Source organism: Trifolium pratense, linkage group LG5 (assembly GCF_020283565.1).
Source record: "Trifolium pratense cultivar HEN17-A07 linkage group LG5, ARS_RC_1.1, whole genome shotgun sequence".
Lineage (NCBI taxonomy): Eukaryota > Viridiplantae > Streptophyta > Magnoliopsida > Fabales > Fabaceae > Trifolium > Trifolium pratense.
This window is the reverse complement of record NC_060063.1, coordinates 35,376,872-35,446,804: the sequence shown is the minus strand read 5'-3', so window position 1 is coordinate 35,446,804 and position 69,933 is coordinate 35,376,872. Positions and strand designations below refer to the sequence as shown.

Genomic DNA, 69,933 nt, shown 5'->3' with positions numbered 1-69,933 from the left:
AGCAAAAGATGTTTGGGACGCTGTAAAATTGTTTTACTCTGATATTAAAAGTTTCTCTCAAATTTATGATCTAAAATAATCAAAGTTATGCAATTTAAAGCAGAATGACATTGATGTCACTACCTACTATAACGAATTGATGGCCCTTTGGCAAGAGTTGGATCAGTGCTATGATTATAACTGGAGGTGTACTGAAGACAGTGTTCAGTTTATTAAGACGCATGAGAACAACCGTGTCTTTATTTTTCTTGTTGGTCTCAACAAGGAACTTGATGAAGTAAGAGGTAGAATTCTTGGAAATAATCCGTTGCCAACCATCCGAGAAACTTTTTCAGAAATTAGAAGGGAGGAGGCTAGACAAAGAGTGATGATGGGAAAGCCAAACTCAGCAACTGATGGTTCTGCCCTTGTCATAAACAACTTCAATAAAGACAGCAAGAAATATGGTAAGAAAAATGGTAAACTCTGGTGTAATAACTGTAAATTCTGATGCTATCACACACATGAGACTTGTTGGGAACTTCATGGAAAGCCTCCTAATTGGAAAAAGAAGGGTGAGGGTCGTGCACTTCAAGCAACTTCTGATCAAGAGCCACAGTCTTCCGTAAATGCATTTCCATTCACTAAGGAACAACTAGACCAAATGTACAAACTCCTCGAGTCCCAAACACCTTCGTGCTCCATAGCCCAGAAAGGTAACTTTCCAAAATCAGCCCATCTTAGTGTCATTCCTAATCGTACATGGATCGTTGATTCTGGAGCCACCGATCATATGACCGGTGAATCCAGTTTATTTTATTCATATAAACCATGTGCAGGAAATTTCAAAATTAAAATAGCAGATGGTTCTCTTTCAGCCGTGGCAGGAAAAGGTTCTATTGTTTTGTCTCCCTTACTAACCATCCAAGATGTGTTACATGTCCCAAATTTGTTTTGCAACTTATTGTCTGTCAGTAAGCTAACTGCAAATAAAACTGTCAAGCTCATTTCTTTGATACTCATTGTGTTTTTCAGGATTTGATCTCGGGGAGGATGATTGGCACTACTGAGGAAAGTGGTGGACTCTACTACTTGGAAGATGAACCAAAAACCAGACATCAATTTGGACCAATAAGTTTCTCTCCTGTTAAATCTTTTTTTGTTTCAAATAATAAGGATGACATTATGTTGTGGCATTTAAGATTAGGCCACCCTAGTTTTCAGTATTTAAGTTCATTGTTTCCTAAACTTTTTGTTGAACAAGACATTCCGTCACTTCAATGTGAGGTTTGTGAGTTTGCTAAACATCATCGAAGTACTTTTCCAATTCAATCTTATAAACCTTCAAAACCCTTTTCAATGATTCATAGTGATGTTTGGGGGCCTAATCGAACAAGTACTTTATCCAACACAAAATGGTTTATCACTTTCACAGATGATCATACTAGACTTTGTTGGGTATACTTGTTGAAAGAAAAATCTGAGGTAGGTCAAATAATTAAAAACTTTTGTAAATTGGTGAAGACACAATTTAACACCCAAATACAAGTGTTTAGAACTGACAATGGCACGAAATTTTTTAATAAAATTGTTGGAAATTTTTTTCTTGAAAATGGAATTGTGCATCAAAGTTCATGTGTTAACTCACCTCAACAAAATGGGATTGCGGAGAGGAAAAACCGGCACCTTCTTGAAGTTGCACGAGCACTACTCTTCTCTACCAATGTCCCTAAATATTTATGGGGTGAAGCTGTATTGACAGCTGCACATTTAATAAACCATATGTCATCCCGTGTTTTGAAATTTCAAACTCCTTTGCAAAGTTTCTTGAAATATTTTCCAATTGCTTCAGTTCTATCTGATTTACCACTTAAAATATTTGGATGCACGACTTTTGTTCACGAACACAAGCATCTTGGTAAACTTGAACCCCGTGAAATCAAATGTGTTTTTATTGGTTATTCATCTTCTCAAAAATGTTCTAAATGTTTTGATCCTAATACAAAGAAAATATTTGTAACAATGGACGTTATTTTTTTTGAAAACAAACCTTTTTTTGGTAATGATCATCTTCAAGGGGGGAAAACAAATGAAGATTCTCCTGAATTGTTTGAAAACTTAATTATATCAGAAGTAGTGTATATATCACATAATTCTGTTCCATGTACATCTGCACCTAAAGAAAATGACTTGGAAAAATTAGATGAACCTACTCTTTCCATGAGTAAGGATCAATCAGAATCCGAGGCAACAAATCAAAACAAAGATCAAACAAATGTTTTTTCTGAAATTAATCAAAATGCACCAAATAAAGATCCTTATAATGAAACAGAAAAAAGATTTGAGGAAGGAAATCCAATTTGGAAAGGCAAATTTTATGTACGTCAGAAGAAACAATGATCAAATAGTAGAAGACCTTGTTCCTCAACTCAGCCAAGAATCTGAACCGAGTGAAAGTCAACCGACTCAGACAGGTAAATCTCTCCTTGATCCTTATTCTTTATATACCGATCTTGATGTCCCCATTGAACTTAGGAAACAATATACTGATCTTAATGTTCCCATAGCCCATAGGAAGCCAGGTAGACCATGTACTAGGCACCCCTTGTCTAACTTTGTATCATATTCAAACTTGTCTCCCTCTTTTGCTGCATTTACTTCTAATCTATCTAGTGTCAAAATTCCTAAGAATGTACAGGAGGCTCTAGAAATTCCAAAGTGGAAGGAAGCTGTTTTTGAGGAGATGAAAGCTCTTGAAAATAATAAAACTTGGAGTGCCACAACTCTGCCGGCAGGTAAAAGAACTGTGGGATGTAAGTGGGTGTTGACAATAAAATACAATTCTGATGGATCAATCGGAAGGTACAAAGCTCGATTGGTTGCAAAAGGATTCACTCAGACCTGTGGCATAGATTACTCAGAGACCTTTGCTCCTGTTGCAAAACTTAACACAATCAGAATACTCTTATCCCTTGTTGTTAACTTAGACTGGCCTCTCCATCAGCTAGATGTCAAAAATGCTTTTCTAAATGGTGATTTAGAAGAAGAAGTATATATGGATTGTCCTCCAGGTTTTGAAGAAACCTTTGGGTCACAGGTGTGTAAACTAAAGAAGTCCTTGTACGGATTGAAACAATCTCCGAGAGCTTGGTTTGAAAAGTTTACTCAGTCTGTGAAGAAACGGGAATATACTCAAGGACAAGCATATCATACTTTATTCATAAAGTCAGGTCAAAATGGAATGATAACTGTTTTGATAGTCTATGTTGATGATATTATTCTTACAGGTAATGATGAGATAGAAATGGAGAGATTTATGTACCCAAAAAAAAAAAAAGAAATGGAGAGATTAAAAAGAAACTTAGCACCAGATTTTGAAATCAGAGACTTCGGTCCCCTCAAGTATTTCCTTGGCATGGAAGTAGCAAGGTCAAAGAAAGGAATTGTTGTTTCTCAGAGAAAATATGTTCTTAATCTCCTACAAGAGACAGGTATGAGTGGTTGTAAGTAGAGCTGTCAAAATGGGCTGGCCCGAATGGGCCGGCCCACCAAGCCCGATTTTTTCCCGGGCTCGGCCCTTGAAAATCCTAGCCCGAATTATTTCCGGGCTTTTTAGCCCGGCCCGACAAAGCCCGATTAAAATATGGGCTAGCCCGAATGGGCCGCGGGCGGCCCGCAACTCCGCAAGCCCGAAAAAATTAAAATTAAAAATAAAATAAAATATAAATATAAATATAAATATAAATAATTTGTTTCGGATAATTTGAAATTAGTTTGTAATATAAATTATAAAATACCGTCCGCTACTTAAGTAGCAGGAGTAAAAATAGGGCACCCAAGAAACTCGTAGGTAGGGGATGAATAAAAAAAGGGCGCGCGAGAAACTCGTATGTAGCGGATGAGTAAAAATAGGGCGCGCGAGAAAGTCGTAGGTAGCGGATGAGTAAAAATATGACGCGCGAGAAACTCGTAAGTAGCGGATGCGTAAAAATAGGGCGCGAGAAACTCGTAGCTAGTGGATGAGTAAAAATAGGGCGCGCGAGAAACTCGTACATAGTGGATGAATAAAAATAGGGCGTGTGAGAAACTCGTAGTAGCGGATGAGTAAAAATAGGGCGCGCGAGAAAGTCCTAGGTAGCGGATGAGTAAAAATATGATGCGCGAGAAACTCGTAAGTAGCGGATGCGTAAAAATAGGGCGCGAGAAACTCGTAGGTAGTGGATGAGTAAAAATAGGGCGCGCGAGAAACTCGTAGATAGGGGATGAGTAAAAATACGGCGTGCGCGAATTATATAATATTTATAGCGGATGAGTAAAAAATAGGACGCGCGAGAATTATTAATGTTATTTATATAGTTGAGTTTGAGCAATAAAAGTAAAAAAAAAAAAAAAAAAAAAAAAGATAAACCGGGCCGCCCGAAAGCCCGACTACCCGTACCGGGCCGGGCTCGGGCACTAATTTTGGTAGCCCGTTTTTCAACCGGGCTTTTTAGCCCGGCCCGACGAAGCCCGAAGCCCGACCGGGCCGGCCCGAAATTGGCCGGGCCGCCCGTTTTGACAGCTCTGGTTGTAAGCCTGCTGACACACCGATGGACCAAAGTGTCAAATTTTGGGAGAAAGGGGATACACCAGTTGACACTGGAAGATATCAGAGGTTGGTTGGAAAATTAATATATTTGGCTCATACTCGTCCTGACATTGCTTTCTCTGTTAGTGTTGTGAGTCAATTCATGCATGCACCATATGAAGAACACCTTGAAGCAGTGCACAAAATCTTGAGATAAGCAACTCCTGGAAAAGGGTTATTCTTCAAGAAGACTAATGATAAAAATGTGGAAATATTCACCGATGCAGATTGGGCAGGGTCCATTATTGATAAAAAATCAACTTCAGGTTATTGCACATATGTGTGGGGGAATCTAGTGACTTGGAGAAGCAAAAAACAAGGAGTAGTTGCAAGAAGTAGTGCTGAAGCTGAGTTTAGAGCAATGACCCAAGGAATTTGTGAAGGTATGTGGATTCTCAGAGTTCTAAAAGAACTGAAGATAGAGGTAGAACTCGCATTGAAATTGTACTGTGACAACAAGGCAGCTATAAGCATAGCTCATAATCCGGTTCAACATGATCTTACAAAACATATCGAGATCGACCGTCATTTCATCAAAGAAAAGATAGACTCTATTACTCTCTGCTTGCCATTTATCCCTTCCAATCAACAGACCGCTGATATATTGACCAAAAGCTTGGGAAGAACAACATTTGAATACTTGATCAGCAAGTTGGGCATGATTGACATCTATGCACCAACTTGAGGGGGGGTGTTGAAATATTTCCTATTTAGTACTATTTATTTTCTTATTTAAGAGTTATTATACTTATTTAAGAGTCATTATATTACTCCTAAAATAAAGGAGCTGAATTTGTATTTTCTCTCCTATAAAAGGAGCCCTTTCCTTCATAATAAATCATTACAGTCAGTTATCACCCATATGTTTTTCTACATAATCTAATGTATTTAGTTCATATTATTGACTAGATATATTAGATTTGCAATTAATTTAAAAATCAAAGTGTCTCTTATATTAAGGACGGAGAGTATATACCTAATACATTTTTTTTTTGCATTGATACCTCTTATATCTTCCAGTTGGTGCTTGGATGAACTCAAAAAGATACTAGAATGTAAGGAGAGATACGGAAGGGAAGTCATACCTGTGTTCTATGATGTGGATCCATCAGGTGTTAGGCATCAGAAAAAGAGTTATGCAGATGATTTTGCTAAGCATCAAGAACGAAATAGCGGTAAAGTGGACGTGTGGAAGGCTGCTCTAAACCAAGTAGCTGGACTCTCTGACTGGCATTCACAAGTAACCAGGTCACATTAATTTATTTACACCCGGTTCCATCATTTATAATAAATTTTTGGAGTTAACTCATCATTCATAAGGGTTCAATTTATTTATTTTATTTTTTATAGGCAAAATTGAATTATAAAGGAGTAAAAGGGGTACTCAATCCCTTCCAATTCGATACAAAGAATTATATACTTTGTAAACACACAATAGGATTAGACGATTAGTACACCAATCCGAAAAGGAAAAGGTGGACTTGCGCCTGGCTCTTCCACTAAACCAAATCCATGAGATCGTCGTGATGTTATCAACCAAAATAGACACATCAACCACTGCCCCTTGAAATATGATATTGTTCCTCAATCTCCATATACACCATGTAGTAGTTAATCAAATCAAATGTCGAATACGCCTACACTTTTTTGACTTGACGATATCTCCGCACATAAAAAAGTGTGTAACATCCCAATATTTTATAAGTATTTTATTTCTTTATGAGTAATTTTATCGATCAAATACTTTATGTGTTATTTATTTATGAAAGATTTCATGAAATTATAATACTATTTTATTTAATTGAATCCCTAATTTTATTTTATCAGTTTGGTGTGATCATGAATTCTTCCTAAGATATGTTATTCCGTGAATGGCTAGTGAAAAGTAATATTATCAATTATTAACCATTATGCTCTCACAACAATTTTTGGTAGGTTACCAATTGACATTACACGTCTTGACTCACTTAATCCCCCCTTAATTGTATTGATAAGCTTTGAATACTAATTATTACCCCATTACCGTTCAACATTCTATTTCTCCTTGTGAAACCAAATTCATTAGCTTTATTTTTCTATTCATTATATGTTTCAAGACAATTAACGCTAGTATAATTTCTATTTACTCACTTTGTAAATATTGGTTAACGTGAGACATTATACAATATTTTTCTCTTTCCACTTGCTTCAAAATATAATCGACCAACTTAATACCTCACATGAATTATCAGTCGTTCTTTTCCTCAAAGAAAATTGGTCTACCTATGTCCCCAAAATGTGATTTTTCTGTATTCGTAAGTGCGGCTGCTAGTCCGTTAATCGTCAGATCATTTAGAGTTTAAAGCTGTGTTTAGAAATAAAACGTCAAAGGTAAGGGCAGTTTCCTCCATACAAGTTACTATGCATGAATTTGGTTGTATTGAAATATTGTATGATGATAGTCATGTGTATGTTTTTTTTACAAATATTTGTGATGGTGTGAGTAGACATGACATGAACATTCATTTTTTATGTGGTGCTCCAGCCTTGTGCGTAAGGGGGTACGTGATTATCTTACTTTTGTGGTGCTCCAGCCTTGTGCGTAATGGGGTACGTGATTATCTTATTTTTGTGGTGCTCCAGCCTTGTGCGTAAGGGGGTACGTGACTTTCCCCATTGGTATGGGTGACTATATCCGGATCATTTAGAATAAGAGCATGCATTGTGTTATTATTTTCAATGGTGTTTATGTGTGCTTTGATCTATGCTCTATTTTATACGGCTAAGTTGTGTTTGGTTTTCTTGATATGGGCGATGGGAAAAGAATACTGACCCTTACCACTACAGGTACAAAGCTTGAAGATTAATATTGTTGGTGTGTAGAATCGTTGCGTGCGCGGGGAAACAAAAGAGGGTTTTTACTTAAGTGTAATTTAAATATTTTTGAAGTTCATGACTTGTAATATTTTTGGATTCATTAATTTCTATATTTTCGGTTCAACAATTGATATATAGAAATTTTTAAGAAAATAGTAATGATTTGTTTTGTGATAAATTATAAATAATAATAAAAGAAAAATTTATTTTCTAGAAATAATATAATTAGACGTAATGTCTTGGATCAAAATCTGGGGCGTTACAAAGTGGTTCAGCCCTTCCTCACCTATGTTTAATCTACATCCCATCCATTTGAATGTTGCATTCCACACCATTTGAGATAAATTGCAAGTAAAGAAAAGATGAGAGCAATTCTCTACATTCCTAAAGCAGAAAACACATGAAGATTCATTAGGATTTGTAACAATGCCTTTAGAAACTAAAGCAGCCCGCATTGGTAATTTCTCCAATTCTCCAATAATAATCTCCACCCAAAAACACTCACTTTTGATGGCACATCATTCTGCCACAGTTTTTAAAAGCCACCAGCAGCGATGAATTAATATCCTCAGCTGCGCCACGTTGTGCCAGAAAGTTGTAACAAGAATTGACCGAAAACAAACCTGTACGTAGAGCCAATGATCCATCGCCATCTGTCGGTGCTATTTGGATTCAGATTAACATCCAGCAGAAACTCGTTTAGCTTGGTAAGATCATGTTCTTCCGACTGTGTTGGTGCATGTTGGTGTAAGCCCTAGAGGCCAATTATTTATGATTGCATGATACTTGTATTGATACTTGTATTGAATAATTCATTTATTAAATAAAGGCTCTTCTTTATTATGTTTATGTGTTAAAATAATAAAGTCCCTAGAATAGTTAGTTCGATAAGTGGAACGTTAAGTATGACTTAATCGTGAGAATCCATTAAACATAAGAACACTATTCTTAAAGCATCCGTAGTCAAGCTTTAAAGTGAAATGAGATAACATTAAAGCATAGAGGCTATTATGTTGGTAGACTGATGATCGCATCTCACGGATCATAGATAAAGAGTTATCAAGTCTTCACATAGATATAAATATTAAGGGTAACATTTGTATCGGATTGACCCACCGTGAGAATACTACATAGTGTGTTATGAAATGTCATAAGATATTCTCATAGTGATAAGTGGTGTATTCCACCCTTCGACCTGAAATCACTATGTACCCTAGATGTAGGAGTGTATTACCTTGTTGCCATTCAAACGTTATCCGTAACAGGATGACTATAAAGTTGGTTGATGGGTATTCCACGAATCATGCTGAGGGACATGAGTGACCTAAATGGAATTTGCCCCTCCTACATAACAGGAGATATGTCTATGGGCCCAATATTGAACTTAGCAAGGGTGACATACCATGCCTTGTGTTCAATATAGACATAAGGGTAAAAGGGTAATTATACACAAGATATTTATCACGGAAAGGTTTGTCAGATCATGTGACATTCTTGTGACTTGGGTAGCAGTGATGTGTTGCTAGATACCGCTCACTGTTTATAATATTGAGATCAATATTATTGACAACGTCATAGGAACCTACAGGGTCACACACATAAGGACAGTTAATGACGGGAGAAATAAGTATAACTTATTAGTGGGGTGCGATTAGTAACAGTAGGTTATTGGGCTTGCGAAGTCCAAAAACCTCTTTGGCCTGAAGACAACATAAGAAGCTCTATAAATAGAGCCTTATGCAATTCAGTCTTGTGGTTACACACATAATCCGAATTTTGGAGAAACCCTAAAATTCTCTAAAACCCTAACCGCACTAAATCTCCCTCTACCGTTGTCTTGCAGCTAGCACTAAGGGGTGAACGGAAACTGTTCGTGTGGACCGGCTAGAGGTGCTGCGATCGTGCGGTGCTTGTGATCAACTCAGAATCGAGGAATTTGTTCTTCAAAGGTAATAACCGAAACCCTGATCATGTCCATTTGCAAGGATCCATCGAAGGAAAATTTTAATTTCCGCTGCGTTTTACATCTCTGCTTTGCTACGATTTTCCTTCAATGCAACACGCCATTCCCACCGCCAAATCAGTCCCTCCCTGTTGCTAATCATCCTATCTGCAATCATGGAATGCTGCCGCAATTCTTTTGCAAAAAGATTAGGAAATAATTCTCCAAACGAGATATTACCACACCATTTAGCGTTCCAGAAGCCAATGTCAGTACCGTTACCCACCACACAACTAGTATTCAAACGGAACCAACCGGGCATGATGGTCTCCCCCACACTTATCACATCCCTCCACCATAAAGAGGCCTTAGAGCCATAAGTTGTTGTTTCCCTGCATAAGAAAATAGAAGGAAAAAAACCATATCTATGATGCAACAAATTAGACCAAACTGCATCTTTTTCATTGATACCCCTCCATTTCCACTCACTAAGCATAGCCACATTGAAAAGTTCTAAATTTTTTACTCCTAGTCCACCTTGATCTTTAGGCCGACAAACTTGCTCCCACTTTACCCAACATAGCTTCTTATCTTCTAGTCCACCACCCCATAAGAAATTCCTTTGTATCCTCACCAATCGTTTTATGACACATTTCGGAGCTTTGACAAACGAGAAGTACAATGGTAGACTTGCCAACACCAAATTAATTAGCGTAATTCTACCACCATAAGACAGTTGTCGACCACTCCAACTACTTAATCTCTTCGACATAGCGTCAACCACCGGTCTCCAAGTCTCTCTTTGCCTAGGATTAGCACCCACTGGAATCCCTAGGAATTTGGAAGGAATACTTTCAGAGCAACACGATAAGAAAGATGATCCAGCTGCCAGAAACCTTTCGTCAACATTTATGCCATATACTTTTAACAAAGTTTATCTTCAGCCCCGACACCAATTCAAACCCCCTCAAAACAGATTTAATAGTCCATAAATTGTTCCAAGAGTCTTCCCCCACCAATATCGTATCATCCGCGAATTGAAGGATTTGAAATTATAGCGAGTCATTTACCTTGTAACCTTGAAACATACCAATCTCTACTGCCCTTTTAATCATACCTGTTAATTTATTTTTATTTTTTAAAATTCTTTAGTATTATTATTATTATTATTATTATTATTATTATTATTATTATTATTATTATTATTATTATTATCATCCCTTTCCTTTCAATTAGTTTTTATAGAGAAAACACTAATGCTTCACATTATTTTCCAAACCAGAGAGCAAGCTTGTTGTAGAAACTGAATGATATTTTGAAAAAATTGAATTGTTGTGTGTTAAGCAATTCTCAAGGAATGATTGGAATTGACAAGCATATTGAACAAATCCAAACATTGTTACACCTCGAGTCATCGAGTATGATAGGAATATGGGGCATGGGAGGTATAGGCAAATCAACAATTGTCAGTGCAATCTATAGTAAACTCATAACTGATTTCAGTTCTGGAAGCATCATTCTAAATGTACACCAAGAAATAGAAAAAATTGGACTTCATAGTGTACGAATAAAATACTTATCACAACTTTTAGAGGAAGAAATTACATCCTCAGAATACAATTTTACATTTGATCCAAGGTTAAAACGGATAAAGGTTTAATTGGAACACATAGTAACTTTAGTCAGGGGAGTAAAATCATTGTGACTAGTAGAGACAAGCAAATGCTTAAGAATGCGAATGTTGATGAAACATATCAAGTTACAAAGATGGATTCTCAAGATTCTCTACAACTCTTCTGTTCATTTGCCTTTAAACAAAACAATCTAGAAGAACCTTATGTTAGCTTATCAAAAAAGGTATTAGATTATGCTAAAGGGATTCCATTAGCTCTCAAAGTTTTGGGCAAATTGCTTCAAGGCAGACAAAAGGAAGAATGGGAAAGTCAATTGCAAAAGCTCGAAATGCATCCCAATCTTGAAATTTTCAATTTGTTGAAGTTGTGATGAACTTGACCACAATCAACAACATATATTTCTTGACATAGCTTGCTTCCATACAGGAGGATTTGTGAAATTTGTAGAATAAACATTGGAATGTTGTGGTTTCTTTACTCACATTGAAATGAAAGTTCTTGAAGATAGGTGCCTTATATTTATTTCGAAAGGTAGAGTTTGGATGCATGATCTAATACAAGAAACGGGCATGAAATTGTTCGACTTGAAAATACAAATCCTGAAAACGTAGTCGATTATGGAAGTCTGACGAAATTTATGGTGTTTTCAAAAAGGACAAGGTATGTTCTTTAGTCCTCAAATCTCACTTGATACCTCTTCAATCTCATGAATTTAGTTTCCCACATGTGGCAAAAATGCTTTAACAATTATTACAATTCATGGAATCACTTTTTTCCTATTTATTTATCTTTTTTTTATCTAGTCCTATTTATTTATCTTTGGTAATTCATTATGTTTGATTTTAGGGAAATGGAACAGATACAATCCAGCGTATATTTCTAAACACGATGATAATTAAGAAAGTTCAACTGCATGCCAAAACTTTTAAGGAAATGTATAATCTTAGAATAATTGAATTCATGGATCTGGATTTTCTTAGTGTCGACAGAAATGTGACCTTTCGTGCATATCTTGATAGTCTTCCGAATTCTTTAAGAATTCTTCATTGGATGGCCTTCCCTCAAAGATCTTTGCCACAAGACTTTTGTCCAGAAAATCTTGTCACTCTTGAAATGTGTTACAGCCATCTTGAACAACTTTGGGAAGAGGATCAGGTATTTCATTTCAAGATTTGCCAACCTTTATAATGTAATCAAGTTCATTAATAAGTTCATTATTTTTTTGTTGATTAATTTATTCACTTTTGTTTTTAGGTTTTATCAAATTTGAAAAGGCTTAACCTTAGCCGTTCTCGGAAGCTAAAACGACTACCAGACCTCTCTTTGTGTCCAAATATTGAAGAAATAATTCTTAGTGATTGTGAAAGTTTGGTAGAAGTTTACTCCTTTAACTTCCTCGACAAGCTTAACTGGTTATGTTTAGATGGTTGTAAGAAACTTGAGAGGCTAGATATTCATAGCAATATTCTATCGAGATCATCTGGATTAGTTGCTCTTCATGGTTGTCACAACCTTAAAACGCTTTTAATCAACAATAGAACTAATGTGGTTCAATTATATGGTGGGCCTCCTTTTAATCTAGTCATATCAGTATGTGTTTTTTATGATCAAATATTATTATTCCAGTACTTTGATTTTGAGGGGGGTGACGTGATTTGGAATTTGGACTCAAGCTCCGCAAGTATCAATGAGTTTTGTTGGTTAGATATTTCCAAATGTGAGTCCCTAAAGTGGTTGTTTAAAGTGGAAGGAGTTACCTGAAATCAAGGACACTGCAGAAAATCTAGAAGTGGTCATCTTAGACGAAACTGCAATAAAAGAACAACCTTCATCCTTACACTGTTTGGTTGGGCTTGAAGAATTGAGCTTGCAAAGATGCACAAAACTTAAGACTATTCCATCTTCCATTGGAAATCTCAGAAAACTCCTCAAGTTAAACCTTGCCTATTGTGTATCACTTGAGACTTTTCCAAGCACCATTTTCAAATTGAATTTGACAGAACTCGATTTTCAGGGTTGCTCAATGCTTAAAACCTTTCCAGAGATCTTGGAACCTGTAGAAAGCTTTACTCACATTAACTTAACAAAAACGGCAATAAAAGAACTACCTTCATCCTTGCATCTTTTGGTCGGGCTTGAAGAATTGAGTTTGCAAAGTTGCACAAAACTTAAGACTATTCCATCTCCCAGTGGAAATCTCAGTAAACTTCTCAAGTTAAACCTTGCTGATTGTGTATCACTTGAAACTTTCCCAAGCAGCATTTTCAAATTAAAGTTGACAAAGCTCGATTTTGAGGGTTGCTCAATGCTTAAAACCTTTCCGGAGATCTTGGAATGGAGCCTGCAGAAAGTTTTGCTCACATTAACTTAACAGATACATCAATAAAAGATTTGCCTTCATCAATTGAGTATTTAGTTGGGCTTCAAACATTGAACCTAAAACTTTGCAGTAACCTAGTCTCACTTCCAAACAACATTGGTTGCTTGTCATCCTTGACAGAACTTTCACTCGAAGGAAGTAGTATTGTGAACCTTCCCAAGAGTATCGCTCATCTCTCAAGTTTGAAATCACTTAATTTAAGTGATTGCAAACGGCTTGAATGTGTTCCAAAGCTTCCACCAAATCTAAACCAAGTTTTGGCATTTGATTGCCCTTCCATTCAGATAATGGTGCTAAATTCGTGGTCTGATTTCGAAGAAGGTACCTTCAAATTTCATCTCACCAATAGTCAAAAACTAGATGCCACTTCCTTGAGTATTATTGAAGAGGAAGCATGTACTAAGATCAATGATCATTTATATTTGGCTGAATAGTCTGGTTGAGATGATTTGGATGGATTCTTTTGGTCTCAATAAGTTCAATTAGTTGAGGCTTAACAGTAATTTCATATGAATTAAGTTTTTTAAGCCACAATCAGTCGAACTAGTTTAAGTTTAATCGTTACATATTTTTGAAAATTCGAACTCCTAATTGATTGTTAGTCTAATTTGGCGAGATTGAATGGTGTGATTGAGAAAATTTAGAATCATTAAGTCCAATTAGTTCAAATTTTACGTTCACTTTATAGGATGACAAATATGATAGAGTTCTTAATTAATCTTAGGAAAAAAATGAAAAAACAAAGAAGAAACATATTCGGCGTCTGTTTGGATTGTTATTTTTTTGAGCTTATGCAAAACAAATTATGCAAGCAAATAAGATTTTATGTTAATTCATAAGTTCTTACTAGCCAAAATTTTATTTTTATAAACTATTTTTTCATAAACTACCTTTACAAATTTATAATAATATATAAAATTTATTTATTTGTATAAGCTATTTTGCATAAGCTCAAAAATAAGCTAATCCAAACAGACACTTGGTAGAAAATTATATAGAGAAAATATTGAAAATACTGTAACTTTTTTCAGAATATTTGTAAATAATTCTAACTTTAAAGTATAAATAAATAAATTATGTTGTTTCTTACTAAAATAAATAAATTATGCTGTTTTTTTTTTAAGAAAAGTAATATTATTTTTATTACCGGCTCCAACTGCTACCGGTGCGAGATACGTTTCCTCTCTGGCTAGAAATAGAATCCACCGATATTGATAATATTATCAAGTTAGGGAGATGGATTATCAACATTCTCTACAACTTTTCTATTTATTTGCCTTTCAAAAAAAAAAAAAAAAACCAATCTTTATGTAAAATATTAAAATTCCATGCACCTCATTCATCAACCACCTCATTCATCATTCAATCTATAGTATTGTTGAACAGACTAATCTTCATGTCTTGTAAAGATGATAATTCAATATTGATGAACAGTAGATTTATTTTTTATTTTAAAATATAAAGAATAAAATTGAAGTTTCTAATAAAAAATATAAATCTAACTTTTGAAAAACAAATCTTTTAAAATTATCAATTAGAATTTGGGAGGCTATATTCAACCACAAATATTAGAATTTGAGAGGCCTATACTAAACCACAAAAGTTAGCTTGAGAGTTGAGGTTTGCACCACACTTATAAAGGCTATCTATGCTATATCTCTAGCCAATGCGGGACTTCTAACACACCCCCTCACGTCCAGAACTGAACAAGCTGGAACGTGGGATCAACAACAACGGATGGCCCAAATATGGGAGGTCTCCACAACAAACAACAAATGGATCTAGGATAGGCTCTGATATCATATTAGAATTTGAGAGGCCTATACTCAACCACAAAAGCTAGCTTGAGAGTTGAGGTTTGCACCACACTTATAAAGGCTATCTATGCCATATCTCTAGCCAATGCGGGAGTTCTAACAACAAAAGCTAGCTTGAGAGTTGAGGTTTGCATACACTTATAAAGGCTATCTATGCTATATCGCTAGCCAATGTGGGACTTCTAACACACTTCCTCATATCCAAGACTGAACAAGCTGGAACGTGGAATCAACGACAACGGGTGGCCCAAATATGAGAGGTCTCCACAACAAACAACAAATGAATCTATGATAGGCCCTGATACCATATTAGAATTTGTGAGGCTTATACTCAACCACAAAAGCTAGCTTGAGAGTTAAGGTTTGCATACACTTATAAATGTTATCTATGCCATATTTCTAGCAAGTGTGAGACTTCTAACATTATCTATACCTATATATAAATTTATACCTATATATAAAAAAGATACAAAAAAGATATCAATAATATCCTTGGATTTTTTTTTTAGCAGCAAAAATCTTTTATTAAGTATTTACCATAACATTTCGTCAAAAAAAAAAAAAGTTTACCATAACATAAAACATGTCTTTTTTTTTAGCAGCAAATTTTTTTTATTAACAAACTCACAAAAACATCTTTTTTATTTTTTTTGACATAAATTTATATAATAATAAACACATACAAGCGCGGAATGTGTCGTGTTTAGCCGCTAGTATATATAAATAAGATATATAAAAAAAAAAATTGAATTTTTCATAATACCAATAATATATTTAACTTTCAGAAGAAAAAATCTTTTATTAACGAAAAATGCTAACAATTTATTTTTTTTTTATGTAAATTTACATGGTAGAAAATATGTATGCAATGCAACAAGGGATTTTTGAAGTTTTGAACTCTTATTCTCTTCAACACAATCTCGTTCTGCAACAAAACCTAAAAAAAGAAACACTCTCAAACTCACTAACACTCTTCCAATCAATCAATGTCCAAATTGTTTCTATGCGTGCCAAATCTTGTTTTAGGGTTCATAACAACAAACCCTAATTTCGACCCTCTTTCTCAAAAACACTCTTCGTTCCCAATTTCACTCAGATTCAAATGCTGCACCGCAACACCAACAACAACAATAACAATAACAGCATCAGAATCAAAATCAAAATCAAAATCAGACAGGTACCCATTCCCTGTATCATATCTCATCAACAATTTCGATTTCTCACCTGAATCAGCTCTCAAATATTTCAACAACGGCCATCTTGGTTTCAATACCGTTGAAAAACCTAATTCAGTTATCAACTTCTTTCTTAACAATGGATTTTCACATTCCGACATACGCATCATCATCAGAAAATCACCATCGTTACTTTCATCAAGACCCCATAAAAGGTTATTGCCAAAGTTTGAATTTTTTCTATCCAAAGGTGTTTCTTCATCTGATTTTGTTCCATTGTTAACTGCAAACCCTCAAATTTTACGAAGTAGCTTGGAGAACCGAATAATCCCTCTTTTTGAATTATTAAGTAAGTTCTTGAAAACCAACAAGGATATCATCGCTTGCTTAATTATATGTTCGCAGTTATCGGCTCATCCCTGTGAACGTATTGTGGCTAATATCAATTTGTTGACTGATTTTGGAGTTTGTAATTCTGCCATTGCAAGATTGTTTAAAACAAGGCCATCTATATTTGGTTCAACTGATTTGATTAAGTCTTTGGAAGAAGTTAAGGGTTTAGGGTTTGATCCTTCAGTGATTAATTTTGGGATAGCTTTGATGGCCAAGAAAGGTATGAGTGAAAAACTTTGGGATGAGAAAGTTGATACCTTCAAGAAATGGGGTTGGTCTGATGAAGTTGTTTCTCGTGCATTTAGGTCACATCCTGCTGTTATGTTGGTTTCAATTGATAAGATTAATTTGGTGATGAGTTTTTGGGTTAATCAATTGGGTTGGAATTCCTTGGCAATTACTAAAAAGCCACTTGTTTTAAGTTATAGTTTGCAGAAAAGGATCATTCCAAGGGCCTTGGTTCTGCAATATCTTCTGATGAAAGGTTTAAGAAACAAGGATGCAAGCTTAGTTATACCCTTTACTTATACTGAGGATTTGTTTCTGAACAAGTTTGTTTTCTCCTTTAAAGAGGAATCTGATTATCTATTAAAGCTATATGAGGAAAAAATCAAACTTGCAAATACAAAGGAGAAAAAGGGTATGCCATCCACCACATGAGTAACGGTTTAATCTTGTTCTTTTGTAATTTAATGTTAGCTTTGTTCCTTCTTTCATTTGAAGTATTTATTCTGTCTAGGAGGGTTAGTATCATCAATTTTAGATATAATTTTGATGCACAGGTCTTTGCACCTAGTACAATTTCTTATTATCTAGAATCTAGTTAATGTAAAAGTTCAAATGGTCTTGCATTTGGTCAGGGAATGTTAGCTTTGTTCCTTCTTTCATTTGAAGTATTTATTCTGTCTAGGAGGGTTAGTATCATCAATTTTAGATATAATTTTGATGCACAGGTCTTTGCACCTAGTACAATTTCTTATTATCTAGAATCTAGTTAATGTAAAAGTTCAAATGGTCTTGCATTTGGTCAGGGAATGCTTTTCTCATGCTGTTCTCTACTTATTGTCATTGTAGGGGAACTTCGATCTTATATGATTTAGGGGAGTGTTACTTCAATCTTATATGATTTAAGGGAGTGTTACTTCAATCTTATATGCTTATTGGGCTCCTATGATAGGCAGGAATCAATCTGTTGAGAAAGATAAGGCCACTAATATTCTAGTTTATGGTTGACTCTCAAATGGTGTACTTATAAAAAAATTGAAGGGAAAATGGAGGATAAATATTGACTACACCGGACACAACAAGGTTCGTTCTAAGGACGTCTATCATTTTTTTTCAATATCAATAAATTAGTAGCTAATTCATCTGATTTTCAACCATTATCATGTATATCAGGTGGTATTTTAGATATTGCCTAAAAAGAAATTACCACGCTTATCAGGTGGTATTAAATGTCTCCAAACAACCGAAGCTAGTGTACAATCCTGCAGGAAATGTAAATGAAGGAATTGTTACTTGCAACCTAATCATCTTGACTGAAGGAAATGTAACTGTGAAATTTAGAGAACGGTGGAGAACATTTTTTCAGGTCAATAATATTGCAGTGGGAATTATGAAAAATAATGTTCTTATTATCAACCATATGTGATTTCTTTCGTAAGAAATTTATGCAGTTTTTAGGTTTGTTCTAGTTGTATAATTTTTTTATATATACATTTACAAACTTATTGTCAATGATTTCTCGACCTTTGCAATTGAGAGAACGTTGATAGTACATTCCATAATAGGTCACATGTTTATCCATTTAAGAAAAGAATTCCTTTTGGTGTTCATTTGCACCAATTCCATTTGGTTCTCTTCAATTCAAATATATCTTTCTGAATCATTGACTTTATATTTGAATTGAAATAAATTGAATTGAAGTTTGATCATATATTTCATAATGCTTTAGAGTCTTATTTGAAGTTTTAATCATCATAGTGATTATGTAGGATGTTTTCTCCCCCCCCCCCTCCCCTCCTCCCGTGAATCTTTTATACCCCCAATATTTCAATGTTGCCCTTGTAGAAAAATTCGGTTCGCAGAAACCGAATTTTTACTAGTGCAAATTTAGAGTAAATTTCGGTTTTTAGAAGAAAAAAAAATTGTTTTCAAGGCAAAAAAAACTTCGGTTTCTACGAACCGAAGTTTTTTCAAGGGCAAAATTGGAAATTCAGGAGGATAAAAGATTCACGGGGGGTGGGGGAGAGAAAACATCATTATGTAGACGTTTGTAGAAGCGTTGATCAAGATGTACTCAAAATCAAGAGTCCAAAGTCCACAGTCCAGAATCGTTTGTCCATAGTCCAAAGTCATGTAGTCTAGAGTCACATTTGTTCAGAGTCACTTTATTTTTTTTTTTCTCGTTACTTTCTGTACACTTAATAAAACGATTAATGTACAAAATTGTCTTTTATGCTTTGTTATTATATAGTTGCAAAACAAAACTTGTTCCAACATAAAGCAACTAAAAGTACCAACATTTTATTGAAAAACAAGAATTAGTTATTAAAAAGTTATACATTTAATATAAAATGTACAAATTTCAATATTTTTTTTTTACGGTAAATTTTAATACAAACTATTTTAAACTTTAACATGTACAAATTTATACATGATAAAAAAAATCCTTTAGTTAAATAGACTATTAATAAAAAACATACTTTATTTAAAAAAATAGACCTAATATGACTCTATATAGATCGAGCCCTAAGAAGCAAAACTTCTATGGTCTTCACACACTCACATAATTTTTTGATGATTTATGAAATAATTAAAAGAATAAAATGAAAATTAACGTTTTATGAGTGTAACTAAGAAAATTATATTTGGTTACATGATCATATAAGAATAATTCTGTCCTAAGTTTTTGTAGACCAACCCTTTAGTCACATCATCTAACATTAATTAATCATTTTATGTTTTTTATTTGAAACAATCATTTTATGTTTTAATTTTTTGAAAGAGAAAGAGTAAACAAATTATGAGTTTGCTATTTTTTATTTATAAATTTTATTTTATTTATATACATCGTCCGTGTAAATTTTACACGTATATTTAATAATATATTGACACTTCTACAAAGTTTAAACTCTTATCTAAACTGAATTAAACGCACATCAATCACACTTGAATTGAATCATCTTCTTCCCAACCCTATCTGGTTTCCATCATGTTGAAAGCTTTTCTATGCTACAATGCTTTTGGCATATCAACAACAACACTCTACAACTATTCACCCTCCCAATTTTCTGTAAAATGCCTCACCACTACCACCACTCCACCATCAAATTCATTCTCACCAGAATCTGCAATCAAAGCTTCCAATAAAGTCATTTTCAAGACCTCTAAAAAATCAGAATCAGTTATCAACTTCTTCAGGACCCACGGTTTTACAGATTCAGATATACAACACATCATCCAAAAAGAACCATGGCTTCTTAACTGCAACCCCAGCAAAAGGTTATTGCCAAAGTTTCAATTTTTACTCTCCAAAGGTGCTTCTACCTCTGATATTGTTCGTATAACTGTTGCTGGTCACAGGTTCATGATGTTAAGCTTGAAGAATCTTGAAAATAAGTTTGAATTTTTTCTATCCAAAGGTGTTTCTTCCTCTGATATTGTTTCATTGTTAATTGCAAACCCTATGATTTTACAAATTAGCTTGGAGAAACGAATAATCCGTCTTTTTGAATTGTTAAGTAGGTTCTTGAAAACCAACAAGGATGTCATTGTTTGCTTAATTCGACATTCAAAAGCTTTTAATTTTATTCCCTATCATCTTATGGTAGCTAACATCAATTTGATGACTGATTTTGGAGTTTGTGATTCTAACATTGCTAGATTCCTTCAAATAAGGCCGTATATATTTGGTTCAACTGATTTGATTAAGTCATTGGAGGAAGTTAAGGGCTTAGGGTTTGATCCTTCAAGGACTACTTTTGGGGCTGCTTTGATAGCCAAGAAATTTTTGAGTGAAGAACTTTGGGATGAGAAAGTTGATACCTTTAAAAAATGGGGTTGGTCAGATGAAGATATTGTTAAAGCATTTAGGGTTAAGCCTGATCTTTTGTTGAATTCCGTCGATAAGATTAATTTGGTGATGAGTTTTTGGGTTAATGAAATGGGTTGGAATTCCCTGGCACTTACTAAAAAGCCACATATGTTTGGTTATAGTTTGGAGAAAAGGATCATTCCAAGGGCCTCAGTTCTGCAATTTCTTCTGATGAAAGGTTTGCGAGAAAAGAATGCAAGCTTAGTTAACCCATTTAAGTATTCTGAGGATTTGTTTTTGGAAAAGTTTGTTTTTTCCTTTAAGGAGGAGTCTGATTATCTATTAAAGCTATATCAGGAAAAAATCAAACTTGCAAAGACAAAGGAGAAAAATGGCATGCCATCCACGAATCTTGTTCTTTTGTGATTTAATGAAACTTGCAAATATATGCAGGTTGACACATTTCAGCTGTAGTCTTGTAACTTGTAAGTGCATCTTTTAGCTACTTTTCCTTTTGTTCTCTACATATTTTCACTTTGGGAGAAAAACTAATCTATATCCATGTCAGTATCGCCCTTGGAGATTCAACCCATCTGCTGTTGGAGCACCATGCTGCATGTAATAAGGCCAGTGCAGACTCGCAAAACACCTTGCAACCTTCGCCATTGGAACTTGCGAAAAACTGATCTATATCCATGTCAGTATCGCCCTTCACTTAACATATTCTAGACTGTATCCACTGTAAGATAGCATGATTGAAACTTGAACACTAATTTGGATGCAAACATAGGATTACTCAGATCACAACAGAAGCGACATTCAAACCTTCTACTCGATGCCTTGCAGACACAGTTTTTGAGATGCGACCAAACTGCAGTTGAATATACGTCGCTGGTCAGTCTGTAACACTCGCAGATGGGGCTGCAACACTTCTATAGCAGTCCTACTTTACTTGACAGTTTTCAAGCAAGTCAATGGGGTATTTAACTACTTTTTCTTTTGTTCTCTACATATTGTCACTTTGGGGGAACTTCTATCTTATATGATTTAAGGGAGTGTTACTAGATTAAACAGATTTGTGGCCTTTTTATTTAATTTTTTTACCTACTATGGTTCTATACTTCTATGTTTTGTTTTATTTTCTATTTTGGAAATATATATTATCTGTTGCTTATTTATTTAGTTCATTAATGAAAATAATCACAAAGCATCTACACACAAAGTTTCAAGAGAAGGTCACTAAGATTCTAGTTTATGGTTTACTTTTAGCACTATCTCCAAAAGAAGTTTACTATACCATTTGAGTCTCAAATGTTGTACTTGTCAAAATGCAGTACTTGTCAAAAAAAAAAATGAATGGAAAATGGAGGATAGGTATTTACTACACCGGACACAACAAGGTTCGTTCTAAGGACGTCTATCTCGTTTTTTTCAGTATCAATAAATTAGTAGATAATTCATTTGATTTTCAACTATATCATTTTGGATGCATACTTGAAGTCAGGTTATAATCACAGACATCAATGCATCATGACGAATGAAAAGCAAGGGTGTTTGTGTCAAAAATGTGAAAATACTACTACAAAATAATATCATTCGATTTGTCTTAAAAAAATGTTGGTGCCACATAGAAACGCATGATGAGCAAGGTATTCATACTGGTAGTAAATGAGTTTAGCTATTCATGACTTATTTGGGCTTGGCTCGTCAAATGTTTGGTCAAGTTTGTTGACTTGGACATGCAAGTAACTCGGTAAAACTCGGTCGGTTTTTCATCTAGAAAGATTAACCTTTTAACGGTTTATTAGAAATTAATGCAGTGATTTCAATCTGTTACGTTGGAATTCTTTTTTCTTTTTGTCAAAGAGACTGCGTCTTTTTTTTTTTTTTGTTGGATATTGTATGGAGAAAAGGATCATTGCAACTTGCAAATGCCTCGATCACCAGCTGTTGGTTGTGAGTTTCTTTGCTAGAAAAGATTTGATAAATAAACAGTGCAAGCCTAATTATACTATGTTGTGTCCTATTCTTTATTGAGAAGATCTGTGTGATGTTTTAACCTGGAAATGTTTTAACCATTGAAGTTTTTACATTAGGGAACAATAGAAGAAGTTTCAAAATAACAAGAAGTCTGTTTACTTACTCCTTTTATTTGATTTTTTGGTGATTTCTGCAATTCAATATTACTTTTTGACCTGTAAGAAACTTATTGTACTTCCAAACTCACCAATCAAACTTACTTAGACATTCATTTGTATCTCTCCACTTTGAAGAGTGAATTTTATTCAAGAAAGTGTAAGCAATACACTTTTTTTTACCACTTTGGAAAGAGATTGTTGAAGAGTTTATGGGTGTTATGATGCCAATTGAATATGCTTCAACAAAAGGGTGGCACAACTTGTGGCTGGCTTGAATGTGATTCTCATCTATGCCTTTAGATGGTTGCTTTTTGCCCTTTTGAATTGCTCACACTAGAAAACACACTACTAAAAGATAATCTCTTGGTAAGATTTACGTTATCGAAAAATATTTCCCATAAGATGGAGCGCATGGGGGATTCTGATCAATTTAGGAGGGCGAAAAACGACAATCAACCTTTACTATTGATAATGTGGTTCTTTGGAGACTTCGGATAACTTCTAAGAAAGAATTTTATTTTTTTCTCATATATTTTATTTTTTGTCAAGTAACCTATTAAATTGAAATTTCACCCTTAAAGGTGATAAGTGGAGTGTTCGGGGTTCGAACCTCGACTCCTGCATAATATATGTGATGTCCCTGCCAACTGAGGTAAGTTCACGGGGACCACATTATAGCGATATTGATATTCAATAATTTAGAAATTAGTTTTTAAAGATTTTATATAAAAATAGAATTTACTGTCTTTGTTTTTTGTAAAAAAAAAATATATATCATTTTTTAATAAAATAGTCTTTAGTTTGTTTGGATATAACATGTAAAAGTGATTTTTTAATTACAAAATAACCTTCACCTTTTAACATTTTTTTATTTCTTCACTTTTTAACACTTGTTTTGTCTCTCCTCTAAAAAAATTACTATAATTGAGTACTGTCCTGAAGAAACCAATGTGGAAATTAGCAGAGTTGCTGCAAAAAACGTACTATAATTGTTTGCTGCAGAAACAAACAGAACAGTTTTTCTAGTCAAATTGAACTTGAATTTACCCCTTAATGTGTATATATAGTATACCATAATGTTTCTTCCATAATTTATAGGTCTTTTACATTTTGTGTCTATCAAATCTTGTGATCTTTGACTGTTGTGTTGTTTAGTTTTGTTAAGTGTTTTTGGGGTTACTGAAAAAATGAAATGAATCCCATAAAGCAGCATTTGCATATTATACTATGAGGAGTTTTATTACCATAGATGGTGGATCAACAATATATGTAAAATGGTGAAAGTTCTTAGCAGTGTTCATAACATTCACAACGGAATAATTTGGATCGATTTGTGTCTAAAATTATATATATACAGTAAAAAAAATTGCAACTCTTGACGACTCTACGCATGTATCCACACCGAGATTGATCTTTGCTTTCAACTCTTGATCAATGGAACCATAAATCTAATGCACTCTAGAACTATAATTTCTTACTCACAAAACTCATTTTGTGTATGATGTAACAATAGAGAAATAAACTTCATCCTCAGCCATACTTATAGATTCAGAGGAAACAACTTATCATTTTGAAAATTTTCTAAGTGAATTCATCCATGCATCTAGTAACAAAAGCACATAACTCTATTAACTATGTAACATAGCCACTCAAAAAACTAATGTTGCTGATGGTTTTCTCAAGGCCCAGAATTTGTATTGTTAGAGTATTTATTTAAATGATGTGGATTAGCATTAGTCAGTTAATCAGAACATGTGATTTCATCATTCTTTCTTAGACCATGTGCAATGGAAAGAAAAAATGGTGTTGAAGGAGTGTTTCAACTGTTGAAACCATTGGAGGGAGTGTTGAAAAAATGATGTGGAGGAGTTGGGTGATGAAAAGTTTCAACTGTGTTGAATCTGACGCAGGGGCCACGCGGCGGGTTTTGTTTGGTTGCAGCAGGGCGCGTGTGATACACGCGCGGGTGAGGAGAGTGGGCGAGAGTGAAACGCAGAGAGAGAAAGAAATAAGGACACGTGTCTTCGTCTGATTGGCTCTCCGGATTCTTATCACATTAATACTTTGAACTCAATTATCTCATTGCAAATTAATTTTTTATTTTTTTACCAAAATTCGTGATTTTTTTTTCTACAAATAGAGACTTGGTTCATTTCATTTGGACACAGAAAAAAAAAATCAAATTTTTCACTATCTTAATCTATTATTATCTTTCTAATTAGTCTTTCTTTTGAAGTTTTAATCTTTTTTTAGTGAAATGGATCCCAACAATTCTTCTATACGTTATTTGTGTGTTGTTTCGTATTTTAAGTTAATTTGCATCGTATTAATTACGTAACTTGTGTGTTGTATTGCATTTTAAGTTAATTTATATCGTACTAATTACGTTATTTGTGTGATGTATTGCATTTTAAATTAAGAAAATAAAAAAATATTTAAATAAATTTTGTTAAGTGTATTATTTTAATTTAATTTTAATCGATAATTATAATTTTATTTAATCATAAAAACAAAAATTAAAATTTAAATAAGAATATGAAATAGAAAGTGGTGGGGTAGAGAAAGTGGTGGGGTAGGGTGTTGAATAGAAAAACCACTGGAGAGGGTAAAAGTTGAATGTGTGTTGAATGATTAGGTGGAAGAAAGAGAAAATGATGTGGAGTGAAAAAGTGGGTGTTGAAGGTGTTTTGGTGTTGAAACCATTGTATATAGTCTTACTTCAATGACCCCTTATCTGGGGTTTTTCCCCTTTTCTTTGGTTTTGTGCCTCCTAAAATGAGAGTGAATAGCCAAACCTAGGGTGTAGTGCAGAGTTAGACCTTTCTTGTGTGGGCAATAACGTGTGGAGGAAGGAAGTATCTCACTCGCAACGCCTTCCAAATACAGGAAAGAGGGGAAGAAGACATTTAATTTCAATAGAGTGTTTAAGAGGGTTAGTTTTGCCATCCAAAAAAGGATAGCGGCGCATATTGTTGCCCGTTTGTCTTTCATTCAAATGTAATTATCTTAAGTATATATAAAATATAAGGTATAGAGTGTTTGGTTCTTGTGTATCCCAAGATTGGTTTTTATTAGCCTTTTCAGTAAAATTGTTGATACTAAGTATGGTTTCATCATTGCTTCTACTTATGTTTTGCCTACAGAGGAAGTTTTCTCGGATACACAGCCTTTAATCCGTCCTATTCTGATGGTTACAATGTCTGCATATTTACCAATGGCCAGACAGGATCAGGAAAGACATACACTATGGTATAAGAAATTCAGACAACCTTGTTGACTCCTTATTCTTGACTTGTGAAAATTATGACTTTATTTATGCTTCTATGTAATGATGCAGTCTGGACCAGATGATCTTACTGAAAAACCATAGGCGTTAACTACCGTGCACTGAAAGATATTTTAATTCTCTCAGAGCAGAGGAAATATGTTAGTAGTTATGAAATCTTGGTTCAGATGATTGAGACTTACAATGAGTAAGTCAGAGACCTATTAGCAACAGATTGGTTCTAATCTATACTAGGTTACTACTAGCAAGTATGTCTATGTTTGAATCCTGTTGTCATAACTACAAACAACACACAAGTCAACAATCACTTGGAGACAACAAGTTAATAGAACTGTTACAATAGAAAATATTATAATATTATTTGTTGAGAAAATATCTCGATTTGGTTTGTTTATTCTTAGCCCTATAATAAAGGGATTTAGTTTAGATTTAAATTTATTCACTTGGTTATAAATACCAAGGTAGTATCATACTATTTGAGAATGTAAATAATGTAAATATTGTAATTAGGGTTATTGACATTATTATCAATAATATTTTATTGTTCCTTATTATTTTCTCCTATTCTTTCACCTAAATTCCCCAAATTTCAACATGGTATCAGAGCCATGGTATCCACCTTGAAACATAATTCTGCTGCAATTTTCCCCGAGATTTAACTCTCGATTATTCTTCATTTTACTTACCTTTTTGTTCATATATGCTTTACTTAACCTTTTTTTCATATAAACCCTAGCCGTCATTGAAATTTCTTTTTATTTTGTTACCCGTTTGTGATTCTTTAATCTTCGGGTCCCGTTACCTTTAATCCTGTTACCCGTTTGTGATTCTTTAATCCACGGGTCCCTGTTACCTTTAATCCCGTTACCTGTTTGTGATTATTTAATCCGTGGCCCCCTTTACCTTTAATCTCGTTACCCGTTTGTGATTCTTTAATCCGCGGGTCCCGTTACCTTTAACCACAGTTACCCGTTTGTGATTCTTTAATCCGCGGGCCCCCGTTTGTGATATTTCAATCCGCGGGTATTTTTACTTAATTTGATATGGATTCATCTCTTCAGCCGCTCCTCTACTGCTTCTTTGGTTGCTGCTCTTCGTTGGCTTGCTATCAATGGATTTAATTTTTTTTCAGGGTTAATTTTGTAACAAGTTTAAAGCTTAGTAAGCTTTAGCTTAAGGGGGAGTGTTAGAATAGAAAATATTATAATATTATTTGTTGAGAAAATATCTCGATTTGATTTGTTTATTCTTAGCCCTATAATAAAGGGATTTAGTTTAGATTTAAATTTATTCACTTGGTTATAAATACCAAGGTAGTATCATACTATTTGAGAATGTAAATAATGTAAATATTGTAATTAGGGTTATTGACATTATTATCAATAATATTTTATTGTTCCTTATTATTTTCTCCTATTCTTTCACCTAAATTCCCCAAATTTCAACATGGTATCAGAGCCATGGTATCCACCTTGAAACATAATTCCGCTGCAATTTTCCCCGAGATTTAACTCTCGATTATTCTTCATTTTACTTACCTTTTTGTTCATATATGCTTTACTTAACCTTTTTTTCATATAAACCCTAGCCGTCATTGAAATTTCTTTTTATTTTGTTACCCGTTTGTGATTCTTTAATCTTCGGGTCCCGTTACCTTTAATCCTGTTACCCGTTTGTGATTCTTTAATCCACGGGTCCCTGTTACCTTTAATCCCGTTACCTGTTTGTGATTATTTAATCCGCGGCCCCCTTTACCTTTAATCCCGTTACCCGTTTGTGATTCTTTAATCCGCGGGTCCCGTTACCTTTAACCACAGTTACCCGTTTGTGATTCTTTAATCCGCGGGCCCCCGTTTGTGATATTTCAATCCGCGGGTATTTTTACTTAATTCAGCCGCTCCTCTACTGCTTCTTTGGTTGCTGCTCTTCGTTGGCTTGCTATCAATGGATTTAATTTTTTTTTCAGGGTTAATTTTGTAACAAGTTTAAAGCTTAGTAAGCTTTAGCTTAAGGGGGAGTGTTAGAATAGAAAATATTATAATATTATTTGTTGAGAAAATATCTCGATTTGGTTTGTTTATTCTTAGCCCTATAATAAAGGGATTTAGTTTAGATTTAAATTTATTCACTTGGTTATAAATACCAAGGTAGTATCATACTATTTGAGAATGTAAATAATGTAAATATTGTAATTAGGGTTATTAACATTATTATCAATAATATTTTATTGTTCCTTATTATTTTCTCCTATTCTTTCACCTAAATTCCCCAAATTTCAACAAGAACTATACTTTATGGATTGACATGAAAATTCACATTGAATTCAATTAATATCCAAACACACTATGCAGGTTAAACTTAAACCCGATTGAAACAAAATTTCATGAACATGACAAAAGAGATAAAAAGTCATAAAAGACTTCTAGAAACTTTATTTCTTCAGAGACTTTTCATCATCGTCGTCATCTTGTGCATAACAAATCTTCTTTGATGCAGGTAACTGGGTCATTTCTTCAGAAACATTGTTTACCGAAGCAGCAGCAGCAGCAGAGTCAGGAATGTAGCTGCCAAAAGTAGGAATCATATTTTGTGAAAAACGCAGCATGATTTAGTTAATTTCTGAAACCAAGGGGAACAAATAAAACACATGTATACCTGGTGGTTAATTTTCTTTTCGTCTCCTCCTGCTGTTGTTCATGGGCCTGCACCTTCAATTTAAAATGGATGCAACACAATCCATAAAATTCGCGAGAAAAATGATATATAAAAATAAAACTGCGATGCAAAACCAAACACATTATAGAAGAATTATGCTTTACTTTATCATCATCATGTGGTGGCGCTTGCAAGGGAACTGGTGAAGCAATTTTGTTGTCCTTCTCAGCCAACTGCGTATACAGATTAGAAAATATCTATCATCAACAAGTTGAAAATACAAGCTTGATTTCATTGTAAGGAAAGGACAACACAGTCCTAAAGGGCATTACCTAAGGATCCATTTGCTAATTTAGTAAGAACTATCCTAATTTCAAACTGTTGGTATCCTAATTTTTTTTTTTTTTTAATAAGCTAAATTAGCCCACCCAAATTGGCACCAGAGAGAATCGAACCTGAGACCTTAAGGAGGAGCACACTCCCAGATCCCGAGCCAATACCACCAGACCAACCCAAGTGGGTTTGTTGGCATCCTAATTTGAATCCAGTTGTCACAAGTACAAACAAAAATAAGTCAACAATCACTTTTATTATGCACAAATCTGATGAGTTCATGATACAATCATCTCTTATATACAAGCTATGACTTAACACAAACTCTAACAACTAACTAACTATATCCTAACCAACTTAGTTAGTTACAAGCAATTGTTGACAGTTAGATTCTAACAGACTTGCAATGCAAGCAACTGAATTTCCCTCTATGTTTTTATCATTAACATATACTATACCTGAAGACGGTTTTTTAGTTGATTCAAGGTTTCTTGAGTAATGGAATTCTTTTTCAAATTTTGCACGATTTTTGTTAGAATTTGTTGATCAAGACGATGAACATCACAAATCTTCTTTGACGCAGGTAACTGAATAATTTCTTCCAAAACATTCTTTACTGCATCAAGTGCAGCAGCGTCGTCCTTCGCCTGGATCTTCGATTTCAAACAGACGATTATTACAAAATCTCAATCAGTCAGAAAAAAAAAAAACAAATTCAAATATAACAGCATGCATGCATACTTGTCCAGGATCTTTTATTTGGTCCAAATCATCTTCATCATCATCATCACTATATGTAAAATAAAAGGGTGGTCTTTCAATCATCTCCTCCTCATTGATATCACATTCCAGGTCTTTCCTCATCTGTTCAAAAAATCTTTTCATCCTTAGTCAGCTTGTAAAGTGAACGATCTTCATATATCATATCCAAAGGGGTTAATTTTTCCATCGTCCAAATCTCTCTTCTCTTCTCTTCTAAATTTCAATTCCACTAGGGTTTTCTTATTAAGGCTTTGTTTGGTAAAAATAAGCTATAAGCTAGCTGATAGCCGATAAACTAGCTTATAGCCGATAAGCTAGCTTATAGCCGATAAGCTAGCTTATAGCTGAAAAGCTAGCTTATAGCTAATAGCTGATGGCTGGTAGCTTATAGCTGAAAAGCTAGGAGAATAAAATTAAAGTGTTTGGCAAATTTAGCTGTTGTAAGTACAAAATGACATAAAAATACATGGTTAGTTGGTAGTTTTTGATAGCCGATAAGCTGGCTTATAGCTGATAAGCTAGCTTATAGCTGAAAAGCTAGCTTATAGCTAATAGCTGATGGCTGGTAGCTTATAGCTGAAAAGCTAGGAGAATAAAATTAAAGTGTTTGGCAAATTTAGCTGTTGTAAGTACAAAATGACATAAAAATACATGGTTAGTTGGTAGATTTTTTTTGTAAGTGTTAGTGGATAGTTATTATAATTTTTTAAAAAGTAAATAAATAAAATTAATGAGGGTAAATATGAAATAAAATGAAAAAGCTATAAGCTATAAGCTATAAGCTAGTTAGAGAAGCTCGTTACCAAATGCTTCACATTTTTTCAAACAAACTTATAAGTTAGTTCAATAAGCTATAAGCTAGCTTATTGGACTTACCAAACAGTGCCTAAATAAACTACAACAAACGATCTTATATTGCTAGACTCCAATACTTTTTTATTTTTTATTTTTTTGGTAAAGAAAGAGGACTAAAGCCCGGTAGACTCCGATATTATCAACCGAGTTAGAGAAATACATATTACTATTATTATTAACTAGGGATAAACCCGTGCGTTGCACGGGTTTGATTAAAATATAAAATTAAAATATTTTTATAAATAAAAAATAATAATTGCGATAACTATAATCACATATAGTTAAATAATAGATATTATTTTAAAATATGATTATATTTAATATTAGTATATGAGTAAAAAAAAAAGTTGTTTAGAAATATTAGATTTTTTATTAATTTATATCGTAGTTTGTTTACATTTTAATGTAATAGATCTCTTATAATATTTCATAAGTTTGAAAGGATGTATCATTTTTTATTTTATTAGTGTAATAATATAAGATTTTAGTTTTCTTTATATGAGTTGCAATTTTATAGTCAAATGTCACTTTGTTTTTTATTTTTGATGTATCCCTTATTTTATTATTTTCAATAAGAGTTGGAGGCATACCTAATTATACTTGTAGACATTATTGCTCATGAGAAATGTTAAAAAAAGTTTTGATTATAGAATATGATTCATATATGGTGGCTTTGACTATTTGTTCCACGTGTTCTCATTTTTTGAAAATTATGTATCAAATAGCATATTTTGCTTACTGCGTTCTATGCAATTTAAGGTTCCAAATAGCTTATCTACTTACTCATCTCTCGTTTTCTTGGAGTTTATTCTCACTTATTCACTTGGTGAAATTTTATTCCAACTTTATTAGTCCCAATTTTTTAGTCTATTGTTTGGTTCACTTTTTTTTTTTGCTTGGTCCTTTTGTTTTTGGTTTGTTTTTCTTTTTCTTGGTGAGGTTTGTGTCTCTTCAAAATTATTGTTAGTTTTTGTCCCTCTTATTTAATATTTTCTTGAACATTTATTTTCTTATTATATTATATAAACTTGAATATTTATTGTTGTCAATATATAAGTTTGGACGAAGATTTTATATATTTGAATTTTGGTTAAGGTAAAGAAAGTCTTATAGATGAATTTAAGATTTAACATGTGTCATCTTCTTATTTGCTTAAAAAAATGTCATCTTATTCTTATAAATATTCCACTATTTTATTTTCAGCCGTAACGTAAACATTCTTTTAGAATATGTACTTAATTTATCCAAAAAGTTATATTATTATCTAAATTAAATTAATAATTTTTGAATTATTGGTGAATTTTAGTTGTGTGTAAATATGTTTAAATATATGTGTGATTATATTTTCTAAATATATGTAAATATATTTTAACATCTACGGTTTTAATAATTTCTAAAATTTATTTTGACAAATGAGCATCAACAATTTTTATTTAATAATTTTTGTCTTTTTTTAATTTAATTTAGAAAGTTTTTAGTACAATTCTAAGTGGGAGGAAAAAGTATTTAGCACAATTTCTAAACTAACATGTTTTTAGCACAATTCTTTTCATCGATTCATTTTATGGTTGTAAGAATAAGATGGCATGCGTAGATTAAAATAGGACCGTCCATTAAAATTCATATATACTCATATTGAACCATCCAGATTTAGGCAAGTGTTAGACGATAAGTGCATGAAGATTATATATTTGGACAACCTCTAAGTCAATTTGAATCAATATAACTTCTTGCATGTATTACAATTATAAGAACCGCAAGACTTGAGTGTCAACTACAAAAAAAAAAAAAAAAACTTATTTTAATTTCTACTTTGTTTTTGTTTCTATATTTCTCTTGATCGAGATCAAGTAGATCACATACACATTGTAGACAATATAGTATTTAAAAATGAGACACATATTTATATTTCTAAATTATTTGGATTGTCCTCTTTTAATTGAATTCATCCAACATCAATATACCCTCGATCTATATAAATTTTAAGGCACTTCAAAATCAATAAATAGAAGTCTCTTTTATCCTCTTCAACTTATTCACATGAAAATAATTAATTATATTTCCATTAATCAACAATTTTTTATACAAATCTTTTACCTTATATAAAATAATAAATGAAAAAGAAAATAAGAAACAAATAAGCTAAAACATTAGACTAATAAAATAATAAATGAAAAAGAAAAGTTGTCTAATTACAAACATTATATCAATAAAAAAAAATGATGGTTTACAAACTGCCATTAGAGTTAAATACACATCCTTACATGAGGTGTCATTTCATAGGCTTTATAAGGAGCAAAAATGCAACGTAAGCAAAAATATAAGTATGTTTTATCCTGTTCTCCTCCTTCACATGAAAAAATAGTCATATTCATATTAATCGATTCAACTCAAAGTTTAATTAATCATCGAACAAAACACCGGTTGATATTTAAAAAAATATCCAACCTAAAAAAGAAATAAAAAAATGATTAGAGATGTTCTAAACTCAGAGTAATAGGAAAATTTCAATTTACAAACATATTAATAGGCAACTATCACATATATGTATATCAATTTCTTAATCAATCACATGTAGAAATACCTGATATTCTAAGAGGTTAGATACCATCACATACCAAGGACAAAAACCAATATACTTATGATGTAACTATATATATGCACACAATAGCTTTTAAATCAATTCAAGACACTATAATGTGTAACTTTAAGATATGGAAGGTGAAGATGCATAACTTTTTCTCATGGAGATGTTAGACAAAGAAACCATAGAGTTTTTGCCATGAGATAGATAAATTAAAATTTTGTTAAAACATAGAAGGTAGACTTCCTGGTATGGTGGTGGTGATAATTAGCTTTTGGGTTAACTTTATATAGAGCTTGTGTTTGATAATTAGCTAAATTTACATATTCAATATTAGTGTCTCCAAGAATTCTTTGTTTTCAATTGCATTAATAGGAAATTGTAACATACAATATATATTTTAATAAGATATTGCAATGCAATTAAAACAATAACATGATGCATCATTCCACCTTTCATTACTTGCAATTCATTTTTGTCTCAATTCAACAACAATAAATTGTGTTAGTTTTTTTTAATATATTATTATTGTTTATTATTTATTATTAGAGTAACTCTATTATATGAAATATGAAAATGTTTTAATAAAGATTGTAGACTTTTCTTATAGAGTGTCACATCATCACAATAACTTATATGTCTAAGTAGAATCATAAAATTAGAAGTATGATCCCTTTTAATTCATTAGGCTAAGTAGAAGTATGATCCCTTTGGTTTCAAGCAATCCCTTCTAAACAATATAAGTAATGAAGAATGATCCCTTTTTAATTCATTTAGTATTGAAAGAATATATTTCAAGCAAGAGAGACACACGTTTTTTTTTTTTATTAAATTCAGTTCTTTAAGGGATTGATCAAAGAGGTTTGGAATATCAAAGTGAGTCACTTGCTTGAAATATAATGTTCCTTTTTTTATTAGTATTGAAAGAATTCCAATAGTCATGAATATTTTGTGGTTATATAAATCTTATATATTAGTTGGTCCATTTTAATTTAATAATTTTTCATTTTAGTTAGTTGGTCCCTTGTAAGAAGTTATATAGTGATAATTTGATATATTGATAATTAAAATAAAAATGATTTAATTAAAGGAGATGATGAAAAGGTTATATAGTGATAATTTGATATATTGATAATTAAAATTAAAATGATTTAATTAAAGATAATTAAAATTAAAATGATTTAATTAAAGGAAATGATGAAAATGTTTTTTAATAGAGATTGTAAACTTTTCTTATAGAGTGCCACATCATCAAAATACTTGCTTGTGAGCAACTCAACATTCCTTTTACTAGTAAAAGATTTTTTTTTTAACAGCAAATATATTATTATTAATAAATACATACATATTATAATTAATTTATTATATTATATATTTATAATCAAATTAATTTTTTTAGAATTTCTTTGCCTTCGAATCAACTCTATTATTTGTTAAAAAAAATCAACTCTATTATTATTTATTATATGCCAATTTTTTTTTCAAACAAATATTTTTTTGGTAGAAGCAAATATCTTTTTCAAATTATTTTTTTGGTCAAAGATCTTTTTTAACTTTTTTTAATTTTAAGTTTATAACTGTGATTCTTTTTGACAATTATAAAATTGAGGGATATATATATATATATTCGGAATCTTTTTTTTCTTTAACAAAAATTCGAAATCTTTTCCCATAAAAAAAATCAAAATCTTTTATTCTCTTCTTTCTGATTTCTGATTATTCGTATCTGAAAGATTCAGCTATAAATATAGAAGAAGGTTTTTGTTTAACTAGGGTTACCAATTTTCTCTTTTCTTTTTCCTGACAACAACAAAGTGTTACCTTAACGGTTGATTGATTGTTCTTCACGTTTCAAGGTTATTGCTTTCTCTCTCTAATTCGTTATTCAACAATTCTCTTTGCTACCAACAACACACAATGGAGCTTGGATCAGTGGTTGAAGCAGTTTCTGCTGATGTTGGTACTGGTGGCGCCGCTCCTCTCTACAACATTGAAAGCTTTGAAAGCCTATGCATGCATTGTGGTCAAAACGTATTCTCTCTGTTTTTTCTCTGTGTATTTTTATTGATTCCAAAAAATATTATCATCCTTTTTCATGATTAAAGCACTAAATTTGTCTAAGACTATGAATATTTCAAAATCTTATCTGACTCTGTCAAATTTTATTCATATCGTTCCGATGTTAGAGACGAAATTGATAGTAAGTGGGTGAATAATATAGGACTAATTGAAGGTAACTGGTTAAATTTAGAGACTGAATTGATCCTAAGGGGTTAAATATAGCGATGAAATTGACAATTTATATGTACATCTTTGATAGAAGGACTGATATGAGTAACATTTGAGAGAGTCAAGGATGTTTTTGAAATATTTGTCTTTTTTTTTTTTGGGTTAACTATGAATCACGGACACTCCTCAGATTAGGCTTGTCCCGGTGCCAGACACGCGCCAGTGTGTCTGACACTAACACAACACTTATGATTACTTTGAATTATGTCATTATCAGGGGTGTCCGGTGTCCGTGTTTGTGTCAATGCTTCATAGGTGTTAAGTGTTAACCCTCCGGTTTCTAGGGAAAGGGCCCTAGGAATCTGGAGATTGGCCGCGAGTTAAGTAAAACTCATTTGAGAGTGTCCTACAAATTTAGGAATGGATGTATTTAATGGTTTACCCCTTTTTGTTCATTATGATTAATTGTCATCTCACTGAAAAATTCTCCTGTCTCTTTCAGGGCACTACAAATTCCTTCATCACTCTCATTCCTCACTTCAAAAAGGTATATCTCTTATGATAATTCCTAAATATTTGAAAATTTCATTGTTTATTTTAATCTTCATCTCATTCTTCTGATGTTAAATACCTTAATTCAATGAATTAGCATTATCAAATCAGATATTGTTAATGTCACTTTTCCTATTTCTATATATCCATTAATTGGTTGTGCCTTTTATGCAGATTTGGTTGTCTGCTTTCGATTGTCCTCACTGTGGTGACAAGTAAGTTGTGTCTAATATATTAAGAGCGCGTTTGTTAGTTGTTACCGTTTCTTTTTTAAAAAAAATTCTAACAAATGAGCCATAAATTGTGTGTTTTCATTGTAATTGCTGCCATTTGATGTTCCTTAGAGACCTAATATTTCCTTCGTTGTCTTTGTTTATCACTTAATTAGGAACAATGAAGTAATGTTTGTTGGCGATATTCCACCGCATTGTTGCTGCTACACCCTGAAGATCTCATCCGGCAATTCAGAGGTTGTATAGATTCTAGTTGTCTTATTACGCTTTCAAGTGATCCACTTCCGCTTATTGTTTTTAGGATTTATATTGTCACGCTGACATTAGATTCTATGTTTCGTATTTTGTTTCACAACAGTTCTTTAGCTGTGTATTGTTACCAATTTGTTTGTAAGAGTGTTTTATTGATGATTGATACTTTTTAATGAACGCAGATGCTCAATAGGCAAGTGGTAAAATCAGAACATGCTACCATTAAGGTACACAAATTGGTCTTGTTTAGTTGTCTATACTTTTGGTTGAACTTATATGCAATTACCCTTTTCTACAAGTTATTGAAAAATCCTCTGGTTGGTAAAATAAGAAATAGGAGAGACACTTTTGAAAAGGCCTTGCTAAGTTGATATAATGGGATTTACTGAAATATTGGTTTTCCATAGTATGTTATGATTAATGGTACGGTGTGGTTCCTTTCTATTTTTCATGCTGCCAATGCCAAGTGCACCGCATTTTCAGTTATTAGTTGTCATTAACAAGATACTGATTGCTATAGGTTTATTTAACTTATCCTTTATGGGATTGGCCTATCTTTTTTGTACTTGTGTTCTATGCTTTGTACTAGTCATTAGTTATAAATTTAAGTATAGATTAAGTATAGAAGTAAAGAGATTAACAATGGTTGAGTTAGTCATTTATATGGCCAAATTTCTCTAACTAGATTTATTTTAGTTGTTTATATCCTCGGAACTTTAATTGTGGGCATGATTTTGCAGATACCAGAATTGGATTTTGAGATTCAATCAGAGGCTCGATGTGGTAGTCTATCAACGGTACCTCTCTCTAATATCTATTTCAATTCAATTGTTATTTTTCCCACCTACCATGGACAATGTCCGGATTTTTCTTGTTTGTCATTTCATTTGCCAATGAATACCTCTACACTTCCCTTCTTTTGTTATTCATATTCAACAATTGCGTAGTTGATTTTGGCTTAAGCTTTCTTGTACAAAATCATTGTGTGAATAATTAGCCTTCAATAGACCTGGTTAGGACTGAATATGTTAATGTTCGTTTTTATTTGGTCAAAACAATAGCTCAAGGAAAAGAAAAGGATACACATATTATCCCTCTATTCTATAATTTTCTGTTAGTATTAATCAGAGGCAAGAATCTTGAGTAGGTTTCTGAAGCTATAGATTTGAGTTAATCATACCATAACTTAGGTTGCTTCCTTTTGTTACTTATAAACTTTGTAGCAAGGATACTCTAACTTAGTATTTGGTGAATAATCAGGTTTAAGTTATGATTATTTAAACAATTTTTCATATGATTTGACTGTATTGCTTCTGGTGTGATTGTAGGTAGAAGGGATACTGATGCGAGCTGCTGATGACCTTCAAGCCCTTCAAGAGGAACGCAAAGTACTATATTTTTTTAACCTATATTATTTTATTGACTACTATTTGTTTCTAACCTATATTATTGTTTTGTATAAATTCCTATTTTACTAATTGTGTTATGTTTTTTACATTCTAGAAAGTAGCTCCAGAGACAGCTGAAGCAATCGACCAGTTCTTGGTAAAATTGCGAGCCTGTGCAGCAGGAGAATCATCATTTACATTTATTCTTGACGATCCTGCTGGAAATAGCTTCATTGAAAACCCGTAAGAGTTATTTCTTGTGATTTTTTTTTTTGTTCCGTGGGTGAAAGTAACTTGTTAGAGAAGAGCAGATTACAAAATAAGAGGGTAGTATGATATTATGTTAAAAGTAAACAACAAACAAGATTTCCCTAGCATCTGATTTAATAATTGTTGAACCTTTTATCTGCTATCAGTTTATCTAAATGTAGGGTATAACTTTGTGAATAGGTTTGCGCCATCATCCGATCCATCACTAACAATCAATTTTTACGATCGAACTCCTGAGAAACAAGCATTATTGGGATATCAAGCAAGGGAAGAACCACACGGGTCAGTAGGGGCAACAGCAGGTCACAGAGCTATTGCACAGAGTAACAGCGCAGAAATTGCAGAAGCCTTATTTCGATATACTGCACCAGAAGAGGTATGTAATGTTATGCTGAACTGTATGGTACTGACTACTGCGGGGAACTTTTTAACATTCAGTGTCGTACTGGTTCTTATTATTCTTTTCTTGGCAGGTGTATGCTTTCCCGGTAACTTGTGGTTGTGGTAGTGGATGTGAAACTCGAATGTTTCCAATTGGTATCCTTTTTACCTTATCTCATATTGCCTTTTTGGTTTATGCTTTAGCAGTGTCTTACATTTGTTTATAAGGTTTATCCTTCTCTTTTTAGCATTAATGGAAATCATAGTTTAAAATGATTGGCTTGAAGGGTTCATATTTTGTATATAGAGAGTACACAACTTTGTAAAAAAAAAACAAAATAACTTGTTTACTTTATTGCTTTGCCTCCATCTTTCAGTTGAAATTTGAAACTTTAGGCACCCCTTTGGTATGTAGAGATTATTTTTCTTATAACAATGTGTCCAGTAAAAAAATCCTGAAACAAATTTTGTTTTATAATTCAGCAAACATACTATATATTGAAGCTACTCATGATTAGACAAAGAATGTAGATAACATTCATTTATGTTCCTTGTCAATAAAGCCTGACTCTTCTATATTTTGCAACTTTTCAATGCTATATTATTATTATTTTAAAAGAATCTGCATGAGAAATGTGTCTTATGAGTTAATCTATACAAGTTTTTTTGCTTAATGATGTATAGATATTCCGTACTTCCAAGAAGCAATTGTTATGGCATCCACTTGCGATGCTTGTGGTTACCGCAGCTCTGAGGTATATGCTGATTTCATGAGTGTAACTCTAACTCTTTGTTTCAAGACTGTGATAATTATTGTTCTTCATCATGCAGTTGAAAGCCGGTGGAGAAGTTTCAAAAAAAGGAAAAAGCATTACTCTTTCTGTGCAAAACGTTAACGACCTAAGCCGTGATGTAATAAAGGTTTGTAATCTCTATCATGATTTTGACAAATCTCAACACATGCAGTCTATTAATTAATTTTATTTATATTGAATGGTTAAGTATCGGATTTTGTTACAACTAAGACAAGGCTTGTTAGTTGTTAAAAGAAGGGATTGACTCTATCGCAAGTTTTGGACTACTTTAAGCATTACAACCGTGGACTCTTCCAACGTATCACTCAAATTATAATATTGTCATCTGACTCTGTTGTTTAAATTAGTTTGTCATTACATTTTGCAGTTATTAGAAGCCAGAAATTGTTGTTTAGAAATCGCGTCAAATAATTCTATCCGTATATCGGTATATGTTGTTTGCAATGATACACTGAGGGTAATAGTTATAAATTATAACCATACTTATATCCAGTGAAGATGAACCTGTAAAAGGATGTGGTGCTATTGTACATTAATTCTTTATTCTTTTTGTTTCCGGATCTGTTGTTCATTTTTTGTTCGTCTTACCCTCTAAACATGATTTATATGTGGTTCAATACCTATAAAATATGTTTTATATCTTTCTATATACTTCTAATATTATTTTTTTCAAAGCATCGACTGAGTAGTTTTTTTGGTTTCACTAGTCTGATACTGCAAGTGTAAAAATTCCTGAACTTGACTTCGAGCTGGCAAGTTGCAGTCGCACTATCGGAGGAGTTGTTACAACTGTTGAAGGTTTAATTACAAAAATTAGTGAAAGTAAGTATGCCCTCTCTATCTCTATCTCTTCACACACACACATTAATATCTAAGTAATTTGTCATTTTATCCTACAGACAGTTTAATATGAAGTACTAACCTTTTGTGGAATAAAAACTTGAAACCCTTAATAGAAAAAAATGACACAGTATTTAATATTTGGTACAAGAATGGACAAAATTGAACCTAGAATAATGTCACAATCATAACTCTTCAATAATCAATAAAACAATAATAATTCATATCAGTGCTACTTCTATAAAAGAGATTTTCACATAGGATAGAGAAATAGTAGTATCCATACACTTTTTGTGCTTCACAGTTCACATGAATAGAGTAATCATTTCTCTTAATTTTTATTTTGAAGTATCATCCACCTGAAATATCATTATATCTTTTGATAAAATCTACACATGTATAGGCCTTGAGAGGATCCATGGGTTTACTTTCGGAGATAGTCTTGAGGAACATAGTCGAAGCAAGTGGTTGGACTTTGAGGACAGACTAAACAAGGTACTGCATGACTGTACAACATACTTAATTATAGTTAATTGGCTTATATTTCTTCTCTTGTCTGTATCTCTGGGAAAAGTTGTAGTTGCACAAGTATAGTTCATTGTTTAGATTTACTCGATTATCATCATCTGCCCATATTTATTATTTATCATTCGTGAATTTCATCTTTCACAACTAGCTTGTCTTGAATTTTTTTTTAGGTGGAAATTTAACCTCTCTTATCAGTTAACTTGATGTTTCATATTATTATATCTTGGAGTTGAAATTCACTCATTACCGTAACAAACTTTGTCAAGTTTTGCAACAAAAATCCAAAAGATATTTGACTGCCATGTATTGAGTTTCTCGCAACCAAAGTATTTAAATTTGTTTGATATGATTTGTTTCTGTACAATATATATGTTACTTAACTTTTTAATTGTTATGGTATGCTATATATATTTGATCTTAGCCCCTCGCGTTAAAATTTTGGGTTCGCCCTTTGTTTAAACCTAAGCTGTATGGCCTCTAACACCGTATCGTTTATCTGCCTCTTTTCATTTTGTGCAGATTCTTAGCTTGGAAACACCTTGGACTTTAATTCTTGATGATGCATTAGCATGCTCTTTTATAGCACCTGCAACTGATAATCTGGAAGACGACAAACAGTTAACTTGTAAGTTTTTCTTCTACACTCCTAGACTACAAGTTTTACTTGATGCAATTAGTGTTCTCCATGGTAGAAATTGAAATTGTTTTCTGGTAGTATCTATACTTGGCTGCATAGTATCTAATATATTCATGTTTTATGGTTTTCTGTTGTCTCAATTTTATCACATGGTATCTCCAGATGAGGAATATGAGAGGACATGGGAGCAAGAGGAAGAATTAGGACTGCATCAGATGGACACCACTTCTGCCGATGCTGCTTATGAATCATAATAACATACGAGTAACCTCAAGGCGAAATTCAGTATGCTTCAAGTACCTGTTTTTCAAAATTGTTAGTACTGTGGTTTATATAAAAAATTCTACGATTAAAGCTTACGTATGAAATGTTAGTTTTCGTTGGTGAATCATAATCATTTTATATTTGGTTTATATGCAAATATTTTGGTTTTTCGTCCTTGTGAAAAAAAAACAATTGTTTATGAATCCTGCAAAATCAAGACGCTCGTGATTTGGTACTGACAGTCAATATCCGTTACATTAATCTGAGAGTTTCTTAAATTTTACCATGCTTGAAATTGTTTTGTCCTTGTATCTAGCACACACACACTAGGGTATTCTGCTTCATCAAATCAAGCTTTAGTTATTGAGATTATAGCTTTCTATATGTTTTTTCAAGGAGTATTTTAAAGTAATAAATAAATAAAATATCTGTAGAACATTCCAATATAGATGAGTTTTTTCTTTCTTTCAATTCAAATAAATATAAGAATCAAATAGTGAATCACAACTTTCACTTTTGGTAGAAGTATGCAAGTTGTTTTTCAAACCATGAATTATTGGAAGTGTATTCAACAATTATGTTTACTGGTGATGTAATTAAGAAAATTTAAAAAATAAAGTGAAATGAAATATTATAAGAATTCAGGACTTAATGTAGAAATGAAATGTAAGTGCATGGCAAAAGTTAATATGCATAAGCCTTTTCTTATGTATGGTGCATAAGTCATTCACAGCCATCAGATAATTTTACACATGTAATAATCATAACTGAAGAACTTTCTATTTTTGCTTGCTCAATTTCGACCACATTTTACATGCGATTCGATCACCGATTTCGAAAACTAATACCGGAAACATTCATAAAATCGAACGACGATCAAAACGGTATAAAGAACGTCGAGTTTCGTTGATTATTGAGGGAGAACGAACCGGGTTGTCGTGACCCGTTTCTGCAGAAAATGGGTGAGGAAGATGATGAACAGTGACGCGCGTCCACGCCCACTCTCACTGGCGGCGCGTGGGGGCGCGTGCGGTGCCAAGGAGACTCCAATTTTTTTTATTATTTTTACATAAAAATAGTAAATAATTTTCTGAGAATTTTGGGACCAGTTTGGTATTTTTCTGAGACCTGGAACTATTTTTAGTTAATTAAATGAGGTAAATATGATTTTATAAATATAAGATATTAATAAAATTTTTCCAAAATTTTATTTAGGGTATTTTGAATTATTTGGAACGGTTGGGGATACCTCACTCTCTTCGGTTTTATATCGTCTTAAAAATTTAAATTTATTTCACAATTTTTATTAAGGGTTAAATATGTTTTTGGAGAACAGCTCTTTGAAACCATTCCGCAGCAAAAATGGTTTCATACCGTTATACACTGAAATCATTAGTCTAGTTAAATGGTTTCATGGCGTTATACACCGAAACCATTATTATAGTTAAATGGTTTTATATGAGCATTAGTGTCAAGATGTTATACACTGAAACAATTAGTCTTGTCAATTGGTTTCAAGATGTTATACACTGAAACCATTTGTCTAGTTAAATGGTTTGATACTGTTATACACTGAAACCATTATTATAGTTAAATGGTTTTATATGAGCATTAGTGCCAAGATGTTATACATTGAAACCATTAGTCCTTTTAATTGGTTTCAAGATGTTATACACTGAAACCATTTGTCTAGTTAAATGGTTTCATACTTTTATACACTGAAACCATTAGTCTTGTTATTTGGTTTCAAGATGTTATTCACTGAAACCATTAGTCTAGTTAAATGGTTTCATAGCGTTATACACTGAAACCATTATTTTAGTTAAATGGTTTCATATGGGCATTAGTGCCAAGATGTTATACACTGAAACCATTGTTATTAAGTAAAACATCACATAACCATTTTACAAAATCATGCTACATAAAACAAAAAATCATATAAAGCAATTAGGGTTAGTTTAGTTGAAAAAAATTTGGATAGTATGCATTAGATATTGGATTCGATCATTTTTTTATTGTAAAGAAAAATTGATATATATATATATATATATATATATATATATATATATATATATATATATATATATATATATATATATATATATATATATATATATATATATATATATATATATGTAATTAATGTATGAAATTTTATTTATATTGTGATTATGATTGATAAAACTTAAAATTAAATTGTATGTTTGTCAAGTATGCTTTATATATACATGAACCATTCGTTATTATGTTGGGCTTCGAGGGGGTGTATGACGAAAATTAATTAAAAATGGATTTTTATAATATATACTTCAAAGGAACAAAAATTATTATTTAATTGGAAACGGGGGGCGCGCTAGAAATTTGGGGGAGGGGTGCGCTAGAAGTTTGGAGGAGGGAAAAAAATTGGGGGCGCGCTAGAAATCTAGGGGAGGAAAAAAAAATTGGGGGGTCACAAGAAATTTAGGAGAAAAAGGAAAAAAAAACTGGGGGGTGCGCTAAGCAAAAGGGGGGCGCGCAAGTAATGGGATAGTATATGTGGGGCGCGCGAGTAATGGATTGCCTAATTTTGGGCTTGGGCTGACATTTGGTTGACTTTTGGTGTAGGAAGCAAATATGGTGGGTGTAGGAAGTAAGTTTATGCATGGTGAATAAGTTTAGGCTTATGCACCATAACCACACCCGTTTGTATCGTGGTGGGTTTGTTATAATTATAGTGAGCTGCCGTAATTTTGTAAATATTACGAGATGAAATGGATACTGGCCGTGGAACACGAGTCAGGTGAATCCCATGAAATTAGACGGTTAGGAAGCCAGTTTGATCAAGGTTGGTTAGAGGTCCTAAAATCTAGGATGGAATAATGCTGAAACGCACCGTTTCACTTAAATAATAACAAATGAAATTAAAATAAATAAATAAATAATAATAATAATAAATAAACATAAACATAAGAAACCCACATCACACCCATTTCACTACATTCTTTCTCTCTCCCTGCGTATTTCTCTCTCTCGGTCAGTATACCCCTGTTCTCACTTCTCCAACCTTTCCTTCTTCCACTTTTAAATTTTTAAAATCACCAAATTTCAATTAGAAACCAAACAACCTTGAAGATACTTGCTCCTTCCAAAGTAAAGCTTTAACAAATGTGATTGGGTATAATTTTGGGGATATGGTTAATGATCTAAGGATGAAGATGAGTACCCGTTCCTTAAAAATTGCTTATTGAGACTCTTTGAGGTAAATATATCATCTATAACTCAACAATTATCTTTGGGTATATGTAATTTGGTTTAGAAAATTAATGTTAGAGATTAGAGTAGATATTTGGGAAATTTATGGTTGCTTATGCTTAGTTTAAACTCTAGAATGATTTTCTAAATTTTAATAAACATGATTGATGTTCAGATTCAACCGTTGCTGCTTCATCTGCTTCTCCCGGAGTCGTTGGAGAGCAAAATTAGCCGGTCTTCATAGTTGTGAGTTGATGATGATCATTACTACTTATTTTAACTACTATTATCAATTTTATGTTACTTATTTTCTATGTTAAAGTATTTATAAAATTGGGGAACACAACCTTTGAACATTTTCTCGTCATTGTTATATAATTTCCAAGTCATCAAATTTAACTATACTTATTTGGACTTATCCATGACTTGTTGAACAAATGAATTGAAAATGAGGTTTGATTGTGGTATTTTTAGATAAATTTCAATATCTTGTGAAACGTGGATTTTGATAAATATGTTTTGAGAATAATGATTTCGATCAAGTAACCGATAACGAGGATAACGGTCTAGGTGCACCTAGTTATATAATATCGAGTAGAAAAGGGTTATCCGTTAGATGGAGCCGCCCCTAAGTGAAAGGCCACTCTTAGGAGGAAAGGGCTATCAACGAGATGGAGCCGTCTCTCGATTCTCTCGTTATGACTTCTTTTTATTTGATTGGATTTCTATATTTTTTATTATTTCAAATTTCAAACTCTATAATGATTTGGATCGAATATTATTTATAGTATGTAGTTACTGCTACACAATAATTATTACAAGCTTTCTAAAAATCAAATGCTCGTGCCTTTGTGTGTTTCCCATCTAGTTGGTAATGGTTGTTATCTCTCACTAAGTCCTTGTGACTTACCCCTTCTTCTTACATTTTTTTCAGATTCAAAGTCAACTGAATAGAAAGCTTCTATCAGAGTTAAAGATTTGTCAATGTCACTCTTTTGGTAGGCCTTCTTGATGAACAACTATTTTGTATATGTATATTTGGAGTTGATCGAGTATCTGCAGCTATTTTGAGTCTAGGAATATTTCATTTTGGGATGTATAAAGTTAAGAATGTAAATGTTGAAACTTTGACTAATGATGTATATGCTGCAAGCAGGGTTTATTTTGATTTGGAAACATTGAAAATACAGATGTGATTTTGTCGAAATTTCAGTAAATATTATTTTTGAAGTAAATGGTTATTTTGGAAATCTTATATTTATTGTTAAATTCGGTCATTAGGCTTGCCGGACTAGGTATTAGTTCGCGCGCCGGTCACGATTTGTGTTGGGTCGTGACAAAGTTGGTATCAGAGCTCGGTCGTAGGTCCAAATAGCTGCAGACATAGAGTGATAATAGATTTTTGTTGGTAAATTGTGAACCCGGGCACCATTTACTCGCAAAAGCTATTCGCACTCTATGATGGTCTCTCTTGTTGTCTAAATTTGAAATTTCATGTGGTCTTTGATTTGTCTCACTTTCTTTGTCGTCTTGTCCTATATTTGATCAATGTTCTTTCACTAGGTAAGGATGCCTCCCAAGACTAGAAACAATAATAGAAGAGAAGTTGTTGATGAGTCAGTTGCTGAACCTCAAGAATCCCATCAAAGAGGTCGAGTTCGTGTTCGAGGTCGACGTGGGGGTAATGTTAGAGGTCGCGGGGCTAATGCAAGTGGTCGTGGTTTGGCTGCAGAAGTATTCAATGTTGAGGTGCCTAGAGGGAGGCGAGGAAATCCAGCCATGGAAGAATATAATGCTGGTTTATTGGGATTACAACAGATTGTACAACAACTTGCTGGGGTTGTGGGACAACAACAACAACAACAACAACAACAAGATAATCAAGGGCAGCCAACTGTTGGTGGTCAGCAAGAAGCTGGACAGGGTGAGCAGCAGGAGACAACTCAAGCAAGAGGGGTTGAGGTTACTCTAGAACAATTTATGAAGCTTAAACCCCCTACTTTTTCTGGGTCTGATGCAAGCGAGGACCCACAACGTTTCATTGACAGTCTAGAGAGGTTATGGAGAGCATTAGGATGTTCAAAAATAAGGGCGGTTGAATTGACATCATTTCAGTTGGAGGGTGTGGCATATGATTGGTTTGATACGGTGTCACGTGGAAGAGAAGTGGGATCACCTCCAATGGCATGGGATGAGTTCTCTCGATTGTTTATGGCCCGTTTTCTCCCAGAAAGTGTTAGAGATAGTTTGGCTCATGAGTTTGAGCAATTTGAGCAAACTGAGGGAATGTCAGTTTCTGAGTATAGTGCTCGTTTTACGCAACTTTCTAGACATGCTCCCTACACAGTCACTGAAGAGACGCGTATCAAGAAGTTCATCAGAGGATTGAGAGAGTACTTGTTTAGATCTGTGGTTGGGTCTAAATGTTCCACTTTTGCCGAGGTTCTGAGTTTGACACTTCAAATTGAGCAGCGACAAAAGGATAAAGGAGGTAATAAACAAGATTCTCGCAAGAAACAACGAGTTGGAGGATCATATAGTCATTACTCTAGTAGTGGCGGCGGTTCTATGTATGGTCATCAAGTGCAACAAAGGCCAGGTTCACAAAGGGGTGGTTTTAGCGGACAATCTTATCATACTGTGCAAAGTCGTAGATCGGATCATAAGGCATCAACAGGGTCCACTTTTCCTCAGAAACATTCTAGTGGTACGACTGGAAAATTTTTTCAAGATGGTAAGGAGTGTTTTCATTGTGGTCAAATAGGTCACATCAGGAGGAACTGCCCAGTAGCTATAACACAACCATCATCTAGTCATGCATCAGCCCCAGCAGCTTTAGCGCCTACTCAGGTTAATTCTACACCTATGCAAAAAATGGGAAATTCTTCTGTTCAGGGTTCGAAAACATCTCAACATGAGGGTAGAGGACCTGGAGGTAGAGGACAAATGCAAGCAGGAAGAGGCCAGGCTCGAGTCTTTGCTTTGACTCGTCAGGATGCTCAGGCATCAAATGCAGTGGTTACAGGTATTCTTTCTATTTGTTCCCAAGAAGCTCATGTTTTGTTTGATCCTGGAGCTACACATTCTTTTGTATCTTTATGGTTTGCCTCTCGACTTGGTAAAAATTCATCTGTTCTTGACGAGGCCTTAGTCGTGGCTTTACCTGTTGGTGATAAATTGTTCGCTGAGTCTGTATATCATTCTTGTGACGTATCGATTGCGGGCCAAATATTATTTGCAGACTTAGTAGTTATTGATATGATAGATTTTGATGTGATTTTGGGTATGGACTGGTTGTCGTCCCATCATGCTACCTTAGATTGTTACAATAAGATCGTTAAATTTGAGATACCTGGAAAATCACCTTTCTCATTTCAAGGCAAATCCACATGGATGCCCCATAACTTAATCTCAGCCTTGAGAGCTAACAGGTTACTAAGAAGGGGTTGTCAAGGATACTTAGCTGTGGTTACAAATATACAATGGGGTGAAGGCAAATTAGAAAAAATTCCCATAGTATCTGAGTTTCCTGATGTTTTTCCCGAAGATCTTCCTGGATTTCCACCTGATAGGGAAATTGAGTTCTCCATTGAGTTGGTTCCCGACACTCAGCCCATATCCATACCCCCTTACCGAATGGCTCCAGCTGAGCTTAAAGAATTGAAGGAGCAACTACAAGATCTTCTTGATAAAGGCTTTATTCGTGCGAGTACTTCTCCATGGGGTGCACCAGTATTGTTTGTAAAGAAGAAAGATGGGTCGATGCGATTGTGTGTAGACTATAGACAATTGAACAAGGTGACAATAAAGAATAAATATCCTTTACCCCGCATTGACGAGTTATTTGATCAACTTCAAGGAGCCCAGTGTTTTTCCAAGATTGATTTGCGGTCTGGGTATCACCAGTTGAAGATTAAGAGGGAGGATATATCAAAGACAGCTTTTCGCACTCGTTATGGACATTATGAATTTCTTGTTATGTCTTTCGGACTCACTAATGCTCCAGCAGCCTTTATGGATTTGATGAATCGGATTTTTAAACCATTCTTGGATCAATTTGTGATAGTGTTTATTGATGATATTCTTATTTATTCCAAGAGTAAGGAAGAACATGAGCAACATTTAAGGCTTGTTTTGCAAACATTAAGGGAGAATCAATTATATGCTAAATTCTCTAAATGTGAATTTTGGCTAGACAATGTGACATTTTTAGGCCATGTGGTGTCTAAAAATGGAATAAGTGTTGACCCAAGCAAGGTTGAAGCAGTGCAAAATTGGCCTCGACCCACCACAGTAAAGGAGATCCGAAGTTTTCTTGGTTTAGCTGGATATTATCGGCGTTTTGTGAAGGACTTCTCCAAACTTGCGTTCCCATTAACTAGGTTGACCCAAAAGAAAGTTGAGTTTCAATGGACTGATGCGTGTGAAGAGAGCTTTCAGAAATTAAAGCAATATTTGACTTTAGCACCTGTTTTGGCATTACCGACAAGTGGTGGAGGTTATGCAGTTTATTGTGACGCTTCTAGAGTTGGACTTGGTTGTGTTCTTATGCAGCATGGTAAAGTTATTGCTTATGCATCGAGACAACTAAAAAGGCATGAACAAAACTACCCTACCCATGACTTGGAGATGGCAGCAGTGATTTTTGCACTTAAGATTTGGAGGCATTATTTGTATGGTGAAACTTTGGAGATTTATACTGACCACAAGAGTCTTCAATACATCTTTAAGCAGCGAGATTTAAATTTAAGACAAAGAAGGTGGATGGAACTCTTGAAAGATTATGATTGCACGATCTTGTATCATCCTGGTAAGGCCAATGTTGTTGCAGATGCCTTAAGTAGAAAATCCATGGGCAGTCTTGCTCATTTAGCAGCAATAAAGAGACCTATAATTAAAGAATTTCAAGAACTTGTTGAAAGCGAAGTTCAATTGGAGATTGATTCTTCAAAGGCATTGTTGGCTCATGTGCAAATTCGTTCCACCTTAGTTGATGATATTAAGGAGGCTCAAAGTAAAGACTCAGACTTGGTGAAGATGGTGGATGATGTACGCAATGGTAAAGTTTCAAACTTCTCAGTTGATTTCGATGGTGTCTTGTGGTTGAATTCTCGGTTATGTGTTCCAAATGTTGGTGAGTTAAGGAGAAAAATATTGGAGGAGGCTCATCATTCTTCTTATATCATACATCCAGGTTCTAACAAGATGTATCAAGATTTGAGAGAATTTTATTGGTGGGAAGGGATGAAGAAAGATGTAGCTGATTTTGTCTCTAAATGCTTGGTGTGTCAACAAGTAAAGGCTGAGCACCAAAAGCCTGCAGGTTTACTTCAACCTGTTGAAATACCTGAATGGAAGTGGGAAAACATTGCAATGGATTTTGTCACAGGTTTACCGCGAACTCAAAAGGGTTATGACTCTGTGTGGGTAATTATAGATCGGTTGACCAAGTCTGCACATTTCTTACCTGTGAAGACAACCTATACTGCATCTCAGTATGCCAAACTTTATTTGGAGGAGATTGTTTCTCTACATGGTGTTTCGGTGTCTATTATCTCTGATCGTGGGGCTCAGTTTACCGCTCAGTTTTGGAAGTCTTTTCAATCTGCATTAGGGACTCGTTTGAATTTTAGTACTGCTTTTCATCCTCAAACTGATGGTCAATCCGAGAGGACTATACAAATCCTAGAAGATATGCTTCGTGCTTGTGTTCTTGATTTTGGAGGAAGTTGGGATCGATATTTGCCTATGATGGAATTTGCATATAACAATAGCTATCAATCTAGTATTCAAATGGCTCCTTTTGAGGCATTGTATGGCAGACGGTGTAGGTCTCCTATAGGATGGTTTGAAGTTGGAGAAGCTAAACTAGTGGGTCCGGAGTTGATTCAAGATGCCATCGAAAAGGTTAAATTGATTCGAGATTGTTTAGTGACAGCCCAGAGTAGACAAAAGTCTTATTCTGACAAGAGGCGTCGTCCCTTAGAGTTCACAGTGGGAGATCATGTTTTTTTACGTGTTTCACCAATGAAAGGAGTTTTACGGTTTGGCAAAAAGGGTAAATTAAGTCCAAGGTTCATCGGCCCGTTTGAGATTTTGGAGAGAGTCGGGCCTGTAGCTTATCGCTTAGCACTTCCACCGGATTTGTCAGGAGTCCATCCGGTCTTTCATATTTCAATGCTTCGGAAGTACCTTTATGATCCTTCTCATGTTATTAGTCATGAAAATATTCAATTAGATGAGAATTTGTCATACACAGAACATCCGGTAGCGGTAGTAGACAAGGAAATTAGACGACTACGTTCAAAAGATATTGTTTCGGTGAAGGTTCTTTGGAAAGGACCGTCAGGTGAAGAGACAACGTGGGAATCCGAAGAAGTCATGCGTTCGAAGTATCCACACTTATTTGAAAATCGAGGTTAGTTGTATAAATTCGAGGACAAATTTTTTTAAGGGGGGAAGATTGAAACGCACCGTTTCACTTAAATAATAACAAATGAAATTAAAATAAATAAATAAATAAATAATAATAATAAATAAACATAAACATAAGAAACCCACATCACACCCATTTCACTACATTCTTTCTCTCTCCCTGCGTATTTCTCTCTCTCGGTCAGTATACCCCTGTTCTCACTTCTCCAACCTTTCCTTCTTCCACTTTTAAATTTTTAAAATCACCAAATTTCAATTAGAAACCAAACAACCTTGAAGATACTTGCTCCTTCCAAAGTAAAGCTTTAACAAATGTGATTGGGTATAATTTTGGGGATATGGTTAATGATCTAAGGATGAAGATGAGTACCCGTTCCTTAAAAATTGCTTATTGAGACTCTTTGAGGTAAATATATCATCTATAACTCAACAATTATCTTTGGGTATATGTAATTTGGTTTAGAAAATTAATGTTAGAGATTAGAGTAGATATTTGGGAAATTTATGGTTCCTTATGCTTAGTTTAAACTCTAGAATGATTTTCTAAATTTTAATAAACATGATTGATGTTCAGATTCAACCGTTGCTGCTTCATCTGCTTCTCCCGGAGTCGTTGGAGAGCAAAATTAGCCGGTCTTCATAGTTGTGAGTTGATGATGATCATTACTACTTATTTTAACTACTATTATCAATTTTATGTTACTTATTTTCTATGTTAAAGTATTTATAAAATTGGGGAACACAACCTTTGAACATTTTCTCGTCATTGTTATATAATTTCCAAGTCATCAAATTTAACTATACTTATTTGGACTTATCCATGACTTGTTGAACAAATGAATTGAAAATGAGGTTTGATTGTGGTATTTTTAGATAAATTTCAATATCTTGTGAAACGTGGATTTTGATAAATATGTTTTGAGAATAATGATTTCGATCAAGTAACCGATAACGAGGATAACGGTCTAGGTGCACCTAGTTATATAATATCGAGTAGAAAAGGGCTATCCGTTAGATGGAGCCGCCCCTAAGTGAAAGGCCACTCTTAGGAGGAAAGGGCTATCAACGAGATGGAGCCGTCTCTCGATTCTCTCGTTATGACTTCTTTTTATTTGATTGGATTTCTATATTTTTTATTATTTCAAATTTCAAACTCTATAATGATTTGGATCGAATATTATTTATAGTATGTAGTTACTGCTACACAATAATTATTACAAGCTTTCTAAAAATCAAATGCTCGTGCCTTTGTGTGTTTCCCATCTAGTTGGTAATGGTTGTTATCTCTCACTAAGTCCTTGTGACTTACTCCTTCATCTTATATTTTTTTCAGATTCAAAGTCAACTGAATAGAAAGCTTCTATCAGAGTTAAAGATTTGTCAATGTCACTCTTTTGGTAGGCCTTCTTGATGAACAACTATTTTGTATATGTATATTTGGAGTTGATCGAGTATCTGCAGCTATTTTGAGTCTAGGAATATTTCATTTTGGGATGTATAAAGTTAAGAATGTAAATGTTGAAACTTTGACTAATGATGTATATGCTGCAAGCAGGGTTTATTTTGATTTGGAAACATTGAAAATACAGATGTGATTTTGTCGAAATTTTAGTAAATATTATTTTTGAAGTAAATGGTTATTTTGGAAATCTTATATTTATTGTTAAATTCGGTCATTAGGCTTGCCGGACTAGGTATTAGTTCGCGCGCCGGTCACGATTTGTGTTGGGTCGTGACAAATGCTAGCAACACACTCTTTAACAAACACACTCCAACACACTCTCTTTTATTGGTTGAAATTCACATGGGTCCCATAAAAAAATGTGGACCCATATAACTTTTATGGGACCCATATAAATTTTAACCAATAGAAGAGAGTGTGTTAGAGTGTGTTTGTTATTGGAGTGTGTTGCTAGCACTCCTCATCTAGGATGTGAGCCAAAGTATGGTATGGTTGTTTTGATTGGAGCTCATCAAAATATATTATTGAAGATCAAATCAATAATCATTAATCAGAGTTATTAAATATTTGCAGCTTAATTTCACAACCCATGCACCCCGATACAAACATGTGTTGAGGTTTTCATTCTCAAAGTCATCCATATGATTTAACTTGAATATTTGCTTGCATTGCAAGCACACATATATTTCCAGAATTGGTTAATGTGCTTCTCTTTAACAAAGAGTCATCCTAATAAAAGTTGAACTATTTGAAAAATGCACTGTTTAATTATTCTGAATTTTGGAAGGCATATATCTAAATGTTTTGTTCTTTCATGGAAGTTTTTGTTAAATGAGTTGGAATCTCACTCTGAAAAGTTGGCTCATAAGATGAATGTGTCCAAAACATACAAACATTGATCATTATATCGAAGAGTCTGAGTCTCTGAGAATCTTGATAATGATGACTCTGGTACAACTTCAATGACTTAGATTTAGGGTTCTATAGATGACGTGCATATTGGCTATCACAGTATAAAATGTGTTGGCTTGGTGAATGATATTTGTCGGTCTTGGAGAAGATATTTAAGTCACTGAAGCTCGCATGTTGAGGCTAGAGCACAATATTCAACTTCGGAAGAAGACCTAGAGGGAGGCCATGTTTGTTTCTTTGATCGCAAGAAATTAAGGATGAGTCAAGAAGTATGCAGTAATATTGTTGACCAACAAGAGGTTTGGTAAGGAATCCCAATTATAATCATTGAAGACTTTGAGATGAATATTTGAGTCTCAAAGGAAAACAAACCCTGCATCACACTGAGGTCACAAGATGAATATATACCAGCCACCACTTAACATGGAGCTATCAATATAAAGGAACTACAGACATACTCTCTCTGGTCCTTATTATAAGAAGAAGTTTACTTTTTAGATTCATTGATTGTTGGATGTATCTGGTTCATATTATTGACTAGATACATCTAACATTCTATGAATCTAAAAAGTAAACTTCTTATAATAAGGACCGGAGGGGGAGTATATGCAAATATCAGAAACTATTTAAATGAATGTTTAAGGCTAAAGGATTATCAAAGTACATAATAGAGAAAGAGTGCTACAAAACATATATTACACCCAAATTTTAAAAATGTAGCATTCCCTTTTCTTGCATACTAAGCTATATCTCAAATTTCAACACTACCACATAAAGATCAGATCTGAAAGCAGCATTAGCTCAAGGAAAACTAAAAATATTTTTATTGCAAAATGGAATTTTAAAATGTTTGTATGTCACAAGAAATATTGAACATGCTCCAAAGGCATTTGCCATATGCTCCTGAAACATTAAATCTAGAGGCAACAAATATATGAAAAAACAAAATTAAAATCAGAACATCAAAATTAAACTTCTAAGATGTGGAGACTGGAGAGTTATTTCTAACAAAACATAGAATTTGAGGCACAAGAAAAAGAAAAACTGCAAATTAACTACACAGGGAGTCTTGACTCCCAACACATCAGCGTCAAAGCGATCCTTAATTTCTTCCGGATACACTTCAAAGAGAGAGAGAACTCGTCTTCTAAGTTAAAGGGCATATTAGTAGGGCCATCTTCACCAAAAAAAAACTCTTCTGTTGATCAAGATACATCCTTGGACGAAATTGTTGAACCAACCTATACCCCGTGACATTTCCACCACCTACATTTTGGATGTGGAGATGACGACTGATGAAACTACACACACCTCTATCTTAGAAAACCCTCAATCTCTCTGGCCGGCTTTAAACCTTCAAGCGCACTCCATAATTCTGCAACAACGGCATTGCACCTCCCAATATATTTGGAGAACCCTCCTTACCATTCCCTGTCCACACCGCTAATAGTCAGAGTTTTTCTAGACTGAAACAACAGGTATCTTCACCATAAAGGGAGAAGGTTCACTTTCCTATGAGTAGATAAATAATTTTCAACATAAAAAACGAAAGAACATAGTGAACCAAGGTTGGTCAAGTTTAAAAAGGCTGCAAAACTGTTTTATAACAGTACAAGTAATAAAAAAAACCCTAATAATTTAGAAGTTCACTTGATAATGAATAAATTGGTAGACCTTCCTAGTTTTTTTATACTACTACGGATTCTTTATTGAATAGACATGAAAGGAGAATAAGCAATAAATGCAAGACCATTTTAGCCATTGTTAGAGACCATTTTAGCTTAAATTTTAAGAACAAACAAGCCATGGTTTGTGAAATTAAGCTGCAAATATGTACTAACTCTGATTAATGCTTATTGATTTGATCTTCAATAATATATTTGTGAGCTCCAACCAAAACACTCATACCATACTTTGATCAAACTGGCTTCCTAACTGATTAATGATTATTGATTTTACTCTAACCAACCTTGATCAAACTGGCTTCCTAACTGTCTAATGTCATGCGATTCACCTGACTCGTGTTCCACGGTTCCGGTATCCATTTCATCTTGTACTATTTACAAAATTACAGTAGTTCACCATAATTATGACAAACCCACCATGATATGAACATGTGTTTAAGTTTTCATTCTAAAAGTCATCCATATGATTCAACTTGAATATTTACTAGCATTGCAGGCACAAATAAATTTCCAGAATTTGTTAATGTGCTTCTCTTTAACAAAAAGTCATCCTAATAAAAGTTGAACTATTTAAAAAATGCACTGCTTAATTATTCTAAATTTTGGAAGGCAGTTATAATTCACGAATAAAGAACAGATGAACTAGAGTTGAGTTGTAATCTCCATGTTTAAAGGAGAGGGTAAAGTTAAGGACTTGAATGTCAATGCAAGTTTCACAAAACCTCAGAGAAGTGTTTCCAACAAGCACCCTAAAATACCTAACTGATACAAAAAGCAAAAACAATATCTTTAACTAATATTCCTCCTCAGACTAGAGAATGAATGTTTAACAATCCCATCTTAGTTCCAGTAAAAAAGAATCCCAGCTTAGAGTGAAATTTATATAATAAAAAACAAGGAGATGGTTGAAGAGATTTGGTAAAAAATAATTCTGCTAATTGATTAAAAGATGCAACTGGAAGGATATGGAATTGATCAACTTGAAGGTTCTTTCATGGAAGGTTTTGTTAAATGAGTTGGAATCTCACTCTCAAAAGTTGGCACATAAGATGAGTAGTGTACCCAAAACATACACACATCATTATATCTAACAACCTGAGAACCTTGATAATATGGACGAACTCCGGTACAATTTCAATGACTTAGATTTAAGGTTCTATATATGACGTGCAGATCGGCTGTCACAGTATAAAAGTGTTGGCTTGGTGAATGATATCTGTAGGTCTTGGAGAAGATATTTAAGTCACTGAAGTTCGCATGTTGTTGAGGCTAGAGCAGAAGAAGATGAAGATGGAGGCCATGTTGGTTTCTTTGATTGCCAAGAAATTAAGGATGAGTCGAGAAGTATGCAGAAATATTGTTGACCAACAAGAGATTGGGTAAGGAATCCCAATTAGAATCACGGAAGACTTTGAGATGAATATTTGAGTCTCAAACGAAAACAACCTTGCATCACACTGAAGTGACAAGATATATACCAACCATCACTTAACATGGGGCTATCAATATATAGGAACACTATAGACATAAATGCCAATAATAGCCATGGGAAAAAAATCAAAAAATTGAATCAAATCGAACCAAAAAAAAACTGAACCATAACCAATAATTTTGAAACTGAACTGAAACGGTAGTTTAGATTTTAGAGGCATAAATTATTTCATTATAAAAAGAGTAGTTTTGTCAATGTCTAGAATATTAGTATTATTTCCCTCTTCTCACTTTCTACTCATCCAAACAAGAGAGATACGAGGTTTGTACCCCTCTCTCTTCTATTATACCAAACAATCTCTCACCTTATTCTCTCGTCTTAATTTCTTCTCAATGCCAAACAGAGTGTAAGCCAAAAACATATTTTGGTATAGCTGAATTTATGAAATAGATTATTGGACTAAACAAACATGAAAAGGGAATGCACTAAAAAAGAAGTATTCCATGCCCATAAATGCAAGAAAAATAAACTCTTACATATAATAGAGGCAAATTATTTGATGTTGTTAAGACTAATAAGCAATAGGATTTTGACGAAATTTCAATAAAAACAAAACCAACATATGTCAAAGTAAGCAAAGCTAAACTAGCTCTAATCACAGTCTGTGCCAAATAACTTTCAAAGTGAATATGGAACAAGAATAACATATTAAGTCTAATAAAATACTTAAAAATCAAATCATGGCATGCATGTTTTGTCCCTGGTGTACATGACAGTTTTTTTTTTTCCTCATACAGCCTTAATATAGAAGAGGAATTGTTCTCAAACCTATAATAAAAAGATATTGCAGAGCTGCGGCTTTCAGAAAGATCTTTTTTTCCAAACTCAGCGACAAAATATATGCTGTTTTCGCAATGACCATAGCATCCCAACCCAACTGATTGACCCAAAAGCTCATCACTAAATTAATTTTATCAATGAATAGTGACATACAATGAGGCTGCTCTCTAAATGCTTCTAGAACATCTTCATCAGACCAACCCCATAATTCTGCAACAACGGCATTGCATGTCCCAATATATTTTGAGAACCCTCCTAACCATTCCCTGTCGACACATCTAATAGTCAGAGTTTTTCTAGACTGAAACAACAGGTGTGAAGTGATCATCACAAAGGGAGAAGGTTCACTTTCCTATGAGTAGATAAATAATTTTCAAAATAAAAAACAAAAGAACATAGTGAACCATGGCTGGTCAAGTTTAAAAAAGCCTCATAACTGTTTAATAATAGTACAAGTAATAGAAAAATCCTAATAAATTAAAAGTTCACTTGATAAATGCTTGAAAAACATCTTCAACAGACCAACCCCATTTCATTTCTTAAAGGTATCAACTTTCTAATCCCAAAGTCTTTTACTCGTACATTTCTTGGCCATCAAAGCAATCCCAAAAGTAGTCATTGAAGCATCAAACCCTATTGTTTAACATTTTCTATTATTAATTATTAAAATAACTTTGTAAGATGTTTTGGCGATATATTTTGTTATTAATTTTGTTGTTTGTGTAGGTCAAAACATAAAATTTTGTCCTGCGATTGTAATACCGAATTCAATGTACGGTTTTCAGGAGCCCAAGCTCGCCGTTGTAGATGTGAAACCACTTCAAATACACACTCATGTTCATGTTGTATCGTTTGTGGATTGAAAGGTAAGAATATTGGTTTGGTTTTCTAAACCATGTTGATTTTCTTCCTGAATGTTAATAATTAAGAATATTTAATCAAATAATAATATCATCACATCCAATTGTATTTGATGTGTTATATTTTGGGTCTCAATATTGAGTGAAAGTGAATTCAAAATAAGTATAATTAAGTTATTTATTATTTAAATATTGATTTATGACGAGGGATCCGTCGACTCCAGGAGTAAGTCTTTATTGACTTACTCCGCTTAATAACTCGATATCGACATTATATTTCTTCAATCCAACCGTTGAATTCAAAAATCTCAATGAGTAGATCAACTCCAAAAAAATTATAAAAATATAAAACCGTTTGATACTTTTCTGATAACTTCAATTGAACGTACGATAAACTTTTTAAAAAATCGTTGAATTTTAATAGTCTGAATACATAACTACATTTATTGAATTTTTATAAAAATTTGTGGAGTTGATCTACTCAATGAGATCTTTGAATTCAACGGTTGGATTGAAAAAATATAATGCTAATATCGAGTTATTAAGCAGAGTAAGTCAATTGAGACTTACTCCTGGAGTCAACGGATTCCTCCTCATATATATATATATATATATATATATATATATATATATATATATATATATATATATATATATATATATATATATATATATATAAGCGAATTGGAAAAAGTACAAGTGGTACTCTATTCACTTCTAAAGAAAAAATACAATTAGTACTTCATCCAATCCAAAAAAGTATACTAAAAACTACCTAGTTATACAATCAATAGGATCCGCACACCATTCATAAAACAAATATGGTGTGCCAATCTTTTTTTGTCAAAGGTCATTTTCAGGAAACAAGCTTAATTCTATCCACCATCTCTAGCACCTCGATTGATGACTAAATCGCCAGCAATGTAGATCCGAAAACATGGGCATTTCAATTATTTTTATTTTTATTTTATCACATTATTTGTAAAATTGATTATGGCTTTTTATGCTATTAATTTAGATATACCCATTTGAATGAATTTATTTTTTTACTTAAAAAAAAAAAAATCAATAATAATTTTACCAAAATCAAAACATCGAGATTTTTATGATCCTTTTGCAAAAGCATTTTTAAATATTTGCGTTCATCTTAACATGATAAAAATAACTCAAAAAATGAACTATCGTGAACCGTAATAGAAAAAATATAAAATATTAATTAGAAAATGTAAAAAAATATATAAACAGTTTCCATGTACTAAAATATAATTCTAGAAATATTATTCCCGAAACAATGAATCATATTCCTGTTTAAGTAAATAAATACTCTGCTTTCAAAAAAAATAAAAAGTAAATAAATACTCCTATATTTCCTTGCAAGATTTTTAAAATAAATAAATTCAATTAAAATTTTAATTCTTTTTTCTTTTTCTTTTTTTTTAAACAAGCCAAAATGATATATATACATATTAACAAAAGCAATCTTCTCAGCACAAGATGTGCTAAGATAGACTATCAAAGTCTACAAATAGTCACAGAAAGAAATACAAGCAATCATATAAGGCCCAAACATAGCAAAGGACTAGACCACCACCTATAAGAAAAGAGCTTGATCTTGTCCAACATCTGATGAGGAGTTCTAGTTGAGCCTCTAAACAATCTATGATTTCTTTCCGTCCACACAACCCATACACTTGCAAGCCAAATGAGTTGCAAAAAAGACCGACGTGCTCTAGATCCACCAATTGATAAAGTAAACTGAACAAAATGATCCCGGATAGAAGTGAAACCCGTCGATGAAATGCCAATCCAAGAGCGAACTAAATCCCAAATAGAACCAAAAGTACTGCAAAAGATGAATAAATGGTGGGTCGACTCGGCCGCCCCACAACCAGAAACACAATGATGAGCTGCAGAAGATAAGATGTCTCGGGTAACAAGGTTTGACTTTGTAGGTAACCTGTCACGCAATAAACGCCACGCAAAAATGGAAACCTTCAAGGGAACCTGAGGATGTCAAATGAGATGCTCCGCATCATCCACAATAATTGAATCCATAGTAGTCAGAAGCTGATAAGCGCCCCGGACAGTGTAGCCTGTATCAGGGTCTGGCTGCCACTGCCACCTATCCGAAGATTGTACCTGTAAAGAAATGACAGAGAGTAAAGACTGACACTCCCCCAATAACTCCTCCTCCCATGCCCTCAACTGCCTCCTCCACACCCACGCCGCCCCATCCAACCCCCACCCTAAAGAGAACATCTCAGCCACCGTATGCGATTTGGTCTCTACCAATGCAAACAAGCGCCCAAACCGCTCACAAAGAGGAGTCCCATCCAACCAAGGATCTGTCCAAAAAAGAGTATCGGACCCATCTCCCACCCTCCTAACAACATGGTCACCAAACCACCTACCACCTGACTCACCACCACCCTCCCTAATACTCGCTATCTCTCACCACCACAACGATCCACGCCTCCCTCCATCTCGTAATCTCCCTCCCTCTACTCCATACCGAGCCGCCAACACTCTAAACCACAACCCTTCTCTATCCACTAACAACCTCCAACACCATTTACCTAAAAGAGCCAAATTAAACTCCCTCAACTGCCTAACCCCCAAACCTCCATACTCCTTACGCAAACAAATAGTTTTCCAATTTACCCAAGCGATTTTCCTAAAATCCTCACACACCCCCCCCCCCCCCCCCCCCCCCAAAAAAAAAAATTTAATTAATTAAAAGAGATTCAATAGAGGAAATGATACTTGAAGGAGCTTTGAAGAAGGATAGAGCATAGACAGGTAGAGAGGTTAAGACAGACTTAAGTAGAACCAGACGACCACCAAAAGAAAGAAAACGACTCTTCCAACCAGATAATCTATTCTTTAAACGAGCCAACACGGGTTCCCAGAAAATCAGACGCCTCGAATCACCCCCAATAGGAAGACCCAGATAAAGGAAAGGAATATTTCCCACTTTACAACTCAGTGCAGCCGCAGCCTCGCCTAACCAGGAGACAAGGATATTCACCCCTACCAACATACTCTTATTGAAATTCACCTTCAAACCAGACATATTCTCAAACAACACCAAAGTAGCCCGTAAAGCCCGAACATTAGCCCAACTTTTCTCCCCTAGCAGAAGGGTATCATCAGTAAACTGAAGGTGCGACACTGAAGTCGAATCACTCTCCCCAATCCTATACCCCGTAAAAAAGTTATGAGTCACCACAGCCTCCATCAGAATATTCAAACCCTCAGCAGCCAAAAGAAAAAAGGAAAGGAGATAACGGATCTCCTTGTCTAAGGCCCCGTTCAAGAGGGAATTCATCAGTAGGGCTTCCATTAACAAGAACAGATGCAGTAGCGGTGCCCACACACTCCCTTATCCACTTCCTCCAAAGAGTTGGGAACGCCATCCTCTCCATAACCGCATCCAGATACCCCAATCCACGGAATCATAGGCTTTCTCAAAATCCACCTTAAAGAGCATGAGTTCTTTTTTAGCCTTCCGAGCATCATCTACTACCTCATTTGCAATGAGAATACCGTTCAAAATCTGCCGATCCTTTACAAACGCCGTTTGAGACTCTGAAATGACACTACCAATAATGAGACACAACCTATTCGCCAAAACCTTTGCCAAGATCTTGTACAGGCTGCCAACCAGCGAAATTGGTCGAAAGTTATTCAGCCGTTGTGGACTGTCGACCTTTGGGATCAGAGCGATGAAAGTAGAGTTGTTACCCTTAGACAATTTACCATTCCTATGAAAATCAGATATAAAACGCATAACATCACCCCGAAGTTCAGCCCAAAAATCCTTGATGAAACCAAAATTTATCCCGTCAAGGCCTAGGCTTTTATAACTATCACAGTCCCACACAGCAGATTTCACCTCTAGCTCTGAGAAAGGCTTAGTGAGACTACTACCCTCAAAATGGTTCAACCTTTTAAACAAAAGGTTATCCACCCCCGGCCTCTCCACATTGATTTTCCTGAAGTGCTCCGCAAAATGAGTAAACATAGCCTGCCGAATAGGGGACACTCCCTCTAAAGTATTCCCACCCACTTGGATCACAGAAATAGCATTCCTTCGACGACGGCCTGCCAAGACCGAGTGAAAATACTTAGAGTTTGCATCTCCCTCCTTGAGCCATAACGAACGAGACTGTTGCCAACTAATGCTGGTATGCAGCCTAGATAGCGAGAAAATATCCTTAGTCGCCTCGTGAAGCTCTGCTATCTCATCTACTGACAGGTCCTCCTCTTCCCCCTTTTGATCCAAAACTGACACCCGGTCTTTCAAAGAGTCAATACGACTAGGCAAGTTTCGGACATGAGTCTTATGCCACTCTTTCAGAGCCCCTTTTATTAACTTAAACTTTTCCTTAAGCACAAACCCTCCCCAACCATCCATCTGGAACGAATTCCACTTCTCTCTCACAAACACTTTGTAGCCCGGAACATCTTTCCAACACTTAAGCATCCTAGACGGACGGGGTCCCCAATCCTCCTCCGTCGCCGAAAGAACTAGAGGACAATGATCGGACAACCCTCTCAATTTGGCCACCTGCTTGCAATTGGGAAAAGTCAAGCACCACCCCTCCGAAAGAAGAAACCTATCAAGGCGACTCATCGAAAGACCATCCCCTTTGAACCAAGTAAACTTACGACCAATCAAGGGTAGATCGACTAAGTTATTATCATCTATAAAGCGATTAAAAGGAATGTGATCTAAGCTGCGTTGACCCACCCTGGACGAACGACGTTCATCAACATGTTTAACCACATTAAAGTCCCCACAAATGCACACCCTGTAACGACCCAATTTTCAAATTATTAATTTTTATGTGTTAAAATATTTTATTAACGTAGAATTTTAATTAAGTTAATAACTTGAGTTATTTATCGAGTACTTTAGTTATTAAGCGAGTAGTAAGAGTTAACGTGTTATTGGGCCAAGCCAATTGGGCTTGAGGCCCATTGGGCCTTGTGGACTTGTGAAGGGGGGGCGCTATTTAGCCCTTGAAGTGAGAGAAAGTCTCACTTTTTTGTTGTTCTTGGAGAGAGCTAGAGAGAAGGAAGAGAAGAGGAGAGCTAGGGCAAGCTTGGAGGAGAGATTCGAGGAGCAATCTTCGTGAGTTCGTCGATCTAAGGTAAGAGAGTAGATTTCATATTCGTGGGTGACTCGAGGAAGGGGAGAATGTCGATTTCTCCTCACCCGAACTTCCTCCACCCCATTTTCGTTTTAGCTTAGAACGGATTTTCTTGATGGAAATCGTTCCTAAGGTTCTTAATATGTTTAACATGCTTTTAACATGATTAATGAACGGATTTAATGATTAAAAAACGAGTTTATGAAAGATTAAACTCAAGAACTTTGTGTTCTTGAGAGTTTTGATGAAAAAGTGTTCAATCTTTACTTTTTCGATGTTTATGATGTAGATCTGAGAAATGGACTGTCCTTTTGTGTTCATCCATGTTTGTTATGCTTGAATACAAACTCTTTTGGGATTTATAACATGAAAAATGGGATTTTTGGGCGTTTTTGTGTAGAAAACGCAAGTATTTCGCCCCAGGCGCAATAATTTTCGCCTGAAACGGCAGAACAGTGAGCAACCAGTCTTTCAGAAGTTTTTCCGCCCCAGGCGTAAACATTTCCGCCTCAGGCGTAAATATTCCGCCCCAGGCGTAAATATTTCCGCCCCAGGCGGAAATACTGCAGATTTCACAAATTTTTCATCTGCTATCTTCCTTTGCATGTAGTTTCAAATCAGTGTCTTATTCTTCATGATAATGGTATTCTTACATGATTGTTGATGCTTGTTGATGCTTATAACGATTGTTAATCATGTATGATGTTGTAAATGACGAATATTAAGGTTTTGTTAATCTTAATAATGACGTATGTTGGATAGTGTTCCACATAGTAAATGACGAGCTTTATGCTAAATAATTGTTGGTGAATTCATGAAAAACATATACATGCATTCATGAATTTTGTTGTTGTATATTGGATATTCCAATAAAGACGGATATCGGATTATATTTATCCGATAAAGACGAATATTAGAGGTGAGATACTCTAATAAAGACGAAACGGTACCACATGCATTAGATATGTCTAGGGTGACATTGCATGAAGTTGACGCATTAGAATGCATTAGGATATGTGTACATTTATGTGATAAGTGATATGTGACACATACTTGGATAATTGTGATAATTGATTGTGTGAGTATTCGATTATATGTGTTTATGTACTTATAATTGAATGGTAGATTGTTGATGGATATGGATGAATGTATGATATATGCATGATTATAGAAGAAGTGGTTAAGTACCCTTTTACTTGCACTTGTATTTTGATTATGTGATCTAACTCTCTTTTATGTGTTATGTGTTGGACCGTTGGGGGTCCAGATTTTACAGGATTTTGTGGTATTCGATGTCGAGTCGTCGGTGAAGCTCCGCTCTGATTGTGACACGGGAAAAGGGGTTGTATATAGTATTTAGATTGGAAAAATGTATCTTTTATAAGGGAATTTATATTGTATAAAACGAGTTTTTATTAAATAATCATGTTAGTATTATTTTGTAAAGAGGAGTGTAATACCTAGAACTAATATTCTATAAATTAAATTACAATTTTCCGTTGCGTATTTTGAAAAAGATTTAATAAAGGTAGAATTACTTAAATAATGGGTTCGGGTGTTACAATTGGTATCAGAGCCCCGTTGTCTTCGGACTGTGTGGGTTATGTGTCGATCAGAGCATGTCTGTGCAGTCAGACCAAGTGAGTATTGTGTGTCAGTCGTGTTTGTCTAACAATTTTGTTGTGTTTGTTTTGTGAAATCACTTATGTTGTTCATTTAGGAACTATGAGTGGTGTGAATTGGATTAATCGATCCATTCTTTTGTTGAGTAGTGGTGTGAGTGCTATACTTCTATGTTTATAATAGTTGTATATGCTTAGAGTTTAACCTTTGTGTAGTTTAAACTTGATTGATTGATGCTTATTTGCTAATTGTTGACGATCCGGCATGATATAAAACTGCATGTGATAATCCGGCATGATATAAAACTGCATGTGACGATCCGGCATGATATAAAACTGCATGTGGTAATGATTTGAAATAATTTTAAAAACTAATATTATTTCTTGATGATGAAGATTTTGGTGAAAATATAAAATTATTTTCTTTTAAGTGAAAACTAAAATTTTTCATGAAAGTGAGAAGAGTAGGATGTTAGTGGATCCTAGTGTGTGTTGTTATATGTTTGTTTATAACATGTGCTAGATGATTACTAGGAACTCGAATTGTCATGCGTTTTATGAGTAAAAACATGAAGATCTCATAATTCTATGTTGTGATTATTGATGCATGATTCTAGTTTTACTTTCAAGTATATAAAGATGTTATATGCTTGATGTTTTGGATTTTGTGGATTAGTGAGTCGAGAAAACGAGAGTTTAGTGAGCGTAAGTTCAAAACCGTAGCAGAGCACCCAGATTTTTGGATGTGCTCGCTAGGTGAAAAATGAACCTCGCTGAGTCTCGCTAAGTCTTGCTAAATCCTGTGAATGTTTTTGACTTGTCTCGCCGGGAGCTCGCTAGCTTTTGCTAAGCGAGGGAGCCAGACAAGAAATTTTATTTTGTTGATGTTGTATCCTAAGTTGATTGGATGTGAAATTCTTGCCTTCTTGTGTTTGTTAGGACTAGAATAAATGTGAATATGAATTATTGCTATGCAATGATCATTTCTCTTGTGTTGTTTGATTTCCTAACTTTGAGAAGTGAGGGAAGTATAGGTTACTTGGATGCTTGCATGATTTTGTGTGAGTGTTTAGGTATCGTGGGTTAGGTTTTGTCCCTTGTATGCGACATGCGTGTAAACGATGTCGATACTAGTTTCTTCTTAGGAAGAATATGTTTAGAGACGATAGAACCGTTAGGTGTGAGCACCAGAAGTTATAGTGGAAGAGTGTAGGTGGGTTTGAGATAAGTGGGGGAGAAGGTTATGTCCCTCCGAGATGTTTCGAACGTGAGAAGATGAGATGAGTAGAGATGTTCTTGAAGCGGAATATTCAGGAAGTGGTGACGTTGTTCGAAGTGGAATGAATGGGAGCAACAAGTTGTGAGAAACTACTAGAAGAGAAGTTGTCGGACCAAGTGTTTCGTCGTGGGCGTTAGTGAGATTGGTTAAGTGAGATGAAGAGTATTCAGAACGGTTGGAGATTGTGTGTTGCACTAAAAGTATGAAGGCATCATTTTTGTGGACCAAGGTTGAAATACCTGTTTGATCGGAAGGAGTCGAATAGGAAGAAGAGGGAGTGATTAGGATTCTTGAGAGGTGATGATTTTGAAGTAAGTTGTCATCCAAGTGGATCGGATGTTGTAGCGGATGTTCAAGTAAGAAGTTTTACGTGAGTCGTGCATATGGTAGTAGGTTGAATTGGTTGAACAATTTGGAATTCTAAGTTTAGTCTGTGAAGTGATTTCTGGAAGAAGTTTGAGAAGCTAGAGATATAGATGTGAAGACCAGTGAACCGTTGATATTAATTAATTGAGGAAATTAAAGGAAGTAGGTTTTAAAGTAGATGAGAATGGAATTGAGAAATATCATAATAGGATTGGTATGCTTGTTGAATCGTTGGAAGTAAGAGTTGTATAAGTAGTCGAGTTTATTCGAAGATGGAGGTAGGATAACGATTCGAAGGATTTTGTGAGAGACTAATCGAAGAGAGAATAATTGGATTTGGATAATGACCGGACAATTAGTGTCGCATGTTGAATGAGAACGTAGAGTCTTGGAGGTTTAGATGAAGCTAAGTGAGTAGTAACGTCTTAGAATGATTAGAAATAAGAAAGTTAGCCGTTGAAGAACGTGGTGAGAATGAGTAATAGGAAGGCATGTTGGAAGTGACTTGTGTTAGGTGGGAGTTTGCGAAAAAGGATTACCGCACATATGAGTAGATGTTGTGTTTGAGCACATATAGTAAGGAGTTGAAGACGATGCCTAAGGTAAGTGTTGGAGAGCATTTTGTAGTGCCCACAAGATAAGAGTGAGTAAGTGTTTACTAGGAAATTGAATTCATGGAATGGAAGAGTTGGTAGAGACTAGTTTTGTTAGATGCATCGTGGATGTTGATGTAGTATGGTCGTAATCGGTGACAATGAAGTAAAGGATTTTAGATTGTTTCATCATGGATGAGCGGTAGTGACTTGGTTTATAACTTAAAATGTATTTTTTTTGGACGAGAATTTTATAAATTTTCTAGAGATGTCATATTAGAATTAGATCGTATGGCGAATATTTGGAGCTTGTAGATTTAATTCAAGAGTTTGATTTTGGGATCGAATGTACTAAGGAGGAGTTTAAAGATATCTATCCATAGAGAGATGATGATTGGTAGAGGTCGGAGGTGAATAAGAAACCGATGGGTGAATAAACAGAGAATAGTATGCTTGTTGCAATGCAAGATGATTTGTGGGCGAATTGAAGATGTCGTTTTGGAACCAATGAGATAGAAGTGATGATTGTTGGAGAACCAATTTTAGGCGGTGGTATAATTTTGAAGTAGCGAATTACTAAGGAATTAATGAGGAGTGGTATTAGGAAATGGTTGCGTTAAGGAATGCAAAGGTTGGATGAGAGATTACTCGGGAACGAAATAGCCGTATTGGATTCGACTCAATGATTGGAGATATGTGAGAAAAGGAATTTGACCGTTAGAGACGGTAGTTTTTTAACATGTGTCAATGAAGTTTGAGAATGTTGGTCATCAAGTGATTGTTGGAATTGAAATATCGAGTGATAAGTTGGAATAAGATTCGAATATGAATAAGTGATGTAACACGGTTAAGTGACTCATGAGGGAATCAGAGACTTATAGGATTTGTGGAGTTGTGGAGTATTCCACGGGAGTATCTTTCAGAGTGTGTTCGATTAGTTGTACTTGTTGTGGGTAGCATTATACGTACCGTAGAATGTGAGTTTATGGATGTTTCGTACGAAGTGGATGTTTTAGCGGTTTGATAAGAATGGTTTGTGCCGATATCATAATTGTTGAATATTTATCGACAAATTGAGGAACTGACCGTCCTTGATCTCTTGTTGATAAATAGACAAAAATTGTGTTGGATGGGATAAACTAATTTTGTCAAACTTGGTAATGTGTAGTGTTTTGAACGTTTCGTTGGAAGGTCGGATACAGGAGTTATCCGGAGTTGTTTTAGTAGCGTAATTTTCGAGGGCGAAAATCTCTTTAAGTGGGGGAGAGTTGTAACGACCCAATTTTCAAATTATTAATTTTTATGTGTTAAAATATTTTATTAACGTAGAATTTTAATTAAGTTAATAACTTGAGTTATTTATCGAGTACTTTAGTTATTAAGCGAGTAGTAAGAGTTAACGTGTTATTGGGCCAAGCCAATTGGGCTTGAGGCCCATTGGGCCTTGTGGACTTGTGAAGGGGGGGCGCTATTTAGCCCTTGAAGTGAGAGAAAGTCTCACTTTTTTGTTGTTCTTGGAGAGAGCTAGAGAGAAGGAAGAGAAGAGGAGAGCTAGGGCAAGCTTGGAGGAGAGATTCGAGGAGCAATCTTAGTGAGTTCGTCGATCTAAAGTAAGAGAGTAGATTTCATATTCGTGGGTGACTCGAGGAAGGGGAGAATGTCGATTTCTCCTCACCCGAACTTCCTCCACCCCATTTTCGTTTTAGCTTAGAACGGATTTTCTTGATGGAAATCGTTCCTAAGGTTCTTAATATGTTTAACATGCTTTTAACATGATTAATGAACGGATTTAATGATTAAAAAACGAGTTTATGAAAGATTAAACTCAAGAACTTTGTGTTCTTGAGAGTTTTGATGAAAAAGTGTTCAATCTTTACTTTTTCGATGTTTATGATGTAGATCTGAGAAATGGACTGTCCTTTTGTGTTCATCCATGTTTGTTATGCTTGAATACAAACTCTTTTGGGATTTATAACATGAAAAATGGGATTTTTGGGCGTTTTTGTGTAGAAAACGCAAGTATTTCGCCCCAGGCGCAATAATTTTCGCCTGAAACGGCAGAACAGTGAGCAACCAGTCTTTCAGAAGTTTTTCCGCCCCAGGCGTAAACATTTCCGCCTCAGGCGTAAATATTCCGCCCCAGGCGTAAATATTTCCGCCCCAGGCGGAAATACTGCAGATTTCACAAATTTTTCATCTGCTATCTTCCTTTGCATGTA

At 34.3% G+C, this 69,933-nt stretch overlaps 4 protein-coding genes and 1 pseudogene across 8 annotated transcripts; all 5 read left to right on the top strand.

Moving 5' to 3' along the window:
- The first annotated feature begins 10,315 nt into the window (after positions 1-10,315).
- Positions 10,316-11,711, top strand: LOC123886517 (annotated as a pseudogene).
- LOC123886515 (disease resistance protein RPV1-like) lies at positions 11,423-13,852 on the top strand. The gene is made up of 4 exons (XM_045935831.1): positions 11,423-12,193; positions 12,293-12,663; positions 12,770-13,335; positions 13,428-13,852. Exons 1-4 carry the CDS (start codon positions 11,927-11,929, stop codon positions 13,850-13,852), a joined length of 1,629 nt encoding a protein of 542 aa, XP_045791787.1. The 5' UTR covers positions 11,423-11,926.
- A 2,256-nt stretch (positions 13,853-16,108) lies between these two features.
- Positions 16,109-18,653, top strand: LOC123885834. Of its 2 annotated transcripts, none has more exons than XM_045935163.1 (3): positions 16,109-17,443; positions 17,981-18,111; positions 18,202-18,653. In XM_045935163.1, the coding sequence occupies exons 1-2, from the start codon at positions 16,222-16,224 to the stop codon at positions 18,034-18,036; spliced, it is 1,278 nt and encodes a 425-aa protein (XP_045791119.1). In that variant the 5' UTR covers positions 16,109-16,221; the 3' UTR covers positions 18,037-18,111; positions 18,202-18,653. The 2 variants fall into 2 exon arrangements, with proteins under 2 accessions (XP_045791119.1, XP_045791120.1); XM_045935164.1 differs by having other exon boundaries at positions 17,878-18,111.
- Positions 18,654-19,929: 1,276 nt separating this feature from the next.
- Positions 19,930-22,881, top strand: LOC123885707. 4 transcript variants are annotated; one of them, XM_045935020.1, is made up of 5 exons: positions 19,930-21,324; positions 21,408-21,536; positions 21,640-21,818; positions 22,174-22,239; positions 22,344-22,881. In XM_045935020.1, the coding sequence occupies exon 1, from the start codon at positions 20,018-20,020 to the stop codon at positions 21,263-21,265; it is 1,248 nt and encodes a 415-aa protein (XP_045790976.1). In that variant the 5' UTR covers positions 19,930-20,017; the 3' UTR covers positions 21,266-21,324; positions 21,408-21,536; positions 21,640-21,818; positions 22,174-22,239; positions 22,344-22,881. The 4 variants fall into 4 exon arrangements, with proteins under 4 accessions (XP_045790976.1, XP_045790974.1, XP_045790975.1 ...); XM_045935018.1 differs by having other exon boundaries at positions 21,408-21,818; positions 22,344-22,879; XM_045935019.1 differs by lacking the exons at positions 22,174-22,239; positions 22,344-22,881 and having other exon boundaries at positions 21,640-21,914.
- A 12,171-nt stretch (positions 22,882-35,052) lies between these two features.
- LOC123885806 (zinc finger protein ZPR1-like) lies at positions 35,053-42,124 on the top strand. Its single transcript, XM_045935137.1, has 16 exons — positions 35,053-35,483; positions 36,184-36,228; positions 36,408-36,448; positions 36,622-36,703; positions 36,901-36,945; positions 37,459-37,515; positions 38,047-38,106; positions 38,222-38,349; positions 38,557-38,752; positions 38,850-38,913; positions 39,442-39,512; positions 39,589-39,678; positions 40,280-40,394; positions 40,816-40,907; positions 41,460-41,565; positions 41,740-42,124. Exons 1-16 carry the CDS (start codon positions 35,370-35,372, stop codon positions 41,829-41,831), a joined length of 1,398 nt encoding a protein of 465 aa, XP_045791093.1. The 5' UTR covers positions 35,053-35,369; the 3' UTR covers positions 41,832-42,124.
- Positions 42,125-69,933: the final 27,809 nt, after the last annotated feature.

Excerpts from the sequence above, each read along its gene's own strand:
- LOC123886515 (XM_045935831.1), top strand. The coding sequence starts at position 11,927 with ATGATAATTAAGAAAGTTCAACTGCATGCCAAAACTTTTAAGGAAATG. Across the intron at positions 12,194-12,292 it reads AACTTTGGGAAGAGGATCAG|GTTTTATCAAATTTGAAAAG; the intron begins GTATTTCATTTC and ends TTTTGTTTTTAG. Across the intron at positions 13,336-13,427 it reads GACAAAGCTCGATTTTGAGG|ATTTGCCTTCATCAATTGAG; the intron begins GTTGCTCAATGC and ends CATCAATAAAAG.
- LOC123885707 (XM_045935020.1), top strand. The coding sequence starts at position 20,018 with ATGTTGAAAGCTTTTCTATGCTACAATGCTTTTGGCATATCAACAACA.
- LOC123885834 (XM_045935163.1), top strand. The coding sequence starts at position 16,222 with ATGTCCAAATTGTTTCTATGCGTGCCAAATCTTGTTTTAGGGTTCATA. Across the intron at positions 17,444-17,980 it reads AAATACAAAGGAGAAAAAGG|GCAGGAATCAATCTGTTGAG; the intron begins GTATGCCATCCA and ends CTCCTATGATAG.
- LOC123885806 (XM_045935137.1), top strand. The coding sequence starts at position 35,370 with ATGGAGCTTGGATCAGTGGTTGAAGCAGTTTCTGCTGATGTTGGTACT. Across the intron at positions 39,679-40,279 it reads TAAGCCGTGATGTAATAAAG|TCTGATACTGCAAGTGTAAA; the intron begins GTTTGTAATCTC and ends TGGTTTCACTAG. Across the intron at positions 40,395-40,815 it reads AATTACAAAAATTAGTGAAA|GCCTTGAGAGGATCCATGGG; the intron begins GTAAGTATGCCC and ends ACACATGTATAG.